The following is a 72089-nucleotide window of genomic DNA, read 5'->3' on the forward strand; positions in this document are numbered from 1 at the left end:
ACTTAGCCACATTATCAAAGCCTCGAATGGGACGAGAGTCAGGCTCAATAAGGGATGTATCCACATTCATCTTATGCAATAGTTTAATGCTACACACATTAAGGCCAGAACCATTATCTACCAATGTTCGTCTTATAGCAGTGTCATTTATGATAACCACAATCATCAAGGGATCATATTGATGTTGAATTTCACTAGTAGGCAACTCATCTTGAGTAAACACAATTTGAGCTTTAGGATTCATCACAGAGTTAACCAAAGACACTATATTACTAGATGTATTAGGTGGAGGAACATTCAAATCTTTCAAGGCATCTTGTAACATTCCATGATGAGTAGAAGAAGTTTGGATCAAATCCCAAAGGGATATCTTAGCAGGGGTAGCTTTAAGTTGTTCTATGAGATCATAGTCCTTACTAAGCATTTGTGAAATACGAGGAGCTTGAGGAAGAAGAGGTTGGGAAGGAGGAAGTGAAGTTGGGATAACTGGAGGAGGATTAGGTTGCCTATTGTTTCTTGTGTTATAGGTATGAGCAACCGCGTTATAACTCTCTCTAGTCAGTTGCTTAGCATACTCATAAGGGCTCTTAGTAGAATAACCTCCTTGCACAGTAATAATAGGTTTCTTAGGAGTGAAAAAAGAATCATTAGCATAACCACCTTGAACCACTAAGATAGGCTTATTTAAAGGTTGAGAATTTTGAGAAGGACAAGCACCTTGGACAGTGAAGAGAGGTTTGTTAGGTGTTTCATTCACATGTATCAAATTGATTAAGGATGGTTTAGGGGAATGAACAAAAGTGTTGGAAGAATTATTGATAGTCTTCTCTTGCACTAAAATCTCATCACGGATTAAATCAATTTTAGGAGAGAGACAAGGGGTAGGCATTGATGTTCCAGTAGGAAGAGGAAAGGTCATATCATCCTCTATCATCAAAGGATCTACATGGGGAATAAACTCTCTAGGAGAAGGATCAACATTACTCTCTAAAGTCTCACTTTTGAGAGGAAGATCTTTGAAAGAGATGTTAACCATCTTACTTTGAACTAGGGTATCCTTATGAGTAGAACCAAGTTGAGGAGAGGGAGAATAATTGAGATTCAAGGAAGGTGAGAAACTATCAAGGGAGTTTTAAATCTTGATTTCATCCCCTTTGGCTAGGGTTCTCTCATGGGGTAGAGAATAATCTACACCTTCTTCTAATGGTTCATCCCAAATAGTGAAGTTGTTGAAAGGAATGTTTGAAGTATTGTCAATTTCAGGAGAGGAGATAACATTGTTTATTAATTCCTCATCCTTAGGAGGGAGAGCATCAATAGATATGTTAAACTCATCCTCTTTCCTCAAAATATGTTCAATATGATCTTTAGGGGAGAGAGAATTAAGGAAATTGCTTATTATTTCATCTTCTTTCTCTAAGGGATGCTTATGGGTAAGACAAACTTTAGGAGAAGGGTAAGCATTTATCATTAATTCATCATCTCTAGTTGGAATTTTGTTGGGAAAGGAAATGCCATCACTAGGAAATGTAGGGACAATGTCATCTTCTTGCACAAAAGGATCCTCATGAAAGGAGTGTTTTTTAGGAGGAACATGAACATATTTCTCCAAAGATTCATGCTTAGGAAGGAGATCTTTGAAAGAAGTGTTCATAACCTCTTGTTGCACTAACATGCCCCCATTGGAAGGACCAACTTTAGGAGAAAATAAGTCAATGTCCATCAATATGTTTTCACTTAGAGAGGCATCATGTAGGGAAGGTGAAGTAACATTAAGAAAGGTGTTTATGATATCATTCTCTTCCTCTAGGATAGCTAAATAGGAAGGGCACATTTTAGGAGAATTGTCAAGATCACTCTTAAAGTCTTCATCCTTAGAGCATGGGAGAGTCTCAAAGGGATTGGTAACAACTCTTTTAGGCACTAAAATGTTGTTATAGATGGGGGGAGGTTCTTTAGGAGAAGGAAAAATTGAAACAAGGGAAGCTAACCCATTATCACATGAATGCATCATGACAACAATTTTCCTCTTTCAAATGATAACACATGCAAAATAGAAGGAAATATTCAATTTTAACCAATGCAAGCACTTAGAATGTAGATTTAGAAAATGAAATTTATGATTCAAATGAGTTCCTAAATTAGATTTGAAATTAATTAAGCTATCCACAAGTTCAACTTTGAATTTTAGCAAAAATTTCCTCTAAATTTTTGAATTTTGCAAGAAATTAAAACTTGTAAATGCAAACTTGAATTTGAAATAGCATAAACACTCAAATTTGAAAACATAGATCAGAATTAGAGAAGATTGGAATTCACGTCGGGTTCACCAAAATGTGTGGGGGAAAAAGTGACACTAAGCAAACATGCCCTAATCTCACTTTCATTCACACACTTGTGGAATACGAAAGAGCCTAGAGGTATCACACAATTGGCTACTTCTTTTTGTGGAAGAGAGAGCCACGGGCTACCTATTAGGATTTCTATTCCTTTGTTGCAAATGATAGATAGAATGATGCAAGTTCAATCCCTAACCCCAAAGTGCAAGTATGAACTAATAACAAGATTGCAGAATTGAACTTAAACAATGGAAAGCTGTAAACACAAGGACAAGACAAGAATATAAATGCGTACCTGGTGTTAAAATCTGAGTGAAAATGTTCGGGACAGGGGCGCGGGCACCACTGTCCTGATTCTGCCCCTGAAAATGCTCCTGAAACTGTTGTTTTGCAACCTGAAAAGCTGTCAAAAATGCTGAAAATTGTTGTCTGACAGAAGGACCAGGGCGCCCAGGGACCAGGGCACCCAGCGCCCCTGTCCTGGCAGGACCAGGGCGCCCCATGCCCCTATCCTGGTCTTTTTCTCTGAAACTTGGTGTGTTGTTCCGTCTCGGTCTGCTTCTTTCGGATCTGCAACTTGCGGCATCGTCCGAATTCCGAAATGCACTTATATCTGAAAAGGTGTGGTGGGCGGCTATATAGGGTTTTGCCTTAGTCAAACCCCCGCTTTGGTGATTTCCACCTCCACGAATAGCCAAGTTGTATAGTAAAAGTTGTGTGTGCAGACCTTGTGTGTGTGCAAGATCCTAAAATGCAAGTAAGCAAACTAGAGCAACCTAGAAAGTAAACCCTAATTGCTTGTAAATGATAACGTAAATGCTCCAAATCAAGATGTAAAGAGATCTAAAGCTTGAATACAAATGATATAATGAGGCTTATGCAAAGACATGAAATCATACCCAACCCCAAGGGAGGGGTACAAGCCAATCTTCAGTCGGTGATCCCTTATTGTTCTTCAATGTCTTCCAAGCCCTAAATGGATGAATGAAATTGATAGATGCTTGATGGATGGATGTTGAATGTTGTTGAAGTCTTCAAAGATCTGCTCTTTCGCTGCATAGAAGGTCCTTGAAACCAAAAATCTCATCCTTTCAAATGAAGAAAGAGAGCTCTTATATATGAAACCCTAGGTCTTAATTTCAACTTTTGGCTGACCTAGAGATTGAATCTCCCACCAATATCTTGGGGTTAAGCTTTATTTTATGATTGGATCACACTCCTAAAATTTCGGGAAAAATGTCCGAGACCATGTGCACTTCGGGCGCCATGGTCCCGACAACTTTTCACCAAATTTTCAGGGCCGTCAGATATGATGATTTTAGAGAGAATCCCAAAGTTACAGGTGATTTTGAGATGTTTTGACCCCCGAAATCAAGCCCCCAAGTTCAAAATAGGACCTAATTAGGGTTTTTGATTAAATGATGTATTGGAAGAATAAAATGAAAGGGGCACACTTTAATGAAAAGGGCCCAACTTTATGATATGGGAGATGATAAAATAGAACCTTAGACCTAATTAATTCAATTAATTAAGTGCTAAAGGGGAAATGCAATGCAAAATGCAAAATGCGCCAAGGAGGGTGCTAAACTAGGTGTGAAATTGTACCACCCTAGCAAGTGCGTACAATTTACGACGCTACAAATACAAACTGTGCCTAAATCCCATTAAGTGTGTGTTTGGGGTCACATCAGAAAAGTTAATGAGATTCATTGTTTCCCGCAGAGGCATCGAGGTCGATCCTGCAAAGGTAAAATCTATCATGGAAATGTCTCCATCGAAAACTCTCAGACAACTACGCAGTCTCCAGGGGAAACTCCAATCTGTCAGACGTTTCATTTCATAGCTTGCAGATAAGTGTCATCTATTTGCACATCTGTTGCATAAAGACACAAAATTCAAATGGGACTACTTATGCCAAAATGCCTTTGAGAAACTAAAATAATATCTAGCGTCACCTTCAGTATTGATGCCTCCTACTCTTGGAAAACCCCTTATTTTTTATATATGTGCCACTATAGTGGCATTGGGGGCATTACTGGCGCAAACAGATGATCAAGGGAAGGAACACGCCATTTACTACATCAGTCAGACACTGGTAGAGTATGAACTCAATTATACCCCCATTGAAAGAGCATGTTTGGCATTAGTGTTTAGCACGCAAAAACTCTGACACTATATGTTGAACAACAAAACAAAATTGATTGCTAAGATTGATCAGCTTAAATATCTCTTATCAAAAGTTGCTCTCACTGGCAGAACTGCTAAATGGGTCATGCTCTTAAGCGAATTTGACATTGAATATGTAGACAGAAAAGTAATCAAGGGACAAGTCATTGCAGATCAGTTGGCCGAAGCTCCACTTCCAGGTGACCATCCCCTTCTCACAGAATTACCAGATGAGTTCATTATGACTGTTACCACATCCTCTACATGGCAATTATACTTTGATGGCTCTTGCACTCAAAACAGATTGGGGGCAGGAATATTATTGATCACACCTCAAGGAGATGGCATCCCAAAGTCATAAAAGATAGATTTTGCATGTACCAACAACATCACAGAATACGAGGCGCTCATCACAGGACTACGCTTGGCTATCCAATGGAAAATAAAAGAATTACAAGTCTATGGTGATTCCCAACTTGTCATCAAACAAGTCAATGATGAATACCAAACAAAAGATGACAAACTCCTTCCCTACCATTCCATGGTTGAAGATCTTCAGCAACATTTCACGACAATCAAGTTTGACCAAGTCCCACAAACAAACAACAAGGTTGCAGATGCAATGGCCACCATTGGCTCCCTCCTTCAGATGCCAGCACACAGTCAGAAGTGCGAGTTCTTGGTCGAGCAATTGTTTATACCAGCATATGACCTACCAGAGTCTGAAATGGTGTGTGTTCTCATTGGTCCCGAGTCCCCTTGGTACCAAGAAACCTTCGTTTTCTCAAAGACAACACCATTCCCCCACATCTCACCAAAACCCAACAACAAACATTCATTCATTGATGTGCTTGTTACACCATCCTTGGAGACACCCTATTCATAAGGCATTTTGACGGTTCCCTCCTAAGGTGTTTAGATAAACAAGAAGCAGAATGGGTATTACACGAAGTACACGAGGGCATCTATGGGGCACACTCAAGTGGGCTCACATTGGCTAAAAAATTTTTGAGAACAAGATACTATTGGCCTAAAATGGAAGTAGATGCATATAACTATGTGAAGAAATGCATCCCTTGACAGCAACATGGCGACAAGATTCATGCACCGTCACAAGAATTGCAACCATTCATTACGCCATGGCCCTTCTCACAATGGGGGCTCGATCTCATTGGGAAAATTCACCCTTCATCCTCCAATGGACATAAATTCATTATCACCGCCACCGAGTATTTCACCGAGTGGGTAGAGGCTATCCCTCTTACTTTTACCACTGGCAAGAAAATATCCAAATTCATCTTGAACTACCTAATCTGTCGATATGGCATCCCAAAAGTTATCATTACAGATAATGGCAAACAATTTAAAAACCAAGATGTCAAAGAACTCTACCAAAAATTCAACATCCAACATCGCTTTTCCACCCCATATTACCCCCAAGGCAATGGCCAAGTTGAGGCTTCTAATAAAACCCTAAACAAATCCTCAAAAAGACAGTTAATGAAGTTGGTCGTGATTGGCACCTCCAACTCCATCCCGATTTGTGGGCCTACCGCACTTTCATTCGCACCCCCACAGGTGCCACCCCTTATTCCTTGGTCTTTGGCTCCGAAGCCATCCTTCCCCTTGAGATCGAGATCCCCTCTCTAAGGGTATCACTGCAAAATATCTTACCAAACAAATAATACAGAATTGCCCGCTTACAAGAGCCAGAATTGTTAGATGAAAGGCATCTCAAGGCCTTGAATCATCTCCAGGTATATCAAAACCGTTTGCACATGAGTTATCACAAAAAAGTTAGAACCCAAGAATTCCAAATTGAGGATCTTCTCCTCATGGAGAATCAGAAAAATCTACAAGAAAGAGAAAAGAAAGGCAAGTTCGAGCCTAATTGGCTTGGACCATATGTAATCACAGCAAAATATGGATCAGGAGCTTATCAGTTGGCTACTCCTGAAGGCAACCCTTTGGATGATCCAATGAATATCATGCACCTCAAAAGATTTTATGCCTAGTCCTCAGAAAGTCTTAAATTGTGAAAAAAATCAAATAATCAAATAAAAATACAAAAAAATAAGAAAAAGAACCTGAAAAAAGTGTCACTTTGGTGAAAACATGGCAAACAGGCGCCAAGTGACACAAAAAATAAAAAAGAAAAAGAAAAAGAAAAAAGAAAAAAAGAAATAAAAAACAAATTCGTCCATCAGTGAAAACCACTTTGTGGCGCTATGGACAAGTACCTTGGTGAAAACCTCCATGCAGGTGCCAAGGTATATAACTAGATCCATTGTCTATCAGGTCGACACTGCAAATCACCTACCATCCAGTCCTCCCATTCACAGCATTCCTTCCCTTCCGCTTCCCAATAAAACACGCGTATGATGATGAGTCTTCGCCTGAGTTATGAACAAGGAATGTCCCATTAAACTGAGCTTCTGTGCCTTTGTGTGAGCTTCAAGAAGTCTTGGGAAACAATCCCGTCCATAAGTCACTCTTCAAAAACCATAAAATTACTTGCCTAAATCCACAAGTCCACTTTGCCTTAGGGATGATCCCTTCCCTCATCTAGCAACCTAATCCTCAATCCTTGTTCTACTCTTGGCAAGAGGTATCATTTGGTCACAAGGAGGTGACTTGTTAGATTTTGTTTGAGCTTTTCATTTAGACTTGCATCTTTTGCCCTACGACTGCAACTATCTACGACTATCTGGATTTGCTATATCCAGGTATGTTACAATAGGTGCATACTGGGGCATATTTTTCATAGCATGGCATGTTTTGGATCTCTCTTGTATAAACCGACGACCTGGTATTAGTGTTTGTCAACACTTACCTTATCATGTACAAGAGTTATCGGTGTATTTGAGGGTCTCCTTGCACGTACCCAAAACTTCATATTAGTGTTTCTTAAAACTTGCATAGTTGCGTGTAAGAAATTCCCCTTTTTTTTGAGAGTCAGTCCACGCCTTGGGTTTCTCAAGGCATCCTGATTTCTATAATTAGTGGTGCAAGTCACTCAGGGCAATATCAAACTAGGTTGGCTCTCCACATTTGTTGTGCACAAAATCTCACCATCATTCCATAAAATCCTAAACTCAATAATCCCATGGAGTTCTCAATTTCCCCCATTTCCCATTTATTCCATATTCTTCTATCTAAGATCATTGTGTTATTATTGGCATATTCCCTCTTTGTATTATTCATTCAAATCATATAGATTGCATTACTTATTTCAGTTAGATAGTCATTTTTTCACAAAACATTTAGATTGCATCATAAATCATTTCACATCTAGGAATCCATCACACAATTGCATATATACATAAAGCATAAAAATCACTCATCCTGCATCCAAAAACATGTCAGCAACACATCATAAATATACATGTATAAGCATCCACTCTGCATCACAAATAAGTGAGCATAACACATTCATAATTTCATCCATGTATGACATCATAAGAAAAACAAAAAATCTATCATAATAAAGACTACACATCATCTATCACCAATCAAATCATGTATATATATATAAAGAGGAAAATGTGTCTATCATGATACAATGATCGCCCCGAAGGGTCAAAATATATACACAAGCAAAACAATGAGCTAGCTCTCCCCTCCTATCTCTCCACCCCCCCTCTGTTGTACCTCCTCCACCTGATCCTCCTACTCCCCCTGTTGGTGGCCAAAAACCCACTGATCCCCCTATCTGCTAACCCTGAGTCGGCCACTGACTATGGGTCCTATGAGACCGCACACTCTCAGTGTATGAGGCTACTTGATGTGTTGTAGGCACTGCTCCATGATATAGACCCCTATAATACTGTGCCTCTCAAGCTGACCTCTCCGCCCTCTCCCGCTGTTGCATACTATCATAAAATATTTGCGCCAATCCTACAGGAAACAATGCCTGGCAGGTTGCATCCCTCTCCCCCCGCAGCCATGTCACATTCACCTCTGCCCTCTATACTCTGGCCTATAACCCCTCTAACTTGACATCCTGTCAACGAAGGGAATCATGTAGTCCTGCTATGGTTGTCCATGTCTAGGCCTCCTCTAGCATCCTCTCTGCTTCCCCCTCCACCCTCAAGGCATCCACCTATGTCCTGGCAGTATGGAGACTCTCTATCAGATCGTCTATCTCCCGTGTCAACCACTCCACCTCCGCCCCCATGCTCTCCCTTTGAGCCCTCTCTACCTGTAGCTCGTCCTCCACTGAATGAAGCCTTGCTCTATAGGTATCCCACTTTTGTTGAACACGGTCAAAATCAGCCTGTGTCAAGCCTCCCCTCTCCTCTACCTACATCTCAAGGATATCCATAGGAACAACCTCCCCTCCCTCACCAACTATAGCCTCCTCTCTCTCACCAACTGCGGCCTTTGTAGCCTCTCCCACTGAGGCATCCTCTCCATCTCCCTCCCCCTCCTCTGGATCCCTCTACCACACAACCTGGACTCTCCTCTGTTGTCTGCCCACACCACGTCCTGCATGAACCACAACTCTCTCTCCTGGGCTATCATCCTCCCCACCCACCACTTGATCAACCCCTAGCTACAGCTCCTCATCATCCAAAACTTCAGGAATAGTAAGCCACACTAGCAAGTGCCTCTCCCACTAGCTCTTGTAACCACCTGTCATGCGTGGATCCTCCCCTGCCCCCATCCGCTCATCCCAGACTATGTGAAATGTTGTCTGGAAGTTCATCCGGCCCTTCAAGGGACTCGTTGTAGGCCCCCAATACCTCACCTCCCATGTAATCTAGGGATACACTGGAATATCCCCCACTATATCCTGTATCTGTCCAAGTTGTCGAGCCACCCTAAATGGAGTATAGTACTCCATGATGTAGACTAATCTCCCATATATCCACATCTCCACTCCCACCCAATGAAGCTTTCAGTCATCCCTCCACCACTCACATCCCAAAAATGGTCTCCAGGTGAACTGTGCCAGCTCATTCAAAATCCTCCTCCAGAACCATATGGACGTTATTTGTGTATAGTGCAGCAGTCCCTTGTATCTGTCCACAAACGGCTATCGTGGCCGCCTGTCCTGTACCCCCACTGCCCAAGTCACTGCAATATGCTCCCATGCCTAGATGTGTAAGAGTGTGACCCCAGCAGATAAACTGGCTTACTCCCTATAAACCACTAGATGCATATCATAATACAATTGGGCTAGCATCGCTGACCCCCATGCATACTGAATGCCATCATGAACCATGAAGTAAACACATCTGCTCCACCCCAGAGGGAATCCATGTCCGCCCAAATCCGGAATGATCTGCCCACTCAGGAATCCGCAAATCACCAACTCCAATCGAGGAATCTGACGAACACCCATTTCCCAGCCCAAGTGCATCCGGCTCCTATCTAACATCGGTGGCGTCTCATACTCGCACACCTCCCACAGATAAAAATTAGCTGCATCCAACTGATACTCAAGGATCACGCCATGAACGGGGATCTTCAAGATCCTCCAAACATCTAATAAGGTGATTGTGGCCTCTCCAGTCAGAAAACAAAAGGTGTTATACCGACTATCCCACCTCTCCACTGGCACAGTCATCATAGCAGTATGTGCCCGTATCCTCAGCCACCTACCTACATAATGCAATCCTAGTGCATCTAGAACCTCTAGCTCATCGCGACCTAGCTCAATACAGGCTCATCATCGCAGGCCAATGCTCTCTCGAGGCCAATGGTCCCCTCTCCACCTGCATCCATTACACCAAATCATTACTTTCACATCTCAAAACCCCTTCCTGACCTCTGGAACCAACCATACCCTTCCCCCTATTCCAAAATTCTAAGCTAAAATTGCATTCCCCCCATCCCAGGCGCACGCGCTGATTTACCAGGCGCTCGCACCAAAACCATGACACTCACGCCATTTTGCATGCGCTTGCGCCAATAGAAAAACCCTACCCTCTTTTGACCTCCCTCTCGGGCCTGTCAACATGAGTGTCTGCGTACACCCTTGGCCACCCGCACTGAAGCACGAGTGGTCGCGTTGATTCCCCCATTCCCCTCCTAAAACTTCTATTCTACCCAACCCCGCAGTGAGCACCCACGCTAGTCGCTAGCACTCATGCTGACCTAGGGACGTGTGTGCTGAAACAACGATCAGCATGTGCGCCTCGCCTAACCTAGACCCCTATTTCTAGCCCTAAAACTTACTCAAAATCAAAAATTCCAAAAGAGGGATAGTCCTACTCACCGATGGTCCATAGCTCGTCAATCAGTCGAATCGTCGGATCCTCTCGGTGCGATGATCACGAATTGGAATGTGGTCCATCTCTCCTTCTCCTCTTCTTCGCTCTGAGTGGCTCCAAGGCTTATGTGTAACAATGACCCCTCATTGGGCCCGTTGTGACTTATATGGGTTCCCGTGAGGGCCCATTTTCCTCCGCGGTCTCGCATCTCCTATTCTTCTTTCCAAATTCTTCACGATTGCTTCATATTCCTTCCTCGCTTATCTCTTCCACCCAAAATTCTTCTTGCTTTATTTTTTGAGAATTTTTCATCCCTTTTTTCGAAAAAATTCTCGAGGGGGCATACACCTCCCATGCTTTACGCTGGGGCATCCTTTTCTTCTTCTATATTCTACACATCACCAAAATTACCGCTGCATAAAAGAGGGGCAAAATGTAGACACATAAAATAATTATTTTAATTATTTTTAATTCCTCACATAATTAATTAATTAATTATGTTAATTCAAATTCTCCTCAATATTAATTAGTTATAATTAATATTGTCACTATAGTATGTGATTGATTTATTTAATAAATCAATCCCTCTCTTTATTCTTCTAAAAATTAAATCCTCACAAATCTTCCTCTTAGCTAATTAATTTCAATTAATTAGTTAACCTACATGATTCCTACAAATCATCTTCCTAATTCATCATTAACCTAATAAAGTCTTCTAGAAACTCCCTAAACTCACTTAACCTTATTCTTCTAATTTTTAATTCTCTCCACTCATTCTCTCTCCTAGTCAAATCCTCCTACAAATCATATCCCACCTAATGTTTCCTCTAATCCCCCTCCCAATGAGTTTCTAGTGGTTAATCATCATGATTAGCCACAAAATCAACTCCTTGTCCATTCCATCCAACCACTAGGTTTAAATGCTCTTTTCCTAGGTGAATCTCACATTCCTCTAGGCATCTCCACCCCCAAGGAATTTTTAATTCCTTCTTATTCCTCCAATCCCCATGATCATCCCTTTTTGGAGAATTTTAAATTTCTCATCCCCATTCTTCAAGGAATGTCCCATCCCTTGCTCTTCTCAAGGCACATTGGGAAGTCTTCTCAATGCACCTTGCTCTTCTCAAGGCACATTGGGAAGTCTTACCAATGCACCTTGAGGAGTGTGGAGACAAGAAATGCCTTTAAGGTACATCTCTTGGTCTCCACACCCTCTCTTGGGCCTTGTGTGAGCTCACAAGAAATCCTGGCCCTTCATCTTGGATCCATCCTAGCCATCCATTCTTCCTCTCCTCCTCCTATAAATTGAGGACTTCATCCCTTCATTCTTCATCTCCAAGTGCTCGTCAATAGGTCGAATCATCAGATCCTCTCAGCGTGATGATCACGAACTGGAATGTGGTCCATCTCTCCTTCTCCTCTTCTTTGCTCTGAGTGGCTCCAAGGCTTGTGTGTAACAATGACCCCTCATTGGGCCCGTTGTGGCTAATATGGGTCCCCGTGAGGGCCCATTTTCCTCTGCAGTCTCGCAACTCCTATTCTTCTTTCCATATTCTTCACGATTGCTTCATATTTCTTCCTCGCTTATCTCTTCCACCCAAAATTCTTCTTCCTTTATTTTTTGAGAATTTTTCGTCCCTTTTTTGAAAAAATTCTCGAGGGGGCATACACCTCCCATGCTTTACGTTGGGGCATCCTTTCCTTCTTCTATCTTCTACGCATCGCCAAAATTGTCGCTGCATAAAAGAGGGGCAAAATGTAGACACTTAAAAATAATTAATTTAATTATTTTTTATTCCTCACATAATTAATTAATTAATTATGTTAATTCAAATTCTCCTCAATATTAATTAATTATAATTAATATTGTCACTTTAGTATGTGATTGATTTATTTAATAAATCAATCCCTCTCTTTATTCTTCTAAAAATTAAATCCTCATTCCTCTTAGCTAATTAATTTCAATTAATTAGTTAACCTACATGATTCCTACAAATCATCTTCCTAATTCATCATTAACCTAATAAAGTCTTCTAGAAACTCCCTAAACTCACTTAGCCTTATTCTTTTAATTTTGAATTCCCTCCACTTATTCTCTCACCTAGTCAAATCCTCCTACAAATCCTATCCTACCTAATTTTTCCTCTAATCCCCCTCCTAATGAGTTGCTAGTGGCTAATCATTATGATTAGCCACAAAGTCAACTCCTTGTCCCTTCCATCCAACCACTAGCTTTAAATGCTCTTTTCCTAGGTGAATGTGAGATTTTCAAAATCTCACATTCCTCTAGGCATCTCCTCCCCCAAGTAATTTTTAATTTCTTCTTATTCCTCCAATCCCCATGATCATCCCTTTTTGGAGAATTTTAAATTTCTCCTCCCCATTCTTCAAGGAATGTCCCATCCCTTGCTCTTCTCAAGGCACATTGGGAAGTCTTCCCAATGTGCCTTTCTCTTCTCAAGGCACATTGGTAAATCTTCCCAATGCACCTTGCTCTTCTCAAAGCACATTGGGAATTCTTCCCAATGCACCTTGCTCTTCTCAAGGCACATTGGTAAGTCTTCCCAATGCATCTTGAGGAGTGTGGAGACAAGAAATACCTTTAAGGCATATCTCTTGGTCTCCACACCCTCTCTTGGGCCTTGTGTGAGCTCACAAGAAATCTTAGCCCTTCATCTTGGATCCATCCTAACCATCCATTCTTCCTCTCCTCCTCCTATAAATTGAGGACTCCATCCCTTCATTCTTCATCTCCAAGTTTAGTAATCTCATGCTCCTAGTTTGTGCCTAGAAAAGTTATCTTAGCATCCTTACCATGTCAAAATCATCTCCCATCCATACTTGATCATCTCTTCCCTATCATCCCTCAAGATCCATCTCATTTGTGCACAACATTGGAGAGCCATCCACATCAAGCAAGCAAAAGGAGCACATCAAGTGGAGCATCATCAAGGGGCGTCTTCACTTCATCAAGCTCAATCTAAAGGAGAAGGTATAAGGTTTGTGAGGTATATGCATCTCATTCTTGTTTTTGTGTGATTCAAATTATGTCTTTTGATTTCATATGTCTCTATGATTTATTTGCATGATTTGCTAACTATTCTACCTCATCAATCTTTTCCCCTCTTCATTTTGTCATGCCGGATTGAAGGGCTTAAGATCCATGTGAGGACTTTCAACCCAATCCTAGGATGACAAGTCTCAACAAAAGATGGGTTGAGAGGAGAGGGAATAAGCATTAAATGCTTTACATGACTTGAGGGTTAATTTGGGAGGTAGGGTTAATTTGGGTTGAAAAAATAAAGCCATTATCCAATAAATAATGGTTTTATTCAATGGATAAACTCTTGTGCAAGAGTTAGTGAGGATAACCATGGTCAAAGCAATAAATGTTTGAGAAGACACATAGGTCAAATGAGGGTTGAGTTAGAATTAAAGTCTCTAACCATGGGAGCAAGTGGATTTAACCATAAATGGTCATGTAAGAGCCATTAGTGGTTTAGAAGACTTTAGGGGTTAGCTTGTTGAATACATAAAGCATTAAACGCTTTTCAAATACTTTGAGGGCTTTGAGAAGTGACTTAAAGTTGCTCAGGAATGTGATAATAATTAGGAGCTTGTTCCATTTTGTATATCTTGCATCTATTGTTGCAGAGTTTGCATTTGTTGAGTAAGGTTTAACAACAGATTATCCATATAACTTCTCTTTATTTCTTTGTAAGCTCTTTTATCACTACGCTCTTTTCTTGTATCATCACGTTTTTTTCTCATCTCTTCATGACCTTCTTTGTTTAGATCTTCATTATTTGGATCATATGTGTTTTGGGTGTTACTTGTCTCCACATCTTGTTTCAAGATTTCTATGTTAAAGTCTTGTGGTAATTTAGCTCCAGATTTTGCCAATATCAAGAGATATTTCTCTTTTTGTTTTGCCAACAATTTTTCCATTAGCCTATCAAATTTGAAATCTTTCTCAAGGTCTCTAATGGTATTGTTGATTGTTTCTTCATCAACAGCGGTATACCCAAAATTTTGGAATACAGGATTATCTTCTTCCTCCATTTGTTTTTGTTGTTTTCTAAGTTGTTCGTATTGAGCTCTAGTCCAAACTGGCATGTGATTATTTCAAAAAAATTGAAATTTCCAAAGGACAAATTCAATAGGTGATTATTGGTTTAGGAAGATATGCTTTGTTGATTTTTCCATTATTGTTTATTTGTTTTGATAAATCGTCTCTTTGTTGAAAAGAACGTCTTTGCAAAATTTCCCCATCAAACTCTATACTGCAGCCACGTAAGTAGTGACAAAAATGGTGTAGGAATGTCCTATGTTTTAATAAGATCTTGCGATTGATATACAAGAATCTTATTCTTTTCTGGGTAGCTTTATAACTAGGTTTTCTATTCTTAAGGCGATACTTAAAAGTCATATAAGCATCGGACAGTTTACAAGTTTGTTTCATTCCAATGTTGGTGCAATTCTGATTTTGATATGACCTAGGTTCAAAATAGGAAAGATATATCCAAGATAATGAACATAAGATAAATTGATCAAGCTTCGTGATAGAGGATTTGATATATCCTGGTGAGAGACTTGACAATGATGTTGATATTTTGCACTTAAGATGTTTGAATCAATAGCTTGTTGAATGTTTATGCTTATAGAAACCTTTCGGTAATAGCATGTTGGATTAGTGACCCAGTTGTTGAACTAGTTTGAAAATGCGTGATAGTTTAGAGATAAAACTACTCAAGAAGTGTTTTGATACTGATGTCTTAAACTTTAGTTTGATTTGGTGTTTAAATGTTGGTAAGCCTTTGTACTATCCTTTTGATCAATTTTTCTGACAATTGGTTGGATTTTTGCTCACTCTTAGATATTGATTTTCTTTAATTTTTGACCATTTTGGAACATGTTATAGACATAGAAGACACAATGTTTAAGAAACAAAATGCACAAGCAAGTACAAATCTTATGGCAGGCTGAGGTAATAATTGTTGAAGCTCACATGGGGTTTTCCTTGAGGCTACTCTATTCAAAACGGATATTTAGATGCTTGACCCCACTGGCTCCACCCTCGATACTCACTTCTCTGGGGCAGCCAAGCACTAGTTTCCATGAAAACTCCCCATGACAAACTTTATATCTCTACTAAGAATCGTATGTGTGTGAGCCGCTTTAGAGGTCCGACCTCCTGCGCCAACAACTAGAAGGATTTTGGCAACTAGTACAAGTGGTTTTTAGTAAGGGCTTCCGGTCATGTGGCCATACATGCGGCACTTTCAGCTCTGTAAATACAGAAAGTTCCCAGCCTATAGAGGTTATGCTCCATAGGGTTTATGGGGAAACATAGTGTCGGTATGAACTTATCAGCACATGTTGTTTGGGACTTTCGTCACAAACACAATTTATTTAGAATGGATTGGAAGGACTCGGTATTAGCCTATTTCCACTTTAGGTCATTCCCCTCTCACTAGCCCCCTCAAGCCAGCTTAGGAAGGCAAGCCCTCTAAAGGTTATACATAAAAGAAAGTAGGTTTGGTTTTATAATCACCGTATGATGGTGAGAGCATACTTACCTACTACTTCATCAAGCACGGAAAACACAAGTTTATTTTAACCTTTAATCAACTATTTTAAAGAAGTCACTCAAAATGCAAGTTGCATGTTGTCAATTTATCCCCTTAGTTAAACTAAATGAGCAAGACATGATGTATTACTTTCCAAAATAGAGCTCTTAATTAAATAGGTGAGGAAATGCATAAAATTTGCTTTAAACACAATCTTGCACATGCATGTTAGTAGCTTGAAAATTTTAAGCTCTTGGACATTCGGACCTGCAAGGAAATTTTGTCAATTGCAAATTAAAGCATTGTTCTAACAAATGCGCTATCTTTCACCTCAAAAGCGCTAACCTGCACTACAAAAGCATTGCTCTCTAGACTAAGAAGTGAGAATTCTCTAACAAAAGCGTTAACCGAACTGACAAATGCGCTAACCTATAGGACAAAAATGCTAACCTAAAGGACAAAAGCACTAACCTGAAGATTAAATGTGTGGATTTGCGGACAAAAAAGCTAACCTACATGATAGATGCACTAACTTGAAGGACATATGCGCTAACCTATCAAACAAAACCGTTGTCAGAACATGTGTGAATCTGCATTACAAATACATTAAATTTACTTTTTCAGGAATATTAAAAGTATATGCGAGGTCCTGTAGCCCCACGGTAGGCGCCAAAATGTGTCGACTTGAATTTCATCCTCAAAATGCTACCTACAACATGTTAGTTTCACAAAATACAAAGGAAGTGCTACAGGAAATCCAAAATCAACCAATGAAACTACATGAAATACATATTAAATAAAAATACTATTATTACCTTCATGATTTATGTCTCATTGTGTCCTAACTCCACTGTTCCTGGTTGGAGATGGTGTGCTCTCAGAAAAGCATGGATAGCTTCCAGGATGGCATATGAAGAATGGACTGATAACTGATAGTTCACTAATACTATGATATGCAATGCTAAATGACTATGATAAGATGATGTGGCCTAGATCAACGGTCATGATCAGATCTGCAGATTTCAATGGTTGTGAGCAAAGATGAAGGTTGAGAGAAAGGGGGAAGGAAAAGACAAGTGTCACTCATCTCACCTTGACTGAGTTGTTGACTGAGGGAATCTAGGGATGGTTGGAGAAGATTTAGGCATGAGAGGACAAGTGGATTCAAGTCCTTCATATGATGTAGGGATGTTGGAGAGAATATAGAAGAAGGTTACGAAATATGTGTACGTACACAATATTTCATTAATTTTGGAAGTTGAAGATAAGTGATGAATTAATATTTAAGAAATATTAAGTTCCTTAGCCACATGATGGATGAGTTGGCAAAGGGAAGATGAAGTGGAGATGGAAGGTGAGTTGGAAAATAGATTAAATAATTTGAGAAATCATTTAATATTTGAGACTATAGGATAGGAGAATAATCATTAAATATTAGATATTTAAATGATTGGAGGAAATAATTAAATATTAGATATTTAATTAATTGATTAGAAGAATAATTAAATATTAGATATTTAATTAATTAGAGGAATAGGATAGATCAATTAATTAATAAAATATTTCAATTAAATTAATTAATAAAAAAGACACGAAATGAATTAAATAAATTAATCTTTTCAAATTAACTATTTAATAGAAGAATAATTATTAAATAAATATAAAATATTTATTTAATCACTCATAGCCATTTTTATTTGTATACAAATCCAATTCAAATTTATGTACTTAATAAATATCTATAAAATATATCACTACAAAAGTAGATGTAGGCAAAGAAAGAACAAGAGGGTCTAAATGTGTCATCATCGCAGCTAAAGAAGATATGCACAACTTCATAGGATCTATCATCAAAGAGGAGATGTGTGTTCTTGATGGTGTCCTATGTTTCTACAATATGATAGTCACAAAATAAACCTAATATATATGTCAAGTACTCGTTACAAGGATCTATCTCTAGAAGATGATGTATGTCCTACAAATTAAACCTAATATATCTATCAAGTACTAATCTCAAAGAGCCATCTCTAGAGGATGGTATTTGTCTTATTTTACCACTCTAACTAATCATCTACAATGAATTTGTTTATGTACCCTCATTTACAGCCAATGGCCTTTGTTTCCTTCAAAAAACTAACAAGACCCCAATGTCAAAATTGTATAAGGCCATTATCTCCTCCTACATGGTTTTCATTCAAAACTCACTATCTTTTGAAGAAAGAGCCTCCTTGAAAGATCTAGGTTCATCATCGATACTCTAAAACACAAATATATAATAGAAATTTGGTGGACTAAACTAGTCAAGCAGATTTCATTGTCTTATAGGTCTCCTCAAGGTAGGAGTAATGATTTTTTCATATTCTTGTATATATTCATCTTGCACATCATCATTTGAACCTCCTTATTTTTTTCTATCCTCCAATCTGTCTAATTGTTTTTCCATGTGTGCATCTTCTTTCTTGTATATTTTTATTTTGAAGTGCATTATTTTTATCTTTATTTTTATTTTAGTTGTTCTTCACCTAAATAAGATCTCAAAATTCTCACTATTACCAACAAACATGTATTTTTGAGATTTTAGATCTAAGTTAGATCACATTTAAAAGGCATGTGAACATAAGCCTCGTAGAAAAATATCCTTTTAAATGTGAAATTGGGGGCTTCTTACCTATTCATACTTCATAAGGAGTTTTATCAACAAGAACTACATAAGGAGATATATCAATAAAATAGCATACAGTGCTTAAGGCCTATACCCAAAACCATTGATCTACCTACATACCACTCAACATACTTCTAGTTCTTTCTATTAAGTGTTTGTTGATTTTTTACAGTACTTCATTTTGTTGGTGAATGTAATTTACATAGTCTTATCTTGAACAATACATACATGCTTGTAGAACTAATCAAATTCCTTCACCAATACATTTGGCCTAAAATTCCGACGAAGGTTTCCGACAGAGAAGGCATATTGTGACCAAATTTGATTTTTTTTGAAAAAATGCCCGCATTCGTTGGAATTCCGATGATAATTCAACATTTTGTTTTGACAGAGAAGGAATTGGCAATGAAATTTGTGTTTTTTTGAAAAAGTGCCCGCGTTCGTCGAAATTTCGATGAATGCAAGCATTACTTTAAAATAAAATAAAAACCAAGTCATTTGATAAACAGTAATCCCCCCTCTTCATCCCGTCAACCTCTGCCATATTCACAAAAAAATTGGGCATTACAAGGAGGGAAACAGTTCTGGATTGTGGTGCTGCCAAGATCTGGTTGAAGAAAAAAGGTAGGATAATCAACCAATTCATTCATAGGATGTTTTCTTGAAGAAAAAATCATTATGTTTGTGACAATGTGTCAAATTTTCTTTATGTAGTGATAAAATTGTTTGAAATATACATAGGAGGTTGCATTTGTGTTGGTTGATGATCAAGTTTTATCTTTATTATAATGAATTTTCCTGCTCATAATTTTTTTTTCCCTAGCTCATATTCAGTCTGGTAGAAAAAGAGAAAAATAAGATTGATTTGGATGGTTGATCAAATTAAATGATCAATTATCCTCTTTATAGGCATAACCTCTTAGGGCAGACCCTAATTAAGGACCGAGATGACCTAAACCTGCGTGATCAAATAGGGAAGAACACAGATTGTGCCACTCTTGTATCCGACATCTGTTGGAAGTGGCCTGAACATAGGCTCTAGCTGAGGAGCTTACCTTGGGTATGGATGCTGGTATATATGGCTGTGATAGAAACTCCCTACTGCAGGACCGTCAGACCACTATGTAGTGATCAAGTGCCATTTTTTGTCAGTGTTTTGGAAGGGAGGATAAATGTACCGTGATAGGAAGGTGGTATAAAATGGAAGCTAAGAGGTATAAGGTTTTGAGGTGTGGGTTAGGATAAGATAGGGAGGTAAGTGATGAAGGATGTAATGGTGAAAGAGTAAGTTAGGATATGTTAGGGGTTTGGAAGGTAGGAAAGTGAATGGGAGGAGATAAAAGGATGTGGATGAGGGAATGGGGTTAGGTAGGTGAAGTAAAAGTAAATGTGTATGAGGTTAAGGTTTAGGATAGGGTGTAGGAAAGTGAAGGAGGTTAAGAGAGGGGATATGAAAGGTAGATGGAAGGTAATAATAATAGGAAGTGAGGTAAAGGTTATGAGGTGTGGGTTAGAAAATAGGGTGTAGGAAATGGAAGGAAGGGTCATCCATGTCGTAGTGCTTCAAGAGGAGCACATTCACATGAGGGACAAGAAGAGTCATTTCATGTCATAGTGTACCTCCTTAAACCTTCCACCAACACCAAAGTCAATACCAAACTCTTTCCCAATCTCGCTAATGGACTAACTTAACTCGCTGTCAAATTGTGACAGTCAATGCAAAGTTTAGGACATTAGTAATTAGGATCTTCTAATTATGGTGGGGCCTAGCCAGCATAGGGTTATATGGGGCAAGGGTAAGTTCAACAATGATGTGTAGTAGATTGTCATCAAAGTTTCCTGTTAGTGTTACTTTGTATCAACATTAACCACTTATTGTCATTTCATTATAATCAGTTTGGTATTCCTTATAAGCATTTGCAATATTACCATAATCTGCATAACCTGAATCTGATTGTATTATGTATTCTTGAGATTATGTGCAAATAGATATATTTATATGTTATGTCTGGTAGTAATGTTATGATATTTTAATGTTGTTTGAATAAATAGATAAAATTTACCTTCTTAACTTAATATGATCCTTCCTTCCAATTGACTTCCAGGTTGCTTGATGTTCTCCCAAGGATTATCTCTGTCCAATAGAATGGCTTTGTCCCCAGAAGATAGATTTTGGACTCTATTATCTCTGTTCATGAAAATATCCACTCCCTGAAAGTGGTGAATAAACAGGGATTCTTCCTTAAGTTAGACATGGCTAAAGCTTTTGATAGACTGAACTAGCAGTTTCTCCTCAGGATAATGGAATCATTTGGTTTTGGTGAAAAAGTTATCCAGCTCTGTTCTCAACTCATGGGAACTTCCTCCTCTGTTATTATTGTCAATGGCTCCTGGTCTAGTTTCTTCAAAAGCTCTAGAGGTCTCAAACAGGGAGACCCCATCTCCCCCATCCTGTTTACCATTCTTGTTGAATGCCTGGGTAGATTCATCCTTACAAATGTGGAAGAAGGCAATCTTAAGGGTCTGAAACCCTCTTCATCCAATGTTGTTTGCTCTCATGAACAATTTGTTGATGATTCTATCACCATGGGGGAAGCCACCATCTTGGAAACCAAAAATATGAAAATCATTTTGAATACTTATGAATCGGCCTCTAGTCAAAAAATCAACTGGGATAAAAGCTCTCTGTTTTTCATCAACACCCCAGCCCAAAGGCAAATTAGGTTTGGCAGGATTCTTGGTTGTAACATATCTGAGTTTCCTTCTACCTATTTGGGGCTTCCTCTCTGTCTCAAGCCTAAGGATTCCTTCTGGAATAAGTAAATTGACAGACTCAACTTGAAACTCACTGGCTGGAAAGGGGTTGTTCTTAGTCAAGTTGGAAAAGTCACTCTGCTCAAAGCAACTCTCCAAAATCTTCCTATGTATGCTCTTAGCTTGTTCAAAATCCCCTCAAAATTTGCAGAAGCTATTGAAAGAATCCAAAAAAAGTTCCTTTGGTTGGGAGTGAAAGTTAAAAACAGAATCCCCCTTATAGCTTGGAATAACATTTGTACCCCTAAGGCCTCAGGTGGGCTGGGCTTAAGGAACATTAGTTCCATGAATAAAGCTTTATTAGCCAAACAAATTTGGAGATTCAAAGGGGAGGAAAGAGAATGGAACTGTATTTGGAAAAGCAAATATCTCTATATGCAACCTTTTGAGGAAGAATTCTTTGACAATTCTTTTTCTGTTGATGGATCTACCATTTGGAATGTAATGCAATCTGCTAAAGGCTAGGTTGTTGCTGGCAGAACCTAGAACCTTGGGGATGGGAGGAAAATTAGATTTTGGGAAGATAGATGGATCCCAGATAAACCTCTAGAGGATATCCCTATCATCAAAGATTGGAAAGACAGCTTCAAATGTAGGTATGGTGAAATGGTAAGAGATTACTGGATAAATGGGGACTGGATTGACTTTAGCCAGTAGTGCCTGGATCTCAAGTTCCTTCTGATTGCTCTTTCTGCTAAAATCCCCAGAGACAACAAAGATGACATTCTGATATGGGGGAAAACTCTGGATGGGAAATACTCTATTTCCTCTGTTGTGGCTATTCATAATGTCCCGGTGGAAGCCACTCCCATCTGGGCTAAAGTCTGGAATAAGAAATTAGTTCCCAAAATCAACATCTTCTTTTGGATTTTCATCCAAAATAAGATATTAACCCTGGATAATCTTCATAAAAGAGGCATCATTTTTCCTAACATGTGTTCTCTTTGTTGCAGGGAAGAAGAGACATCTTGCCATATTCTCAATCAATGCTCTTTTAGCCAGGACATCTAGAAAATCATCCTAACCAAGTGGAACCTGAGCTGGGTCTTCCCGAATTCTCTTGGTGACACTTGGCTTCAATGGCATTGTCCTAACTCTAATCCTAAAATTGTGGAGATCTGGAGACTTACTCTGCCAATTGTTAACTGGAATATATGGAAAGAGCGCAACAACAGGATTTCCAGAGATAAAAGGGCTATTCCTGAAGTGGTTGTAGACAAAATCTTTAGGAGTATTTTTGAATGCCTCTGTGGCACTGATCAGGGACTTGTTGCTAAAGAGGATTTCAAACAAAGATGGAACCTTTCTACCACCACTACTAGCAAGGAGAAAGGCAGAGAAGGTCTTGTCTGGTGTTTCCCCCCGCAGGGATGGATTAAGGCTAACTTTGATGGGGCTTCTAAAAGAAATATAGGTAAAGCTGGATATGGGGGCATTATCAGGAATTTTGCTGGAAGTTGCCTTAAGGCGGTGACTGGTCTTCTGGGGAATCAAACTAGCCATTTTGTTGAAGCCTCCGCTGCCTTGCATACTATAATTATAGCCAAAAATCTCAATTATGATAAAATATGGCTTGAGGGAGATTCACTTAATATTATTAATTGCTTAAAGGGGGAATCGGAGCCTTCTTGGTCCATTGAGAATATCATCATGAAAGCTAGAGAGATTATTGCCAGTTTTAAAGAAATTATTATACAACATGCCTTCAGAGAGCAAAACAGTGTTGCTGACTATTTAGTGAATACTGGAGTTAATTCTGACGTTCAAATGATTTCGCATGAGGATGATCTCAATTTAAACATTAAAGAGATACTCAGAAAGGACCATTATACGGGGAGAGAAGGACAATTAAATCATGACAAGTAAAAAGAACCACTTGCGCCTTGCTGGAAAGGCCATCATTACCTGGCACTATAGCAGATCTCCTACTATCTCCGAAAAATTGCCGTATGCTTTGTGGGTTACTCAGGGCGATAATTTGAGTTGCATAGGGAAAGAAGTTCTAAATTTGCAGAGAAACAGAGTCGATATCCTACACTCGAAAATGGGAGGAGATCTAAGATGTGAAGAACCTAACAACACGTCGACCTGGAAAGCAATGCCTAAAGTCTGGGAAAAGCTGGAGAAGGGCTCTCTTACCAGCTTCATGGAAAAGCTTGAGGACTATGAAAAAGGTAGGGTCAACTTAGTCCTTTCCAAGATTTCTGAAAACTGGCCTAATGGCTCTTTTAAACTTTACGGAGTTAAATTTAAGTTGGATGATGGGCTTATTTCTACTATAACTGGTATGCCCCACTCCGGGCTCAACTTCTTTCGAGACCTCAAGGTCTCCAACAATGCAGTTACCCTGTTCCCGCGAAATGAGAAACAGCGGGCCAAAATTAGCAAGGCTACCAGGGGCTACTACGATGCTGCAAACATCAAGAAGTTGTGGCGCTGGGTCCTGAACGCAATCATGGAGTATATTACGGTTGAAGGTCATTTCTCTAGGGCCCACACTTACCACTTCATGCTCTTGAACCATTTTAGACACGACAAAAAAGTGTCTTTTCCCTACTACCTTTTTCGATCCCTCTCCAGGTCCCTGAACAAGCACAGGACGAACCCTTCCAGCCCGATTCTCCACTGTGGGCTCCTGCTGCTCATCTATGAGCATTGCAAAACCCTCGCTCTGCAGGAAAATAAGCGGATTTTTGCTTCCCCTGGTAAAAGGAGGATGGAAGAGGGAAATACTAGCAAGGAGAATGCGTCATCCAGCAAGAAAAGGAAAAGCGCCCCCGGGTTGGAAACTGATGACATTGTCAAGGAAAGCAGTGGTATGGAGACAGACGACTCTAACAGTGAAGACAGCTAGAAGGAAGAGGAGTTGGGCAATGAGGAAGAAAGTGGAGATTTTGAGCCTGGTCAAGATAGCCCTATTCCAAGTGATCACCCTAGTAAGTACAATAGCCATCTAATGGAGGAGACGGCTCCCAAGGATAATGAGGAAACCGAAGTTAATTCTGAGAAGGAAACAAACAAAGGCTCCGAGAAGAACCTGACTGAGGAAGGGGATAGCAAGGCCAAGGATAGTGCTGGCGAGGGGCTTATCTTGGATAATCTCAAGAAGCTCTCGGAGGCCAGAATGAATTTCAATAGACGGACTTATGAAACCCTGAAAAACCTGGAGAAGCAAGGGATAAATTTGGATAAAAAGAGGGAGGGTGAAAACAGAGAGCATATTAATTGGATGTAGGAAATGGAGAATAAGGTAAAATCGCTGGAAGAGGGAAAAGAAATGATGAAAAATCTGATGGGAATTATCCCAAGTATCCTCTCTGTTGTCACCAAAAACCTGGAAGACATTGCCAAGGTCTTTGACCATACTCCTAAACCGGTTGTGGATCTTGACCTGGAGGAGGAGACCATCCAGACTAGAAGTGGTGGTGACGCTACCCTGGTGGGCGGAACTGCGAAGAGAACCAGGGCCAGTATCAAGAAAGTTGTGGCTACTGTGGCCAAGGACCCTCCCAACCTCAAAGATAATATCAAAGAGCTGCAAGAAATTAGTAGCACCCTAGCTAAAGCCCTAGATAAAATCTGATTCTTGGATGGCCTGCTGGCTTTTAGGGGCTTTTGTGGGTTTTCCTCGGTTTTCCTCTGGTTTTTTCCTTTTGTTCTTTTTCTCTCTGTTTCTCGTGGCTTTGTTGTTTTAGTCTTGCTTGTAAAGGGTTTCGAGGCCCCTTCAAAACCTGCTTTTTCATTAATCAAAAACTTAATATGATATTAACTGTCATTGACTTGATTAAGAACATCTTAATTTATATTCAATGATGCACAAATCTAAATTTAAATATGTATATCATACTGGCTAATATATACTCTAATGTTAACTCAGGAAATTCATGCTTATATGTACTTGACACTGAACTTACCCCTGTCTTTATCCGTGTTGGTAGACTATCATTATTCATCTTGTATATGCTCTCTAAACTTGAGCATTAAGGTTGTCCTATGCATTATCACATGACTATTTTTTCTTGTTCTTAGGGTTGCCTATTGCTCTAAACATGATTAGGCTTTTTCACTATGTTGAATACCACCTTTAATGGACTTCCATCATGAAGACTTATTACTATTGCCCTCTTTGATTGTCACAAGATGACTAAAATGTTTGCATAGATCTAGGACTAGTAAGATCCTTATATAGTTACTAGGAGTCATGTCAGAGACACATAAAAGCATGATACCCAAGTTAGTAAGATCCTCTAATACTTAGTCATAGATCGCATTCTAACAACAAATAGAAGGTCATATCTTGGTAACCTAGCTAGTCCATGAGTAGTAGCTCAAAATGTTATCAAAGCTAGGTTAGGTTAGGAGCCCCAAGAACCTATAATGTGTCTTATAATGGGTGTTGAAAATAATCTACACTCAAGCCAACAATGGAATGGTAAGAAAGGGGGCAGTAGCTCAATGGTAGAGAAATTTATTAACAAATAGAATGCCTTAAGTTGGATTCCTAGCTATTTTATGAGTATTAGCTTAACATTTTCATGTGTAAATAACATATAATCCCACTACCATAGATCCAACTCCCACCATTTCTCCTTCCACAACCTCTAGTCACCTTCATGTACCAAAGCCACTAGTGCCACACCTTTAGTATGAAAAATCCTTCACTTATCATCCACCATATGGCCTATTTATCAAATTTATTTCTTCTACATGTAAAATCCATATGCACAAGATGGAATGAAAATTGGTAGATTTTAAAGCCATATTCCACAACCTTTAATAAAATCCTTTCTACCAGTGCCAAAATGTGAGGTTTGTAACAGGATGCGACATCCATCAAAGCATAATAGAGATGAGATTTCTAACAAGATGGAAGATCAAACAATGTAGGAAAGCATCGATTAAAAATAAATACAAGATTGCAGTTTATAGAGTTAACTTCATTTTGTCTTTTTGTGGCATTGAATTTCATAGTGTTTTAAAGAAGATATCATAGTTTTTCCAAAAAATGTCAAAACCCTGCCTAGTGTTTACCGAGAGGAGTAAATAATGTATAGTTTGGTCTCCCATGCATATAAATTCACCCAAATGTATGGCAAGGCCTTTGTTCATTCTATGTATCATATTATGTTGTGTGCAGGGCTCCAAATTAGATTTGGTAGGTGTTTGGGCATGAGGATAGTCTAATATCTCTATGTATCAGACACTAAAAGGCAGTAAGAGTGAACAATTTGGTGGGAAGACCAAGCGATTGGTATTTTGAAGTGGTTGATGATAGAGAGAGGGATGAGGCGACCCTATGCAACCTTTGGAAGGGTTTGTGGATCAAAACCAAATGAAATAGATTAAATTTTTATGACAATCCTAAGGGTATTGATTATCACAGTCATAGTTTTACCAGTGATATTGTTTTTGTTTTGACAGAGTTGTGTTTGTAAACCCAAGTGTGGAAATGTAATGGAGACATGAGATGTCTTAAGACTACATCAATACTTAACAACAACATAGTGTGTAGGCACCTAAAATATGAAAGGACTACATATTGGAAGGTGCGTGTGATGATGCCATGAAAGTTCTGATATCCCTATGTATCAGACTGAGAAAACCAATGAAAGACAAAAAACTATGCATTGAGAAGGCAAAAGGTTGAATTGCCTAATTTTTGTTGTTGAAGTGATGTGTGGGGACCCTACCAAGTCAAATACCTTGTTGTAGTTTCAAAGGGTGGAAAAATAATAAGCATTTTATTTATCGTCCTAATAGACCATCCATCATAACAATTATAACCAATGATGTGTGTGTTGCAAACAAAGTTCTAGAGGAAGGCTCTTTCTATTGTAATACCAAGTGAGTGTTCATAGACCTTGTGCAGGGTCCTCCAAGCCTAGAGTAAGGAGTTTGAAGCCTAGATACATTGATTTGACCTTGTGGCCATCAATGAGTGTTGACCCAATAGGAGAAGTCTTGAGACTGACAATTCTGGAAGTGTGGCATTGTTGAGAGCCAACACTTATGTGTGAACCCTGTCTTCACGTATTATGATTAGTTGCCATGATACTTGACCCTATCCTCATGGTGTTGGCTCAATTCATATTAGTGTGTTTTGTTGAAGAAACATGATGTGAGAAGTTTGATGTAGAGGTAAGGGTAGAACTCAGTATTTCATATTAGGACAGCAACCACATTGATTAGGCAAGTCAGATAAGGTCTCTCTAATGTTTAGGATACACAAGGGCAGCATTAGTCATGTAAGTATGCATGAGCATGGGAATGGATAGTTGCTTTCCTTTTAGACTGATTTGGACAGTATTGAGAGGATCCTATAAGGAATGACTATCACCATACTCTCGATGACTTCACAACATTGATAATGAATTAACATTAGACACTCATGGATTACCCCAATTAGACATTAGTCAACTTAAGATATGATACAAGGATTGCATACCATAAAGCCATTAGATATGTTTTGAGATGAAAAAGAAGAGTTAAATGGTTTTGTTTCAATGATGATAATTTCTATGTTCAAGTAATTTAATTTGGTATATTATACTGAAACGTGATTTCAAAACTAACATTTCAACTTCTATATAACTAGTTCTATAGCCCAATTTTCTTGCCTGTGAAGAAAGACCATGTCAAACAATATCAGCGAACAACAAAATAAGGAGACAATTGCTAGATTGCGGTCTAACTTGAAAAGAAAAGGTGATGGAAAATGTTATTGTCCCTGCAAAATTTGTAAGGGGTTAAAGACTAGAAGACTTCTAATCAAAACAGCTAAAAAACATTATAGGCTGCATGGTCACATTGAAGGTGGACATGATTATCATCCATTGGTAAGTTTTTCATTATATCGTTTAAACAATTTATATACATAATAAATCACTTAATGATGGGATCATGATCATGTTTATTTATGTTAATCAATATTATATAGGTCGAGCACCCCGGAGCACATGATATGGATCAACACAACTCGGAGAATATGGTTTTTGAAGTGGACGAACATGGAGGTGTGAATATCGAAGTTGAAGATAATGATCCCATGGAAGATGAGGATCATGAGCCACAAAACACAATTGAAGATGATGGTACAAATACATTGATCCATGACACATTTAGTACTCGCGCAGCTGATCATGATGATGAAAATTTATCTCTTCATGGATAATCATAACTTTCTTACTAGTGCTATCAACAGGGGCCATACCCTTATCTTTACTATGGATCCTCATAGTAGGACCCGACTAGGGCATCTCGTTCACATCCAAGTCCTCATCCACGTCCTCCAATGGAGCCCTGTGATTTTTATGTGTACCTACATCCACCACCTTAGCCTTCTTGACTAACTTCATGATGCCAAATGGGGAATTGATCTGAGAGATAACATGAAGAACTTTGGCATGCTCATTAAGTCTACAGAGACGTCCCTCATTAGTATTATCCATGGCCGCCTTACTCACCACCACCACCATACTCAAACTCTTCTTAATCTTGTGATAATCATCTTCCAGGGCCTTAATGTGCTCTTTGTGATCCTTCTTGAGGTCTTTGATATAGTTAGCCAAGGACCTTGTATTAGCAAGAATATTGTCCAAGTCCTTTCTAGATGAATTAGCCTTCTCTTTAATAACATTGATCTCCTAAAAGATCCAAGAGAATAAATAATTTTCATTATTCTATAAATTCCTCAGATTGATATTAGAAATCGAGTTCTCAAGGACCGAGGATCCCATCTCTTTAGGGGTATCCCCACAAACATCAGTAGGTGTAAAAGCATTAACACCCTAAACCTTTGCAGGCCCATCCAATTCAATCTAAGAGATCTTCATTTTCTTAGTGATGTTGACCACTAAGGGCCTAGAGATTTTGTATTTACCCTTAGCACTCGACCTTTCACATCAATATTAGGATCCACTGAATCAGGAACATATTCAGGGTCATCATTCTTATCAGATAAAATAATACCTTTTGGCCAGTGGAGTTAGGTTTTTTATAAATTGACAACAAGGGGCCCTTTTTATGGAAGACCTCATCCCCATCAGAATCCACCTCCTCATAAGAAGAGGTGTCCCCATAATGAACACAAACATTCATCTAAAATTCAATACAATTTTTAGCCCTAGGGTTCTTCTCAACATGCAGGAATTTTGCATTCTCCATAATCAACAAGATTAAGACCTCATGGAGAACAGGGGAGGAATCCCTTTTCTCATGAGTTCTAATGCTATGATTTAAAGATAAGGCAAAATAAAAGGGCAAATAACTGCACTTATTATGATGGAAATGATTCAGAGTGACAAAATGATAGCTGAATAAGCTGCAAAATTTATTGTCTAGGGCGAGGTATCACATGATGACCTCTACAATAACCCACCATGGCTTTGGCAATGAAGTTATATCCCACCCACCATCAGTATTCTTTCTCACTTTTTCACTCTCTTTCGGTAGGAAAAAAGTATCCATAGCCTCAGTACCGCATTTCATATCTTTGTAGAATTTAGTTTCCTCAATCAAGGTGTTGGAAACCTTAGCCACAAGCTCTTCATTAACCTTTAGCTAAATTTCATAGACACTTACACAGGGGCTTCACTTAGTGAGATTGGGTTATAGCATGTGTGTTCATGGAGCACTAAAGAATAACCCTATTTTCAAAAAATATTGTCCTAAAATCCTTTTTTGTCACCCCCTCCCAATACATAGCCCGAATTGAAAGCCCCCCTATTTTAACCAAATATTGTATTTTTTCATAGTTGGAATTTTAAAACTCCCCTATTTTCATTGATAGGCAATATATTGCACCCTAATTTTTAGGATGTTAAACTCCCCAATATGAAAGCACGCGATATAACATTTCCTAGCTAGTGAAGCCTCTGTGGACACTAATCACACAATCCTTCCACCCTTGAACAAAGGCCTCGGTGACAAGGGCATCTACGCCATGCAAAGTCTCGATATAGCTAGTCAAGCCTCCCACCGAGAGCTCATCCCACACATTAGCCTTACTTCACCATTTTTTCATAAACCCTCAGTTCTAGATGGTTCCTATCTCCCCCCTATCCTACAAAAAACCCCAATCGCAACAAGTTGCAACACAACCAAGTTCAAGATAAATCAGATGAAAATGATTAAAAAAGCTCCCAGAAAGTTCATTTTTTCCCTCATAAATGATTCCCTACCCAAGACACCGAGAAGCCCGTTATTCTCCATCAATTCCAAGAACCCCTTGCATATTGCATGCATTAGAATAATTGTTGATAAGGATGTGGAGATCCAGTGGGATCCGGTCATAAATGTACCAGACTTTTCTACTTGGTAAACTGACTCCAATGTTGGCTAAATTATCCGCCACCTTATTACCTTCACAGTACACATGTAAAATTTTAAATTCATCAAAGTCTCTAAGGAGCATTAGGCAGTCTTCAATAATATGTTTAATCGACCAACTAGGCAGTCTTCAATAATAAGATTGATTAATGATGTTTAGGGAGTCACATCCAACCGAACCCTTCTCAATCCTTTCTGTTTAGCCAATTTGATCCTGACACAGGCTACAAAAGCCTCAACAAAGTGGTTTGTCTAGGATCATGCATCTTCTTGTTACAATTCCTCAAAATTTCTATATTTATATGAGAAGAAAAGATGCACAATAAAGAATACATCTAGTATTTAGGTGGGCAATACCTCTTAAAGCATTCACCTACCAATTAGACTAAGAATCAGATTCAAGATTTATTTTTGCATACAACATGGAGCAATAAAAGATTATAATAAAGGGAAATCTTCTCTTCAGGTCCATAATGGATGAGCACATTTATAACTAGGTGTAGGGTCTTTGATTTCTTCTGTTGAAACCTCAGCAAAGAGTAATAATCTCAACACATGATCTCCTAAAAATAAGAATTAGTATCTATAGTATCCATGAGAATCTACCAATCAATCCATGCAAACTTTAAATTCAACCCTACCAAATCATGAAGCTCCAAGAAAATGATTAATACTCAAAACTAAAGAGAACCAATAAGAACACTATCAAATTTCCAATTATAGAATTAGGAACATATAATGAAACCATGATCTATCATCTCCTCTTAAAATATCACATGCACCAATGCACACATCCTTTTTCAATAGCTCCAACGATGTTATTAAAATCTTACTACAATATGGGTGTAGAATATGAGAGATCCTTATGACAATGACAACCATTACCAATGCCCATCCAACTTCTAGTCAAATATTATCTATGGCTCACTACACATTGCAACAATAACAACTTAGAACCAAAATATTGAAACCAAAGTTAAAAAATATTATTTAACTCATAAATCACCCATTTATAATGACATCAAGCTATTAATGGTATTATAATCAACATCATTACCAAAACTACATTAAAACTGAACAGATCTTCTCATGTACCATAGACTACTGCTATACATTCAAATGGACAAATATATTAGGGACTCCCAACAAATTATTTTCTCATTGTAATAAACATATAAATGTAATAAAGATGACTAATAATAAGGTCTACCAAACAAAATCCATATCATATAATTTTACAAGATTTTCACATATTCAAAATTTCCAAAATGAGAGATGCATAATAAATACTCCAATCTCAAAGAAATAAATATAAATTTAACTTTGGTCATTAGTAACATGCATAATAGAGATAATCAAGTATAACATGTAGATTTATAAGGCTCAATAAAAATACCAATCTTATATCCAATTTGACAAACAAAGCCTCACATGAGTAACCATAGATCAATAAGAAATCTACAATAAACTCTACAAATATAAATTTATTTATATCAAGCAAACTCAAAGAGTTTGAACACAATCTTTTCACAAATCTACAAAACATAGATTTTGGATAACATGTAAAACCTACAAAACCATCTTTGTAAATATAAATACACTTAAACTTATAAACATCACATAATTAAATATGTCATTAGAATAAATGAAAATACTCTAGATATACAAACCCACAACTTTTAGAAATAAAAAAATTGTAAAACCTACCAAGTTGTTGAAGAATACTAAGGCCATATAATGATCAAATGAGCTACAACTCATAATAGAAAAGAGAAAATAGGTTATCCAGAAGCTTGTAAAATTTAATTCATACCAAGTTCATGACCCATATGAAAACAATGGCTAATCATCTAGCGATTTCATGTAACCATGGACTAAAAACACAAACCCAATATAATAACTCTGTACTATAGTCCAAATGGTAGGTGTTTTCACAATTGTTTAGGGGGCTAAAATCACAGAGCTAATATGCACATCCTTTCACTACACATGATCAAAAGGAAGAGGATCATAACCACCATGCAAGAGGAGAGTGACATATTGCCAAACTAGAGCTCTGAATCACCACTATGCAAGAAGCAAAGACATGAATAACTCCAAGAGATATACCCATTAGCTTCAAATTCCCACCACATATCCCATTGAAAATACCCATATATGAAAGTTAGTCTTCATTAATTCCATTTTCATATATAAATGATTTTAAGACAAAAAATATCCATTATAATCTACAAGCCTCCAACAATACTCAATTTACCATGAATTTTTACATGCTAGCACATGTAGGAAATACGAAAGTTCATGCAAGTACATGCAACTCACACACATGCACATATAAGGATGTGAAAACCATGGAAAAAACTTAACCTCTAATACCAAATGCCAGGAAATTGTTCTCAAATCCAATAGTAAAATTTATGATATTTGAAGCTTAGAATATTACAATATAGAAATCTATAATTATATTCAAATATAATAATTAAGTTGTCTTAATACAAAAAAAATCATCGAGATACTCTTCTTTTCTGTCATGGTCAAATTAGCCACTCTAACATGCTTAAAAGAACTATCTTATATAAACATAAAACATTAATTAAATGAATATTATATCACCATATATATCAATAACAAAGAATGACATAAATCAACAACATAAGAATAACATCTAAATTATAGGATTTACATGGAGAAACCAGGATTTGAAAAAAAATCCACCAAGAAGAAAGTTTAAGAAAGTATTATTTTCAATAGAAAGGTTATAATACATTCACTTACATCACTTGTTTTGTGTCTTCAATCTAATACCACCTCATTACCCATACAAAATTAAACGACTCTACTACCCAAAGGTGCCAATTAAAAGAAGAGCTAGTGAAATAAAAACACTGTGGAATTTCAAAATAAGAGGAAAACACCACCTCCATAACCATATGCCTCCTTAGTAGACCACCTATAAAAAAAGTGAAAAATTTAATAAATATTTACAATGGACTCACATGGGCACCTAACCCATAACAAATTAGAATTGATGAAAAAAAATCATTGATGACTAACATTCATATCATGAAAACCTTAGAACCCTACTCAAGGATACACGAAAATAATAACAATAAACATGAATTCATATACATGATGTTGGACATTGTTGCTGCTAGGATATGTTGTTGTCATTGATGTCAACATATTTGTGTGATTTATTGTTCTGGTGATTGCAGATTGGTTTATTGGAGTTATGGTTTGGTCTATGGAGTATTTATAGGGTCATTATATCCTTCTGTATTGGTTTTAGTGATTCAGAAAGCTTAATTGATCATATCATATGATCTAGTTTGCAATGTGTTTTTCTAATTAGTGTTTTGCATAGTTGAGTATTTCCTCTGATATATTCAGGTGGGATCAAATCTTGAGATGAGATTTTGGGAGATTGTTTGGGATGGTCTTGTGTATCTTCATTGTATATGGTTCATGATTCAATGCTCCACAAGTTATCTTTCTTTGTGATAGTTGTTGCTATTTGAGTATTCTTGAGGTTCAGATGTTGATCGATGAAGATTTGATAAATGGTGTTGGTGTAGATGTTACTTATGATTCTAACATGCTTATTGGTGTTTCCTAATTGTGTCCTATTTGTCTTGATGATCTACATATATCGTCGTGCAAGTTTTGGTGATTGTGTTGATACGGTGATGTTATTCATGTTATGCGGTTTTCCTGGTGATGTAGCATGTTGTGGTTGATCTTGGCATGATTACCGATGGAGATGAGCATTTTGAAATTTGATTTAGGTCCATGTTATATCATTTCTATCATTATATTGGCCTAATGGTTAGTCCTAGTATCGTGTGATGTAATTTTATAATTGTGAGTTGAGGGTGTAGCCAACCTTATTGTCAAGGTTGATGAATTATATAAATAGGCAATATTGTCATGTAATTTGGGTATCAAGGTTGTGTCTACATTATCAAAGAGTGGTATATGTGTGAACAAGGATTCATCCTTCGGTGTGGTGTATTGAGCAAAGATTGGTAGCAAGGTAGACAATTGTGCTTAAGCGGAAATTTCATCAGGAATTTGGAGATGCTATTCTTTCAATTTATTTCTTCTGGATTGTAGTATGAATATTGTTGTAAGTTAGTGAGACATCCTTGAGGGTTGTAGCCTTCTGGGTTATTATCTTTTGAGCAGTGAGCTCTAGGCAGTGTGCCTAAATGCATGTGCATTCCCCATTGTAATTATTTTCACATACTACTGTAGAGTATCATCTTATTGTGGGTAGGTTCCCACCATGGTTTTTCCCTTAACCAATTTTTCCATGTCAAAATTTTGGTGGTGTGTTGTGCTATCTATTTTCTTATATTTGTTGTTGCAGATTATCAGATCTGTTTTTGTGGTTAAGTTTGTAGATTTGGTGAAAAATGATTCACCCCCCCCCCTCTAAGTTTTCCTTCATTGTTGTTGCCAACACATGCATGTCCACTAGTATCCCACTCCCAAAGTGGATAACCAAATGAAATATTCCCCCATTATGCCTTATCCCCATCACTATTGACTATGTACTTCCCATATGAGTGTAATTATAACAAGTCATAAATAACTACAATAAATATTTCTCCATGATTTCCCCAAGAATCCAAGTAGACCTTCTAAAGAACACATAGATACAAGAAAATTACTTAGGATTCCAAGGTAAATATCACCTTATCCTAACATCAAGGCTATGGGTAAGTTTAGTTCATGGTATTTGTTTGCTCCACCAATATGAATAATAACAATAGTTAAAGTCTCAACCCAAAGTTTGGGCATTCACTCTGTGAAGTTATTATCTCCATAATTGAGGTTCATTTGATTGTCAACCCAGGGACGTATTACTTGAAATGGGTCTACACTATATATGCACTAAGTTCCCACGATAGCTATCCTGCAACAACTAAAATCTATTTAGGATAAGCAAGCAAGAATTAAAACAACTGAATGGCTACAAGAAAACTCTGGATTAACATAAAAGTCACTTAAAGAAATGTTAACTAAGCCCAGAGCTGTCAAACATGAATTACTCTGTTTGCTTTGGCTGTAGGAACAGTCAATGGATCTATTTCCACTGGCTGCAGGAATAGTCAATGCCAAGATGTCTACTAGGGCAGAAAATGAAAACTAAAGTTAACAAAGGAACAGGATCACTCACCAAGTGGGCCCCCTTGGATGAGTGCATCCAGGCTTCCAAAATAACTATAAGTGCTCAGAATAACATAACTTTATTCATTTCTTTTTAAAAGTTGATACATCATTCAAAATGAAAGAAGACTAAAACACTCTACAACTTTATTTCTAAATATTCTGCTCTTTGTCCCTCTCTTTCTTTCTAAACCTCAAAAAAGAGGCGGAGACACTTATTTACAAGAAAATTACAACTTCTTACAATTAAGATCACGTCGATGAGAAGAGGCAGATAACATTCATGAAGGAGAACAATCGGAGTTAAGCCACTAAAAACGTGGATCTACACCAAACCACAACCAAGAATATAGTGTGGCGGTATTACAAGATTGATGCTCACTAAATTCAGACATAAATGAATCTTGCACGCCCTGCTACTCCTTTGCCATTCCTCACGCCCATTATCCTCTTCGCTGATTTGAACTTTTAGTCGCCCCTTGAATATCTCAAACTGCCTTCTCGACGTGACAGGACAACCTTCTCCGCAACATCTCATTTATACCTGCAATTGAAAAGAGAGAACATACAAGCATATGTACATATCTATTTTAATTAATCATAACACTTATTCATTTCACACATGATATCACCTATGACAATCTGTATGGCAATAGGAACAAATCAGATGGCCACGTGAATAACTGGCATGGCAACAAGAATAATCGGCAAAGACAAAACATGATTTAATGGGTTCAGTTAACATCTAAAATGCATATAGTCAAAATTTAATACATCATTACCATCTCATTATACAAATTAAAACATGACAAAAACTTATGAGTTCTAGGAATAAAAGGAGCTGATATCTCAACTCATCAGTATGTGGAATTCCTCAAGTCTTCCCAACAAAATGCATCTATATAGGATGTGCTATAATAAAGAAACATGTGGAAAGTTGAACTCTCAAAGAATGTTATGGAGTGTCAAAGGTCCTTTACACTTGGTTCATTATGATGTAATGAGTTCTTTTACCAATTGTAGGATCAAGGCAATTGCTCACTTTTAGAACTGACAATAAAATAGAATTATTATGTTATGTTTTATTGTTTTATAAATTCAAATTTTTTTTAATTATGGATGAAAATATGAGTGAAATATCTCTAAGGATAATAATGGTAGATGGGTATTAAATATATGTTTTAAAAATATGTATATAAACATCACATAAATAAGGAATCTACATTATTTGACACATATCCCAAAAAATTGTAATTGTATAAAAAAATAATAGAACTATCATTATTAAAAACCTCACAAATTAATAATAGAAGTTCTCAAATATGTTTAAAAATTGAATACAACTTCATGGTAGGGAAACAATATACAATGCTTCTTATTGGAAGAAGTTAGTTGACACTATATCTCAATAAAAGATCCCAACAAATACAAAAATATCCAAAAATATCATTTGAATCTCTTGCCTACATTATATAATATTAAAATACATATAACTACCACTCCCATTCCTTTTTTTTAAATACAACATAATAACATATCCCTACATATATTACAATCATAAAAATAACTAGGTGTATCTTTTCACTTGTAGAAGCCAAAATTGGGTCTTGAAGTAATTCCTATACAATTGTGTATCATGTGAATAGAAACCTCAAGTGCTAAGGTGGTTCAAAACATAAATCTAGGAGAGGATTGGGTCACATCATTTTTTTTTGGTGCAATGCATATTCTCATATCATAAATATAACAATAGGTAAAAGCTAGATTAAAATTGACTTCAAAGTAAATAATGACTATATATTGTGAATATTTAAAATTATATAGATTGTACAACCCCAAAAAATTATATTGAAAGTAATGTACCATTTGATGAAAATGTTATCAATGCCACTTATGATTTTACTAAAACATCTTCTCAAGTAAATATTCTTGATTAAAGGATAAGCTCATGAGTGCCAATGATTCAAGTGGAGGTGTGTCATTCTCTATAGGAAGAAAAGGAACTCAAGTCAAGGCATCAAGTGAAAGTTATGATAAAAGTGCAAGAAAGAAAATAAGTATTTATAAAATATTATAACAAGTTCTTAAAAAAAAAATTCTAACTATGTTCTTATGAAAAAAGTGATGTGATACTATAGAGACATAAGAGAAAGAAAAAAGAAAAGTTGAAACAACTGTGCAAGGTGAGTACAACTTTGTAATGAAAAATAAAAAAGTTTGTAAATTGTCAACTTTTCTAAAAGATAAATATATGGTGGTTACAAATGGAACTACAAAATATAATTCACATTAGATGAATCTTTTGACAAGCATAAGATAAGGTTGGTGGCTAAAGGCTTCTCACAATTAGAAGGTACTCTTTTCTCTAATTGTTAAAAAATTTCAAACTTCAAAACATACTAAAATGTCAAAGAAAGAAATACATATGAAACGAAAATGGTGTGATACATTTTACAACATATCACCCATTTGAAAATTATTTGAAAATAACTTTTACTTACTAATTATTTGAAAATTATTTTAAACATTCCAACATATAAGTTTTTCTCCCTCGTCCAAATTCTTCCTCTCTGAAATTCTCTACTAGTTATTCTAGGCTCTGTGGATACCAATATGAGATCTATAAACATAACACCCACTCCACCATTGTGGAATTAAGCACCAAACAGATATCAGAACTTGGTCACCAGTCTGCCATAGGGGAAGAGCACTAGTAGTTTAGCACCCTAACTTCGCACTTCTCAAAATCCTACGTGAAAATTTTACATCACTCCCAATTTTTTATAGTAGCTTACTTGGAAAGTCCCCTACTTATAACTAAGCTTTCAGCACCACATCATCAAGTATGGTGCCACATCAGCATGCTTTTTGCCAAGGTGTCCAAAATAGCCCCCCCCCCCCCAAAAAAAAAAAGTGAGACCAATAGACGTGCAAAAGAGGCCCCAATAGTTGTGCAGCGGATATGGCATCACCTGATTGGTTACTTTTTATAATTTATTAGTACATTTCCTAACAACTATTGGTACATTTCCTAACAAAAATTAATATTTTATGTTTCAAACAGTAGGTTTTATTTGTTCAATTTTTGGAACACAAGGTATCAACAACCCTCACAACAATTGATACATGCTCAAAAGTTGGTGCTCTTCCCCTACATTAGCCACAACATTAATCACCAATTTTCCATCGCATTAAAAATTAGTTATTCTAGCCATATTCAAACAAGGTTTGAACAACTGGTATTGTTGGCCTCGAAAGACTAGATGAAGAAGAAGAAGAATATTTTAGAGCTTATCTCTCAAGGGCTCATGTTTTAACCAGCCGGCAAAATGACATGCCGACATTTTGTGCCTGTCGTTATCAAAGATGGTCGTGATAACATATACGAACCTGCGATTGCTATCAAGATGTGACGTTTGTTTATGGTAAGAAGAATAAACTCAGCTCGGTAACTTTGTTGGTTGAAATATTTCCAAAATTCTCGAAACAAAATTTGTTTTGTACACTTGGAAATCATGTGGCATTCACAACTTGTTGGTGTGCAATACTTAATGGTTTTAAGTGATTTTAATGCCTTTAGTTCATTATATTATTATATTAGTATATTTATATTTAGAAAAAATATATAAAAAAATGTTGATAGATATTATTATTAAGGTAACTAAAAACAAATAAACTTTAATTTTTCTTTTTATAGTCAAATCAAATTCAATTTCTACTTTTTAAAATCAATTCAAATCTAGTTTTTACTTATTAAAAAACAAATCAAATCAATTTTTTTCTTTATATGATGGGCCTATTTTTTGTTTTTCTTATACGGATTATGCCACCTCCTATACAACATGTCACCATTGTACAACGTCTATCAACATAACAAGTTTCAAAAGTCTGCATGTGATAATCATATGAGAGATTTAGGTTTTTATATTCATTTGTAATTGTTATATTGATAGTGTTCATAGTAAAAATTGTTCACATTTGATCGTAGTTGATTTTATTTTTCTTAACCATTAATTGAATAAGATCAATTATTTGATTTTAGCATTGATTGGTATCTACATTAGTTGAATTCCCAAAATTTTCTTCAAAAAATTTGTATTGTACACTTGGAAATCATGTGGCATTAGGTAAACTTGTGGGCATGCAACATTTATTCTAGAGGTTTTTTGTTCCATTTTAAATAATTTAAGACATTATAATCTAATGTTTCGTAGTTCATAACACATTCTTTGTTTCTGAATAAGTTTCAAAATCTTTCATATGACAATTATGTGAGAGATTTAGAGTTTTTATATTTTTAACTATTATATTGTAAGATTAGAGAGTAAAAAATGTTCATATTTGATAATATTGATGATATTTGATTTTATTCTTTTTATTTTTTTAAAATCTATGTAAAATACATGGATAGATATCAAATTTTAAAAATAAAATAAAAGTAGAGAAATTAATCTTTACCTATTGCAGCCATTTTCTCTTTTTCTTAAAAAATCAATATAAAGATGACTTGCAACAAATCCCATAAGAATAAATTAAAAATATACCTTTGAAACAATTACAAAATAATAAAAATAAAAAAATAATTAAATTTTTTTTTTAAACAATGCTTTTGCACTATATTTTTTGCTTTAAACACTTTCAAATATTTGAAAAAGAAAAATGCTTTTGCATACTACTTGTTTTCTTCTTACATGAATAGAAAAGCTTGTAGAGTTATGCCTAGCAGCGCAAAAGTAAGTAAGAAGAATTACTTTGTTAATCTCTCCAATCATCTTCTCAACATTAATTGAATAAATTTCAACCCTTTATTTACTTAACCTAGTTTTGATCTCATTTCTCTATAATGAATCCTTAAAATAAATTCATATTTATATAACTAAATTCACTCTTCACATAATTATCCTTCAAAAATTAAATGAATATAACTATTTATTTAATTCTTCTAGAATCCCTTTTGATTAATTACTTGACTAAATTCAATAATTATTCTAGTTAATCCACTTGCACAAATTAAAATGTGATTAATTTAATTGATCACTTGTTACACACCCTATATAATCATAGATATCCATTTATCCTAGTAAATTATCACTCTCTATTTTACCCCCTTGTGATTAACAATTGTATGAGAATACACATATCATATCACTTTTCCCCACAATTCTTCTCAAACATGTGTAAAGACCTTTAATCTTCATCACTTGATCAAAGTAAGGTAATTTTAGCACCCCAAATCCTCTTGACCCTTGTCCTCTACACTAATCATAAGGTGCCAAAATGAGGCTTCTCTTTGGTTTAGCTATTTATCTTAAGATTAAATCTCCACTCTTGATTACCAATTTTCAAAATCTATAAATAAACCCTCTTGGAGGTCATTTTGTTAAGAATATATTGAATGCTAATGTTTTGATGTTGTTATTTGAGAGCAACCACATATTTTCAATTGCTTAATCACACATCTTGAGCATTCAACATAAGAAAAATAAGAGGTTCTTAAGATATTTCGTGGAAGAATTCTCAAACTTGGGCGCTCAACATCTTCAAGTTCATATGGAGGTGCAAGGAAAATAAATGTACAATTCTTTCCATTGTATTTTCTATGTCAACATGTCACATTCACTGCTTAGTGTGCTACATCCACTTTTATATTAAGAAAATTTATCTCCAATGACCCTATTTTTTTATTTTTATTTTATGATTGTTATAAATGGGACTACAAAATGAAATTCACATCAGATGAATCTTTTGAGAAGCATAAGACAAGGTTAGTAGCTAAAGGTTTCTCAAAAATAGAAAGTACTAACCATACAAAAAAAAATTTTTCTCTAATTACTAAAATTTGTCTATCTTCAAAACATACTAAACATCAAAAAAAAGAAATACATATAAAACTAAAATGATGTAATACATTTTATGATCTTTATAGACCATCTCACCTAATTGAAAAATTAGAAAATAATTTAAAAATAACATTTACTTACTAAATTGTCCCCACATTTTATTGGAAACATTCCAACATATAACTTTTTCTCCCTCTTCCAAATTCTTCCTCTCTCATAGTCTCTACTAATTATTCTAGGCTAGTGCAGATACTAATATGAGATTCATAAACATAACATCCACTCCATTATTATTCTGTAAGATATTTGTGCATTATTTTTTTGTAAGTTTTCTTTATATTTATAATGAATCATGTAGTATGATCTCAAACATTGATGATAAAAATATCACAAGGTTTAATGGAGAAGTGAAAAAACCTGATAGGACTCTAGAACAAAGACTTAAAAAAAAAATTACAATTGACCTTAGTGCTTACACGTTGTGTTCGCTCACTAGGTTTCCCTCCCTCATATTTCCTGCAACCAAAAGTGGCGGAAGTGGAATTTGAAGAGCAACATCTTTTCCAGCATGGGATCCCAATTCCTGAAACGGAGATGCATTGCAGATGGGACATCTTAGCTGGCACTTAAACCACCTCCGAATGCACTCCACGTGGAAACAGTGCTGACAAAGTGGCAGCGCCATCAAGGAGTCCTCCTCCTGGTATTCACACAGGCAGATGACGCACTCCCCCTGCTGCTCTTCTCCATGACATCTGTAACTAAAAACACCCATTTCAAGGGGTTGCTCTAATGGGCCCCGCAATTCATCATCAACAGAGTAAGAAGAGGACGATGGAGGCGGTTGCTCTACTGGGCCGGTCCATGCCGATGCACCATCAACATAGGAAGAGGAAGATCGTGGTCTCACCATTTTGACAATGATTTTAGCTAGTTGGGCAACGATTTTCACAACGATAGCCACAATTAGAGTAGTGAGTTCCAAAATGATCGATTCCCTGAAAGATCTCACGTATATGAAGAGCACCGAATGTATGACAAATAGCACCAGCAGTGGTATTGCGAAATCTGATTCTGCACTCATAATATATAACACCACGGCCACCACAACCATGTAAGCTATTTGCACATGTGGAGACTGAAAAAATTTCACGTAAGCGAGGAGTAGGGGATATAACCCTAATCCCAGGAGCAACCACAAAAACTTTAGCCACCCAAATAGAGCTCCATAGATGAAGAGTAGTAGTGAATACAAGACATATATTAGCCACAACATTAGCCACCAGTCCATCATCGCATCAAAACTAGTTATTCCGGCCATATTCAAAGGAGGTTTGAACAACTGGTATGGTGGAAGAAGAAGAAGAAGAAGAATGATGTTGTTTTAGGGCTTATCTCTCAGGGTTCATATTTTATGCAGCCGGCACAACGACGTGCGAGATTTCTGTGTCAATCGTTATCGAAGATGGCCGTGCAGGTTAATATACGAACCTGTGATTGCTATCAAGATGTGACGTTTGTTTATGGTAAGAATAATAAACTCTGCTCGGTAACTTTCTTGGTTGAATTCCCAAAAAATCTCTTCACAAAAGTTGTTGTCGGTGTGCAATACTTATCTAGCCATTTTCTTTCCAAATTAATAACCTGTGGAAAGACTAGTGGATGATAAATTATGAATGCCGAAATGAAGACCAGAAGAAGAATGATGACTCTAGTAGTAGTTAGAATCAAAGGGGAAATAATTCCTACTGCCCTTACGATCAAAATAATGGAGAACAAAGAGGAAGAGGAAGAGGATGTGGACTGGGAAGAGGAGGCTTTCGTGGAACATGTTTTCAATGTGGGGAAGGACATAGAGCCTATGAGTGTCTCCAATATCAAGGGAGGACAAATAAAAGACTTGAGAGTAATGCACGAATTACACATGTAGATGAAGATGCTTAGTCTTCACATTCTAAAGATGCAGAGAGAGGAGAGGTTCTTGTTATTAGAAGAGTCTTCCTAAATAATGAGAAGGAGCCAACCCAAAGAAAGAATCTGTTTCACATAAGATGTAAGTGTAATGGTAAATTTTGCAATGTCATTATAGATGGTGGTAGTATTGATAAACTTGTTTATGAGGAAATGGTTAGTAAATTGAAGTTAGAAAGACGAAGACACCTGAGTCCCTATCAGATTGCTTGGTTCAAGAAGGACCATAAGGCTATGGTCAATGAATAATTTTCGGTAAAATTCAAAATTGGAAACTATCATGATGAGATATTATGTGATATTATACATATGGATGTTTGTCAAATGTTATTAGGGACACCATGATAATTTGACCATCATGCAGTACATGATGGGTATGCAAATACCTATTCTTTGAGAAAGGATGGTATCTGACACAAGTTGAAGCCATTGAAGGAGATTGAGGAAAATACATGTAATAATGCAAGAATATGTTTAGTTGATGGAAGAAAGTTTCTAGAAGGCATGAAGCATGACCATATGTATTTTTATTTAATTCCAAAAGTTGATAAAGAGGAAGTAGAAGATGTAGCTGTGGAAGTTGCAGATTTGTGGGATGAGTTTCAGGATATTGTATCTGATAATACCTTATGGATTACCACTAGTAAGAAAGATTAGTCATCAGATGCACCTAAATCCAAGAGCTAGTTTTCCAAATACAGTAGCCCATAGAATGACTCCAGCAGAGAGTGAAGAGTTGAATAGACAAGTGCAAGAGTTGTTACATAAAGGGTTGATTCGAGAGAGTTTGAGTCCATGTGCAGTACTTTCCGTACTAACACTAAAGAAAAATGAAGAATGGAGGATGTGTATAGATTCTCAAGACATTAATTGAGATTATTATCAAGTATAGATTTCCCTTGCCAAGCATGGATGACATTATGGATTATTTGAGTGGAGTTGAGTACTTCACAAAGACAGATCTCAAGAATGGATATCACCAAATCCACATTAGAGAAGGAGATGAATGGAAGACATCATTTAAAACAAAGGAGGGCTTGTATGAGTGGTTAGTCATGCCTTTTGGGCTAACCAATGCACCAAGCACATTCATGGGACTCATGATTGAGGTATTGAAAGAACTTTTGAGTAAGTTTGTGATTGTTTACCTGAATGATATTTTGATTTTTGGTAAGACATTGGAAGAGAATATAATGCATATTCTAGTGCAAGAGCACCTAGGCCTCATTTTCATCACAGGTTTGAGAGCAAGTTTGATTTTTATTAGTTTTGAGTTGTTCTAAGTTGTTTGGATGATTTTTGAACTCATTGTGTGGTCATGTTTCCTGTTTTCTTCTTTTTGCTCAAAGTTGCCAGTTTGGAGTTGTCTAGCAAAATGTTGTCAAAAGTGAGTTTTCAGTGTGTTTTTGTTGTGAAAAGTTCTTAGAAATGTTTGGTGTTTGGTTTTTAGGTGTGAATAGTGTTTTTTAGGTGATTTGTAGTCTTTGAGATCAACCTTGCATCATCTAGGCATTAAAAGTTGTCATTTTAGACATGAAAAAGTCAAATTTGAGTGCTCTTGGACATGTACTTGTCCGTACAGAAGGATAACTGACTTGTGGAGGTATTTTCTTGTTTGAACCATTGTAAGGGTTGATCATTCGGAGATATCAAGCATTTTGCAAGTTTGCACTAATTTTACCTTGTTTTTCCCTATGTTTTGACTCCATGTGAGCAGCAGTCCGTACACCTGTTGTACGTGGCCGTACTGTTTTTGCATTTTCCAGTTCTCTTATGATTCCTGAAGCTTTTCCCTTTGGTGGCATTGAATTTCATTAAGTTTTGAGTTTTGTGCAAAATTATTTAGTTTTGACAGTTTCACTGCGTTGTCTAGGAAATTGGCAAGGATGCTTGACCAACTTGGCTTCTTGAAGCCCTAAATGTTCATGGCTTCCCAAGAACCAGTTGGTCAACTTGTAAGATATGTAAATACATGTTTTGATTTCAAGAATGCAGGTGCAAGAAGTTTTGTGGCCATGGAGCCCTAGGCAAGTGTGTCATTTGGCTAGGGTCTTTGAAGAAGTTTGATGCTTTGCTCTTCTATAGCAAATGCATTCTTCAAATAATCAAACTTGTTTTGATCCTTAAGGTTGAATGTAAAGGTAAAGAGGCTTTCTAAGCCATAATGAGGATGATTGCATTTTCAGTTTGTGAAAATGATGTAAAAAACAGTGAGTCACTGTTTTGGAGTTGATTTCCATTCACTTGCTTACTCTCCACCATACATTGGGGTTTGTAAAGCCTTGTACCTCATTCTATTTGCTTTCAAACAAGAACAAGGAGTGGTTTTTGACCTTGTCCATGGGTTTTAAGATTGCCAAGATCAATTAATGATCTTTGAGGCAAAGTTGTAATGCCCAGCTGGCTGTCACAGTCAACTATGACTGATTTTTGCATTTTGTTGAAATTGTATATGTAATCTTCCTCTTCAAAATGGCAGGTATGAAGGCCAACAAGAAACTAAAGATAGATCATTGTTAAAGAGCACAAATCAGACCTTTGGAAAAGAGTTTTGACAGTGAAAAGTGCAGGTCTAAAGTGAAAAAAAAACAGTGAAAAGGGAAAGTGCAGTGACAATTAGTTTGACAGTGAATGGCTCATTGTTTTGTAATTGCCTAATGCCTCTTTGTGCAGGGCTAATGTGGTTCTTTCTTGTCACTAATGATAGTCATGTTTACATGCTTTAAATTGTAATTGGTTCTCATGCAAAAGATGTGTTTGTAGAAAGCAAGAATGAAAAGTTGTCAATGTTGCACACTCCTTATGAGCAAATTTTTGTAAAACCATTGTTCTCAAACCTTTGAAGGTGTAAAACTACTTTATTGTGGCTTAATTAGCATGTGACATGGTAGAACCAAGTTTGTATGGTTCACATTGAAGGTCTCTAACTTGTAAGTCAATTTTTGCCATCAAAACCCTTGCAAACCCTTCCTTTTGCACCCATTTTTGGGGCAGTCATGGAGAAGGCCTAATGAGCCCTAAAACTTAAAAAATCATCAAGAACTCTCACAAGGGTATCCAAATATGAATTCTTTTTTTTCTGGAAGTCCATCATTGGAGCAGGGTGAGCATAAAACTCCAAAAAGAGGGCTAATTCCTTGTAGCCCGTTTTAGGCCTAAAACTTGGATTTTTGTCAAATCAGGTACACAAAGGGAGGTTGTAAAGCCTAAAACCCATCAAATCTAGTTGAAACAAGTTAATCTTACATGCCTTTAACACTTTGGGTGAGATAGACTCCAAAACTTAGTTTGTAGCACTTGTGAAGGACTTCTACACCCCAAAACATAGAAGACCAAAGACACCCATTGGGGGTAAAACTTGACACAAACTTGTAAATCAACAAATGGAGACCTTGTGTAGTTAGAGAATAGATCAAGATAGAGGAAATGAACTCCAATTGAGAGAGTAAGGAGTTAGACCACAAAGCCAAAAACTATGGAGTTGAAGCCCTTGAGAAACCAAGAAGTGTTTGACTTAGGGAGGTGGATCAAGGAGAGTTACTAGGTTGTCTCTAAACCTTTTGCACTCTAATTTTGGTGACTACACCTTGAAACTAGCAAGGACCTATCACTCAGTGATCATACAAGCCTATTGGGCAACCCCCTTTCCCTACCTCCCTATCACATTCGTAGGGTCTTTGAGAAGTTAAGAGAAGAAAAGTTGTTGATTAACCTGAAGAAGTGCAATTTTGTGAAGGAGGAGTTAGTATACTTGGGATTTTTTGTCTTAGCATATGGTCTTAAAATGGACCTAGAGAAAGTGCAAGCTATCCTTGAATGGCCTATTACAAGGAGTGCAACTAAGATGAGATGTTTTCATGGTTTGGCTAGTTTTTACAAAAAGTTCATCAAAAACTTTAGTAATATTTGTGGACCCCTAACTAAAACAATGGGAGGGGATAGAAAAGAGTTTAAGTGGACTATAGGAGCAGAAAAGAGTTTTGATCTATTGAAAAGAAAATTTATAGAGCAACCGATTTTAACACTTTTGTTTTGAATCATAGGAGTGAAAAGTCTAATAGGGTTGCGGATGCCTTAAGTAGAAGGCTGAATTTGTTGACAAAGATGCAAATCAAAGTTGTTGGGTTCCATGAATTGAATATTTTATATCCAGAAGATCCTAATTTTGGTGAGTCTTGGAGATCTTGCATGGAGTTTGTTACTTTAGCTAAGACCAAGTGGTTGGATTTTATAATCCAAGATGGGATTTTATTCAAAGGAATCCAATTATGCATTCCAAAGAGATCCATGAGGGAGAACCTGATCAAAGAGAAGCATTGCGGAGGATTGGTTGGACACTTTGGTCAAGATAAGACCATTGCTCTTATCAATGAGCATTATTATTGGGCACAATGGCAACAAGATTTTAAGAAGTTTGTGCAAAGTTGTAGAGTATGTCAGATGGCGAAAGGCACCAGGCGGAATACAAGGTCGTATCAACCACTACCTATACTAGAAAGGCCATGGGAGGATATTAGTATGAATTTTGTTCTTGGTTTACCACGAACTCAGAGAGGACATTATTCTATTTTTGTGGTCGTGGATAGTTTTTCAAAGATGGGATATTTTATTCTATGTAAGAAGACTAATGATGTTGTTCATGTAGAAGAACTTTTTTTCAGAGAGGTGGTGAGATTACATGTGTTGGGAAAATAGGTGTTGTACACCTTGCATAATAATGTTTATAATCATAATATTTATTTATTATGTGATTTTCCCATGGACATGTAATGTAATATTTATTTATTTAATGTTGCACATGGATGTGTAACATGTAGAGATTCCTTTGGAATATTTTTAGGGCCACTTGATAAGTTGTATTGTAACAATGGGACATATTATATTGTATTTATTTAATATTGAGGAAATTAATTTAATAAAGTACCCAATATAAGATGTGGGGTCAATGGGACCTAGTTAGCCCATGGTATTTGCACATGGTTTTGATGTAGTACCACTTGGTGTTTTTGTGGGAGCTTATGTTTATAAAAGAAACCACAAGGGTAGTTGTTTGGGTTAGCTAATGAGCTAGTTAGCCAAGTTTAGCATTTGTGGAGGTTGGAAGCATGGCATGAGATGTGTGGCTACATGCTTGTTCATATGGAGTTCTTGTTGATGGTTGGGGTTTTAGAAGCTTTCACAATTGTATTATAATGTTGCATTGTTGAAAAATACATGGTGATTGATGCTTTTGGAGGCTAGGTTTCTCCCTCAAGAGGGTTTTCCCAAGGTATATCTTGTGTCAACTTTGATGGGTATGTTGTCTATTCTTTTCATATAGATTCTGTGATTATTTTGTTGAAATCTCAAGTGGGTTACATGGTGTTATAACCCTAGGTTGAATCCGTGAATGCATGTAAGAATGAAAGGCAAGACAACATATGAGGATTTGTTGCAGGTTGTGGGGTTGTAGATTTCTGGGCATTTGTTGCAGATCTAGTTTTATAAAGATTCATTTCAAAATGGGTTTCCATGGACTTGCATTTTGGGGGATTTTGGGGGTGGAGTTTTTTATTTGACCCTGTGGGACAAAACGGTCCCCTTGGTTGTGATCAGGGAGGTTGGAAGACAAATTTTGATATAAAATATGTTTAATGATGTTCAACTAAGAAGTAAAACTTTTAGATGATACGATCGTACCCTTACAAAGTGGCGTCATCATAAAAATTAATAAAAACTATTGCCTACAAATTAAAAACCAGATTGGCCTTTTAAAAAAATTATTGAAAATATATCAAAAAAACAAAAAAGGTGAAAGAAAAAAAGTTTGAATTTTTTGTTTTTATTGGTTTAGGGGGATCTGCAGACCCTTCATCACCTCATGTAGGCAATATAGAGACAATACTACCTACAAGTTGTACCCTACTATGCATACTCGTCGGTGGTACCACAGGGCATCATTGGTAAGGTTACTACCGGGTGGCCCCCTCCACCGTCGGTGGTGTGGGTACCACCGTCATGGCCCCACTGCAGTGATGGGGTGAAGTTTTTAAAAAAAATAAACAAAAAATATATTTATAAACAGTTTTTCTGCCATTTTTTATAAAGTGTTTTTTTCTTTTTTAAATAAAAACTTTGATATTATAAAATCTGCCAAGTGATTTTTATATGCCAATGTGAATTATATGGTGATGTAGGTGCATTTTTTGCCCACTGGAATTTTTATTAAAAATTAAAAATATCATTTATTGGCATATTGGGGAGAAATTTTTGGAAAATTAATGTTGGCAAATTTTTTTGGAGTCTATTTGCTTGGATATAGCTAAATAGGTTGTTTTCCTTTCACGGAGCATATCTTGATTAAATGGTGACAGATTTTCAGCTTTTTGTAGTCATTGGAAAGGTGGTTCAATGTACTTCATGATTATATGATTAATTTTTCTATATTTTATTATTTAGGTAGTGAAATGTTAGTTGTAAGTTACAATTACCTTTATGGATTTGAGAGGTCATAACTTGAGCATACAGAGTTAGATTTTGGACTTCAAATAGTTGATAGAAATCTCTTGGAGAGTAATACACTTTGAATTAGATTTGGAGCATGTTTGACATGATTTAATTATTGATATTTTGATCTAAGTTGTTTATGGGTTCTCTTGACTATGGTGACATTATGAGTTTATGACATGTTGCATATTAGAGACTTGAAGTTTATGTCATTGTACACTCACTATTGTATCTAATATTTATCTTATGTTGGTATGGTTATCAGTTTTGGTTTGAGTATGTATGTTGCATTGTGGATTCTACAAGTTGTGCAGTATTGTAGGCAGTCTATACTTAAAAGATTGCATTTGTGGCTTGGATATGAGTTGTCTATGCCCATAGAACTTTCATTATTGATGCATGTTCATATTGGTGGCTTGGTTTTGTTGGCATTACTGATATTGACAAAACCAGTTAATCCAGTGAACCGGTATATTAGCTAAGATTTGTCATTGATTACTAACATTGGTCGGTGGAGTGGTGTATCTCAGTAGAAAAGGTGATGGCTTGCAAAAAACATGGAAGAAACATCAGAGACAGATGATCAAGGTTAAATCAGTTCAAGGGAAGACAAAATAAGCCAACAGATCTGTCATTCAAGAAGATCGATGTTAAGGTCAAATCTTCAAGTTGGCTATTCTAATGATGATGTAGTCACATAAGGTGACTTAGGCAAGAAGGCTTGAGGTCCTATGAAAAACAGAACCTCATTGGCAAACAGGAAAAGAGGCTTGAGGCAAGTCCTGCAAACTGGTAGCAAACGTTGAACTGGTAGTGAAGAGAATAGTGGTATACCGGTAGGCCGGTGAAGTAGAAGGAAGATAGGCGGTCACCTTAAATCTCGTAGCAGTGATCAATTACAGTTGTGATGGAAAAAGGTGAGTTGGTTACTTTGTGATAACGCCAAACTAAAGATTAGTGAGTTCAACCTCAGTCATCATGCAGCTATGCCATGAATGTTTGCGGATTTTCTAGTTCGCATTTAAAAGACTAAACTCAACCCCAGAAGTTGCTATTTCTGGGGCATGCAGTGGTAGATTTGGATGAATAGTTGGTGGAATTGTTGCAGGGTGCAAAAGGAAAGAGCGGGAAGATTTGAATTTGAAATCTACCAAGATTCATGATTTCATTGATTAAGGAAACACCTGAAGGTGACGACAGAGGGAGTATAAAGTGTTTTGAGCTCATGCAAAACATTTTTGATCAAACTTTTTTTGCAAAGTGCAAATCCTATGAGAAGCGATCAAACGTGCAGAGTAAAGAGTGAGGAAATGCTAAGTAATTTATCATAGCAAAGTGTGTGTGAAGTAGACTGGTAGAGTGCAGAGCTGAGGGTATGAGCAGAGAACCAGTGTAGTGCAGAGCAAACACAACCAGTGCAGAAAGGGTATGAGATCTGAAAATGTTAGTCCAAAATAAACCAGATCTGAAACCCTAAATGCAAAATCCGAAAACCAAATCAATAAAATTTCCAAAATTTTGAAACAGGCAATACACAGACGCGATTACCGCCTACGCAAACGCGACTTTGCAATAGAAACGCGGTTCTGTGAGACACGGACGCGATTAAAAACCACAGACACGCTTTCTGTACGCAGACGCGGGTGAAAATGACACATACGCATTTCAGTAACACAGACGCGCCTCCCTAGAACTTGCAAAATGAAATATGACCAAAACGCAGACGCGGATCCAGTTGTCTCAGACGCGCCAGAAAATCAAAAACGCGATTCGAAAGTGCGCAGACGCGAAAATACCAAAAATGCTGCCGAAAATGTCCGATCTGCAACTTCAAAAACATAAGACCTGCAACAAAATGTTAAATGCAAAGGGACAAGCATCCCACCGGGTGTGCCAAAATGTATATGGTGAAAATGGATAACAATAATAACAATATTGAAAGGCTAAATGAATTCAACCACAAAACCCTAGCCTAACAATCAACAAAGATCCACCATAATATATGAAGATTACCTAAGACAATGCAAATCAAATGAAATCACAAAGATTATACCATCACATGTCCAATAGGGTTTTGATCTCCATTCTTCCTATCTCCATTGATCTTGCTTGATATATTTGCTCTCAGATTTTACATGCACAAGAGCTCAACAAAGAACGGAATGTGGTTGCAAGTAGGATCGTAAGTGTAGCCAAGTCTTCAAGATTGTCGATTAGGGTTTGATAATGAAGGAAGCATCTCCTTAAATAGAAGACACAATATGAAATGGAGGAATAAGATTGAGAGGTGTAAAAAGGAGGTCGGCTAGGATTAGAGGGTAGGTAGAGGAAATAATAAAATAATGAAATGGGTAGGTAGTGTATGAATTAAGAGATGAATGACATGTGTCATGTGTAGAAAAAGCTAATGAATTAATTAAATAAATAAAGATTTATTTAATAAATAGAAGAAATGAGATCAATTAAATAAATAAATATTTATTTAATTTAGGAAAAGGATAATTTAAATAAATAAATGTATTTATTTAAATGAGAAATAAGGCTAGAAGAGGATAAATGAATTAATTAAATAAATAAAGATTTATTTAATTAATAGAAGAATTAAGCTTAGATAATTAAATAAATAAAATATTTATTTAATTAGACATGACAATTTTGGGTGTCTACATTTTGCCCCTCTTTGAGACAATGCGGCTTGTCGCGTTGTTTCAAAGAAGATAAGATGAACTGATACAGAGTTGCCTCAGAATGGGAATGATATGCCCCCTCGAGAGATTGGATGAAAATGCCTGAAAAGATCGCAAACAATCTCTCGACAAGAAAGATGGGATAGAATGGACTGACCGGATAAAGTGACAAAGTCACGGGATAAAAGACTGACTCGGGAAATGAAGGCGAGGGCTTGGGTAGGCTATAAGATAGACCACGGGGGAAAATACATCCTCATTGTCATCCACGCATCCACGAGATCAAAGTGCAGAGCGAGAAAAGAGCAGGAGCAGTCAGCAACGATGGCTTTCGTGCACAGATTCAACCGTGTTCGCCGATTTCAGAGGCCAGCAGAGGCAGAAGAGCCGGTAAGTACCACCAAACCTCCTTGTACTTTGACGCATTCAATTTTGTCATTAATGCATGCTAGTTAGAGCAATAAATGCGCTTAGAAGTAGGGCTAAAAAATGTCAAAAACCGTCTAACCGCGTCTGCGTCGGTGCCAGGCGCGTTTGCATCTAGAACCGCGTCTGCGTCGAATGCGGGCGCGTCTGCGATGTGTAGGGGCATCTACGATGCAGGGGCGTCTGCGTAGTATAGTCGCGTTTATGTCAGGCATAGGCACGTTTGTGTTATACAAGCGCGTCTATGTTGTGAAGGTGCGTCTATGCAATCTATAGGCACGTTTGCGTTGAAAAAATGCAAGTTTTGGTCTTCTAGGTCAAATCGGCAGTTATGTGATGAACATACGCTATCGATTGGATAAGCTGCTGAGAGGATACACTCAAGCAGGTCCTCTAAGAAGACTGGGATAGATCAAGGCACTTTGTGATGAATAGTGAGTACCAAGATAGAGTACTTTGTGATGAACAGGGAGTACCCAAAGTATGAGCAGCACTTTGTGATGAACAGGGAGTGCAAATGTGAGTAAGACTTTGTGATGAACAGGGAGTGTCACACACGTAGTACTTTGTGATGAACAGGGAGTACCACTAAGATAGATAGCAACACTTTGTGATGAACAGTGAGTGTCACTAGGGTAGATAGCCATATGCATTTATATAGCGAGTAGCATTTTGTGATAAATAGTGAATGCCACTATGACTAACATGATTTAACTTGCTTGACTGCAGGAGTATTTGCCAATGCTGGAGTCACGGGAGAGATTCCCGTCGACACAGAGATTGCGACCTGAGTTGTCGTTTCAGGATAGAGCTGCCATCAAGGAGATGGGTTTGAGACATATATTGTATGTGCCTAAGTTTCGGGCAAACATGGGTTTGCTGACTGCGCTGGCGGAGAGATGGCACTCCGAGACCTGCACTTTTCATTTGCCAATGGGTGAGATGACCGTCACCCTTGAGGATGTCTACAGGATTCTGCGGATACCGATTGATGGAGATTTGATTCCATATGATCGTGATGGAGATCGGGAGGCATTGAGACGGGTGTTCCAGGATCCCGGACTGGAGATGAGGGCAGGACACGTGGCTTGGGATACGATAACAGCTACAGGGCTAGCGCTGTCAGCAGTGATCGGAGGAGCGATCAGTGGATTCCTATGTCCAGACAAGGCGACACGGGGATTGGCTGTGGGCTGGAGGGAGCACCAGAGACACTGGTGACACAGCACACTAGATATGCCTGGGGACCAAGTGTATTGGCCCACTTGTACTATGAGCTTCACCAGTTTGTCTATCACGGGTCAGTGGGATTGGGCTGCGGGGTGACACTATTGCAAGTTTGGGCTTATGAGCATCTGCCAGTGACGAGGTCGATACACTTCCGAGGCAGGGGACATGGACGCAGTTTTGTGCATATATATGATATGATCACCTCGCAGCCGCGGATTGGCAGGTTGGAGCATTGGCGGCGGGTGCTAGATGATATCGATGTGGTCATATGGAGACCATATCTAGGCTGCGAGGAGTGGGAGGAGGACGCAGTGGAGTTGCCATACACCTTCCAAAGCAGGTACCTGATTGGGTGGACGCCCTACGTGCTAGAGAGGCAGCTTGTGGACAGGGTATGTAGGCAGTATGGCAGGATTCAGAGGATGCCACGGGGCTCGAGCATGTATGCCCGCACAGTCGGATCAGGTGCATCTTGGGCCATTATTGTCATATGATCAGGCACTTACACAGCTGGCCGAGATGGTGCCCCTACCCTGGGATATGTGGCCTGAGATTGAGGACGCCGGGATGGATGCTGAGTATTCAGCATATTGGGCGGAGCATCCATTCCCACGATTGATAGATCCAGGGGAGCTATTGGATGGAGATGGAGGTGGGGACGATGATGATGATGGTGGAGGTGATGGGGGTAGAGGCCGATGGAGGCAGAGGGGAGTAGTTGGGGAGAGGAGGGTTGCACCTCGGAGGGAGGGTGGGGAGGAGAGACAGGCTCGGGTGGTGAGGGGTCGCGGTGGATTGCCCTTAAAGGTACCAGCAGCACAGGGTCCCAAGCAGGTACAGAGATAGGGACAGGGACAGGCGCAGGGACAGAGGCATGCACAGAGACAGGTACCCGTACAGGCACCAGTACAGGTACCGATACAGGGGCAGGCACCTGCAGAGGGAGAGCCACAGGCAGAGGCAGAGGGAGTTGACCCAGAGGAGGATGAGCTGATTGAGCTCAGGGAGATCTGCCAGGGCCAGGCAGATGAGATACAGGAGTTGGAGAGGGAGAGAGATCGACTCCGGATGAGGCTCAGAGATACTGAGCGGGAGAGAGATCAGGCGATTCAGTGCTATACAGAGGCTGAGATAGCGCTGAGGGCAGGGAGACAGGCAGTGGAGGACACAGGGGCAGGATACGCATATGTCCTGCTGGCTGGAGAGGAGATAGGGTACTGGAGGGACCTCTACTATGGTGCAGTGCCAGCAGATCAGCGGGCGAGGAGCTTCCATAGACCGTCGCGTACAGCGACAGCTACGGGAGGGAGTCGGAGGAGCCAAGCATCTAGTGGTGGGGTCATGGGTCCTCCACCACCACCAGATAGAGGGGACAGACAGGATGATCCTGGGGCGGGTCCCTCAGGGGCTCAGATTCCACCGAGGCCAGGCGGCTCCGAGGGAGGGAGTTCATCATAGCCATAGAGGGCTCCCATTGTATCAGTTTTGTACCATTTTTTGTATGATGATGTAGACACCTACGGGTGCTTTTGTAGCCATATGATTTTGACATCATTGTATCATGACACTTTTGATTATATATATGAGATGATTCATCTTTGCGGCAGCTATATGCATGTGTACCTATGTGATGAGATGTTTAATGATGTTTATGTTTCTATGTGATGCTTATAATATGGATGCAAATATGTATATGATGCAATGCAATATATTTTGTTCTTTTATGTTTTATATGTGTATGCATGATGCAAATGTGAATGTAAGTAATGCAGATGAATATGATAATGCAAATGTAAATTGTGCTAACAGGTGTTGTGTGCAGGATGTGATGCAGTTGTGATATCTATATGTATGTATTAAATGCTTATATGTGGTAATGCAGGTGCAACCACATGAAATGCAAATGTTTTTGGTGTGTCATTATACTCAGTCATGTGATAGCAAGCTATGCGGACTCGAGAAGGACGATGGAAGTCAATCAAGAAAGGGGGATGGAAGACAGAAGATATGAAAGTGAAAGAGCTTCTTGTGCATTATCATCATTGAGCTTTATTATGGCAAAATAGGTTATGACAATCGAGGCATATGTTTGACCCAGAAAGTCATTGTACCTGTTTGCATGGAGATAAGACAGTCATAAACAAGGAATGCCCCGGTTCACACTAGACTCACAGTGTCCTCATATCCTTGGACAAGTCATAGCATTACTAAGAGACAATCCACAGACAGCAAAGAAAAATAGGTGACGATACCCCATCCTCGCCTTTCTAGTCAAAGACATCCTGGAGATAGAATCTCTAGCCAGAGACATCCCGGAAAAGCTAAAAGACATGTCACCAAAAAGATGAAATCAAAAGAAAACCAAGACTCGACACCAACATCCACTGTAGTCCTCAAGTTTAGTGTCTCTTGTCACTTGTATAAGTCTTATTTGATTGTGGTCCCAATGTTTACTTTCACAGAAAGGATAGATAGCACTGAACCATATGTTGTTTGAGTCTGTTGAAAGATTTGATTTGTTGAAGCCCATTGTTTCTGCTGTGTCTCATCTGAAACTGACTGAATCCATGAAACTGATACTTTATTGCGGAGAAGACGAAACTTTATTTGCGGATCTGTGATGCAAATGTTGCTTTATTGCGGATTGTGCGTGAATAGACTGTAGGAAGCTGGAAGAAACTGTACTCCTCGAAATATGTGATGTTCTTAGTTCCACACCCATTACTAGACGTAGGATTTGCCTTAGCCACAGATAGGATCTGATTTATTATGGATGGAAAGGGAGGTGAAAAGGGAGGTTTATTATGAATGGCTAACCAATCTTGGGTAGATCAATAACAAGCCATGATGAGAATGGGTAAGTTTATTATGAACGAATAGGTTGTGAGTGTGTGCAAAGTGAAGGATGAAAGCGAATCCTGAAGGAGGGAGGAGTAATGTCTCTACGCATGGCGCTGGTGACCCAGTTTTCACCATGGTACTTGCCCAGGGCACCACCGAAGTGGTTTTCACCATTGGAAGAAATTATTTCTCTTTACTTTTTTTTATTTTTTCAATGTTTTTTGTGTCACAAGGCGCCTATTTGCCAGGTTTTCACCAAGTAACGATTTTTTTGTTTTATAATTTTTTTTGTATTTTTGAATTAGGATATTCCGAAGAGCTATGTATAGAACCTGCGAAGGTGCATGCTGTTGATAGGATCCTCCAAAGGTTCACCTTCTGTAGTTGAGAGCTGATATGCACCAGATCCATATGCTGCTGTAATGATGTAAGGACCAAACCAATTTGGTTCGAACTTGCCCTTCTTCTCTCTGTCTTGCTGATTCTTGGGGTTTTCTCTGAGAACCAAGTCACCTACCTCAAATGTGAGAGGCTTGACCTTGTGATTGTAGCTGCGACTCATTCATTGTTGGTAAGCCTTGAGATGATTAAAAGCAGTTTGTCTCCGTTCATCCAGCAGTTCTAGTTCTTGTAAGCGAGAGACCCTATAGTCTTCATCGTTGATAATGTTTTGCAAAGAGACCTGTAAAGAAGGTAACTCAACCTCAATAGGCAAGATGGCTTCAGCGCCATAGACAAGTGAATATGGTGTAGCTCCTGTAGGTGTGCGAATACTTGTGCAATAGGCCCAAAGTGCATGATTTAGTTGGATATGCCAATTACGGCCAGCATCGTCGACTGTCTTCTTGAGGATTTTCAGGATTGTTTTATTAGACGCCTCAGCTTGGCCATTACCTTGGGGGTAATACGGTGTGGAGAAACGATGGGAAATATGGAAGCGGTCACAGAGTTCACGAACATCCTGATTTTTGAAGGGACGCCCGTTATCAGTAATAATGGAAACAGGAATACCATATCGGCATATGATATAGTTAAGGATGAATGTAGCAATCTGTTTTCCAGTGACTTGTGTGAGAGGCATGGCTTCAATCCATTTTGTAAAATACTCTGTGGCAGTGATAATGAATTTATGACCATTGGAAGAAGGAGGGTGAATCTTGCCTATGAGATCGAGTCCCCACTGACAAAAGGGCCAAGGAGACGCAAGTGGTTGTAGTTCTTGTGCTCGCGCATGTATGAGGTCTCCATGAATTTGACATTGCTTACATTTCTTGACAAACTGATATGAGTCTTTTTCCATATTGGGCTAGTAATATCCAGTCCTAATGAGTTTCTTGGCCAAGGTAGGACCACTATCATGTGGACCACATATCCCTTCATGCACTTCACGTAGCGCAATCAGAGCTTCGTCACTTTCTAAACATCTAAGAAGAGTTCCATCTAGACCTCGTCGGTATAGGATATCAGCTAAAATGACATATCGAGAGGATTGGCGAATGAAGGTGCGACGTTGGTTATTTGATAGATCAGGAGGTAAAGTATTGTCACGTAGGTATGTGAAAATGGAACCATATAACTGGGATTCGGGACCAACAACGCATATCATTTCAGTAGGAGTGATCTCATATGAAGGAACCAATAAGTTGTCCACCAAGAACTCGTAGCAGGTCTCATTTTGAGGTAGATCAATCAGTGAAGCAATTGTAGCCATGGCATCTGCAGCACGATTCTGCTCTCTTGGTATCTGCTCAAAATCTATCTTTGTGAAGTGTTGTTTCAAATCATCTACCATTTGCTTGTAAGGCAGTAATTTTTCATCTTTTGTTTGGTAATCATCAGTTGCTTGACAGATGACAAGTTGGGAATCCCCAAAAACATGAAGTTCCTGGATCTTCCACTGAACTGCAATTCGTAATCCAGTTGTTAATGCCTCATATTCCACGATATTGTTAGTGCAAGGAAATGATAAGCGGTATGATTTTGGTATAGAATCTCCTTGAGGAGTTATAAAGAGAATACCAGCTCCTGCCCCATGTTGTGTGTATGAGCCGTCAAAGTATAGTAGCCATGGCTTTGCATGTGATATTGTTAAAATGGATTCATCTGGAAATTCTGAATTTAGAGGAACATCATCAATCATGGGGGCATCTACTAATTGATCCACGATGGCTTGTCCTTTTATTGCTTTTCTGTCCACATACTCGATGTCGAATTCACTAAGGATCATTACCCATTTGGCCAGCCGCCCAGTAAGTGTTTCTTTATTGAGAAGATATTTCAATGGATCTATCCTTGCAACTAACTTAGTCTTATGAGTAAGCATGTAATGTCGTAATTTTTGTGAAGCAAAGACCATGGTGAGACATGCACGCTCGATTGGTGTGTAGTTTAGCTCATATCCCACCAATGTGCAACTGATATAGTATACGGCTTTTTCCTTGCCCCCAGCAATTTGTTGCGCTAAAAGTGCCCCCAGTGCTGTTGGAGTAGCTGATATGTATAGTAGCAAAGGCTGATCTGGAACTGGTGGCATCAAAACTGGTGGATTCAAAAGATAATCTTTGAGTGTCTGAAAAGCTTGTTGACAGTTATCATCCCATTTGAATTTGATATTTTTATGTAGCAGGTGTTGAAAAGGATTACACTTGTCTGCAAGTTGTGCTATGAATCTTCGTATAGACTGGAGTCTCCCTTGTAAGGATCGAAGTTGACTGATATTTCTGGGTGGCGACATGTCCAAGATAGCCTTGACTTTTACTGGATCAGCTTTGATTCCTCTTTTGGACACAATGAATCCTAGGAGTTTCCCGGAGGTTACTCCAAAGACACATTTCTTGGGGTTTAATCTTACTTTGTATTTTTCCAACCGATCAAAGACGACTGAAAGTATGTCCAAATGTGTATTTCTGTCTACTGATTTACCCAAGAGATCAACATAATCTTCCACAGTTATGTGCATGAGATCATGAAAGATAGTGGTCATTGCTCTTTGATATGTAGCACCTGCATTTTTTAGCCCAAAGGGCATGACATTCCAACAGAAAGTTCCCCAAGGACAAGTGAATGATGTTTTGTGTTGATCTTCGGGTGCGATCCTTATTTGATTATAACCAGAAAATCCATCCATTAATGATAACATTTCGTGACCTGCCGTGAGATCAACAATCAAGTCAATATTTGGTAATGGGAAGTCATCTTTTGGACAATCTTTGTTGATATCTCTGAAATCTGTACATATTCTGATGCTGCGATCCGGTTTACTGATAGGTACTAAATTGGAGATCCATTCAGGATAATCAATTGGGCGTATGAATCCGACATCCAATAATTTCTCCAGCTCTGCTTTGACTAGTAATGCCACTTGTGGATGCATTTTTCTTAATTTCTGTTTCACTGGCTTTGCCCCCAGTTTGACTGTCAAATGATGCATTACCAAATCTGGATCTAGTCCAGGCATATCAACGTATGACCATGCAAAGTTGATTTGTCGTTCCTTGAAGAAACTTATGAACTGTGACCTTCAGACTCTGTCAATGATTTAGCCAGGAATATGTGGTGTGGAACCTCTTCTGTACCAATGTTTGTTTTGATAGTTTCCTCTACCAGCATGGATGAATTTTCCTCATACGAGGCTAGGAGAATGTTGAGCCTTCCATCTTCGAGTACCTCAGAGAGGTTTTTGCCCTCAGATACGTCCTTTCTTTTTACTTTTTTGGGATCAGATAGTGCCACAGTGTGGTTTTCGCCATAAGATCCTTGATTTGCTCTTATTTTCACATTTTTGTGACTGGAAGGTCCGACACCCTCACCAAAATATGCCATGTTGTTGAGTTCTATAGTGTATCCTGCTTTATGGTCCCCAAGGGGAAGATCATCTTGTATGCCAAGATAGTCAATAACAGCTTCATCATTTTGGAATGTGTCAAACTGTGCTGGTCCTTCATAATCCCAGTCAATGAGTTGGTGGTGAACAAGGGGAAGGCCTTTAATGTTTTCGGAGTTTGCGGGTTCAAGAGTGAAGATGTGGTTATATTCGGGTATGTCGAGGTAATTATCGAGGTCATCGATGGCACTCTCCTCATCAGTCTCGATCGCAAGCGAATCCAAATTGTCATCACTAGTAGCGCATTCTGGGATAGGTGTTCTCATCCTATGTGATTTCGACCTAGAACCTTGAGACAAAGACTATACGGAATCCTCATGGTTTGTTTCTTGACCAACTCTGAACTTTTTATAAAATTCCTCCTCTTCTGTGGGTTCATCTGGCTCTCTGAATATCTCGGTGAGCTCATAGTCACTGGAGGATTTGTCTGAACCCCATTCCCCTTCGTTGGAGTCTGTGGAATAGCGATCCTCTTGTTGAATTTTGGCAACTTTGATTTGTAATGCCTTTTCTGTCCTTTTAGTGTGGATCTTGGAAGTCAGGAAACCAAGTCCCTTTGAGCATTCCCTTTTTACAGTCAATTCAGGTTGTAAGGGTTCCATAACGCCTTCTTTTCGTAACCCAAGAGGGCTTTTTCCATCATACCCGAATTTTTGTAGAATCTTGAAGCCTTTGCCATATTTCTCATAGGGTATATTGATCTGATCTTGTGTGTCTTCTTCAATGTCTTTGTAGAGCATTTTGTACAAACCTTCTTCTTCCAGTTCGTCCCATCTTTGAAAGGTAGTAGGATCCCATTTAAATACTATGATGGATATTTGCTTGTTAGGATGTGGCCTTCCATATTATTTTGGAGAGCTCATGACTTGTCATAAATACATGGTCTGATTTAAAGTGTATTCTCCCATGCCTTTGTCCTGAAATCTGCCTTTAAGTTCACCTTGTTTTGATGTCGAAGGTTTCAATGACTCAGGGTCAATGTATGCCGAAGAAGGAACAGCTTCACGATTACTGGGAATGATGGTCTCAATATGTGATCTCAGGTTATTGCAATATATGAACGGATTAGGATCACCGTTAACTGTTACCTCGACTCCATTGTGAGGAAACTTAATGCATTGGTGATATGTCGACGGGACTGCCCTCATTTCATGAATCCAAGGACGTCCTAGCAATATATTATAAGTGAGATCTAAATCCAGAACTTGACAAACCACATCCTTTGTAACTGGCCCAATTCTTAGAGGTAAGGTGACCGTGCCCTTGGATGAGCGTTCTTCATCATCGTATGCTTTGATGGTGATTTGATTTTTTGAATTCATAGCTTTATCAGAATATCCCAATTGTTTAATGGTGTTCAATGTACAAATGTTTAGACCAGCTCCTCCATCTATCAGGACTCGCTTTATTTGATGTTTGTGTATGAAGGCTTCAATATGTAATGGTGCATTATGTGGCTAACTTACGGAGGCATCATCGGCTTCTGTGAATGTAAGGGAATGTGGAATGGAAAGGTATCCCACCATGGCTTGAAACTAGTCCACATTCAGATCAGTAGGAACGGTGGTGTCTCTCAAGATTTTGTCAAGAATAGCTTTATGAGCGGGGGATATGCGTAAGAGCTCAAGGATGGAGATGAGCGCGGGTGTCTTCCCTAACTGTTCTACAAGGTCATACTCAGGTTTGGCAGATGAAGAAGCGGTGTTTTTAGTTGAGGCACCTGGTAAAGTAATTTTACCTCGACGGGTTGTAACATGACACTCAGAGGTATGCTCGGAAGAAGATCCAACACCTCTTAGGACAATCTTGGGTCGCTGAGCAGGATTCTCAAGGTTTTTGTTCTTGATGGTAATAGTAGAGATATGATTGTCCATCGAGATATGATTGATAGTTGAATCATAGTTGTAAGGTGCTCTAGTATAGTTGGCTTGATTATCTGTGACTTTAGCTTTTCCCTTGTCATGCTTTGGGAATGGTTCCTTAAACATCTCATGTTCTTGATTGGATGAGTGTCCCTCAATCTCAATGTCACCTCTATCAATGAGATCTTGCACAATATTCTTCAGTCGATGACAATTACCTATTTTATGACCCTTGCTCTTATGAAATTCACAATACTCATCATCATTCCACCAATTTGGTTTGACCTTTGGTTCATATGGAGGAAAATCTGGAACTGTGATCACTTTGTTTGCCACAAGCTTTTTGAAGACTGATTCAAGTGGTTCTCCCAATGGAGTATACTTCCTTCGTGATCTAGAAGTTGTTTGAGTATTCACTTGATTGTTTATAGAACTTGATCCTGAAAAGATGAATTTGGGTCGCACCGTGTTGGCATCAACAACACCATCATTGACTGTTTTCTTGTTTTTATTCCAAAATCTTGGCTTGTCTTTTCCTTTAAAGTCATCTTTGTTTTCCTTGAATATCTTAATAATTCCTTGTTCAATTAGGACCTTCTCTATTGCTAAGCCTTTTTCAATGACGTCCTTGAAGGTAGACAAACAAGCTTTCGTTAAGTCATAGCCAATGTCTTTGTTAACATTTTGTGTGAACATTTCTACCATTTGTTTTTGTGGAATTTCACAAGAGCATCTACTGGCTAGATTTCTCCATCTTTGTAAAAATGATGCAAAAGATTCTCCCTCTTTTTGCTTGGTGTTGCACAAAGTAGTGACTGATATGTCTGTCTCTATATTGTAGGAGAAATGTTGGATGAATGCCTCTGCTAGATCACCCCATGACTTAATACCAAGTGGAAGTTGGGAGAACCATTCCATAGCTTGATCACCTAAGCTTTGTGGGAATAATCTCATTAAATATGTCTCTTCTGCTGCTACCTCAATACAAGCTGTGAAAAACTATCTTATGTGTGCCTTAGGGTCCCCTTTTCCTCTATACTTATCAAATTTAGGCGTCACAAAGTGTGTAGGAAAAGGAGGCATTGGAATGCTCTTATCAAATGGATAAGGACATATGTCTCTCATTGTGTATGTTGGCTTTGGTGCATTTATGTCCTCCATTTTCTTTTGTAAGTCTCTGATTTGTTGCTCCAAATTGCTCTTAGGTGGAGATCGACTTCTTGACCCATACCCCATGTTTGAGACACCAATTTGAGGAGGATCTTGTTGCATATATGGATGATATTGATCATACACATGTTCATATGGAGGAGGTCTATATTGATGCGGCATATATGGAGCACTTGGTATAGATTCATGTTGAGGAACACCATATCTATTTTGTGCATGTATACCATATTCTACAGGTATGTTATGTTCCATTGTGTTGCCCCCAAATTTGACATGAGGTTTCCTTGTGTCCAAATTTTGAGCATGCTTTTGAATATCCAATTGTTTTGGTGGTTGTTCCTTAGCATTGGTATGTGATTGAACATATCTGTCTGCATAAGACTTCCATAATGGTCTACGAAAGTGAGTATCATATGTTTGACCATGTGTATGTGGGACCTCTGGTTTTTTAAGCAAAGCTGATGGTGATTCAGGTACCATGTGTGGTCCTCTATTTCCTCCACTATTAGGTCTCCTTTGATCCATATTGGAGTGCGGTTGTTGCAAAGGTCTATGTTCCATTATTTGAGACATGTCAAAATCATGAGGTATCTTGGCTCCACTTTGTGCCATCATTTGTAAGAAATATTGTCTATCCCTCCTCATGATTTCCTCAACCAATCGATTGAAATGGGGATTTATAATGGATTCTTCCACATCTGCTGAATGTATTGATAAGTTGTCCAAATTGTCATTTTGTGTAGCATTGTTGTTTATAGTGTCCATGTTCTCCACATTTGGAATGTTTCTATAGACATCCATGTCCGGCAATGTAGTGTGATCAGTATTGAAAAATAAATCATTGTCATACTCATAAGAACTCATGTTTGCGGACTCTTGAGCCTCTTTAGTTTCTCTCCTAGATTTTTGAAGACGGGTTTCAACCATGAACTAGGTATTGACCAAGATGTGTAAGACTAGATAAAAAATGGAAAGAGTATGGAAGACCAAGAGTTGAATGGAATGTAAATGAATCTGAAGTTTACTTGCAATGTCCAAAGTGTCAGACCAAGTATGTATGTGGTAGAGTAGGTGTGACTTCCAAAGAGAGGATAGTTTCTCTTGATGAGGTAAGCTGACCTTGACCCTATGTAAAACCAAATGAGACCCAAAGGTAAGAAACCTTGATGAGGGACCACTTAGCAAAATGTTGTTGTATGTAATGTGTTGACAAAGTATGATGAGGACAAGCAAGTGACCTTTTAACTCAAGTTTAGACAAGTGTGAATGTAAAATGAGATGTGAAGCAATGATGGACTGTGTGAGATCCAAAGACAGGTTGAATGCTAGATGAAACCTGTAGAAACAACCTAGGAAGCTCAAGTATTCCGAAACTGATTTCTTTTGTTTGCTGGACTGTGAAATTTTCTTGCAATTTTTGAACACAAACGCGCCTGTATACTGCACAGACACGGTTATCTAACGCAGACATGTTTCTATTCAACACAGACGTTGTTATAAACACAGACGCTATTCTGCCCTTCACAGACGCGTTTAGATGACCCAGACACGGTTAAAACAGACACAGACGTGTTTCTGTAAAATTTGTGCAATTTTTCCAATATGTGACATCGTTTTGTTGTGACCAAATCTAACTGTTTGACTGTTTTCCATGACAAGAGGACACAATGTTGATGAGGACTCAATGTTTGCAAGTGTTTAGACTCCAAAATGGCTCCAAGAAAAGTGTGTTGTTTGATGTAAAATTGTTTTGCATACACTTGAAGACACAAAAGACACAATGTTTTGTTGTTTGGTCTTGAATGTTTGAATGTTTAAAATAAGTCAAGCACAATTCTTATGGCTGGCCAAGACAATAGTTGTTGATCCCACATGGGGTTTTACCCCCGAGGCTATGCTATTCAGAGCGGATACTTAGATGCTTGACCTCACTAGCTCCACCCTCAGCACTCACTTCTCGGGTCAGCCAAGCATCAGTCCCCATGAAAACTCCCCATGGCGAACTTTGTATCTCTACTAAGAACCGTATGTGTGTGGGCCACTACCAAAGGTCCGACCTCCTGCCCCAACAACTAGAAGGATTTGGGCTTCTGAAACAAAATGGTGCTAGTAAGGGCATCCGCTCGTGTGGCCATACATGCGGCACTTTCAACTCTGTAAATACAGAAGGCTCCTAGCCGGTAGGGGTTACGCCCTACAAATGATCAAATAAATTTGATCAAACGGGTTTATGGGGAGACATAGTGTCGGTATGAACTAATCAGCACACGTTATTCATAGTTTTCACCATGAATCCATTTGATTATAGTGGTTCGGATGAGGTGGGTTTTCCTCACTACCACTTGGGTCGTTCTCTTCTCACTAGTAGTCCTAATGACCACACGGGAAGACAGGCCCTCTAAAGATTAAACAAAAAGAGCCTATTGCTCAAGACACAAAAGACAATGATTCAATTTTAGTGCACCAATTGAAGTGTTTGCTAGTCTATGAAAACAAGGCACACAATAAAAATCAAAACTCTTGCCAAGGACCTGCAACAAAGAATTGTTAGTAGTTTGGGTTGTTTGAAATAATCACCCCTTCCTGCAAGCACACAAGTTAGGTAAATTTTAAAACCCAAAAGACTTTGTGAAAATAGGGGCCTTCAACCAAACGATTTAGCTTCTAAGGCAAGCTGCACCAATTGTGTTAGCCAGATCTGAAAATGTTAGTCCAAAATAAACCAGATCTGAAACCCTAAATGCAAAATCCGAAAACCGAATCAATAAAATTTCCAAAATTTTGAAACAGGCAATACACAGATGCGATTACCGCCCACGCAAATGCGACTTTGCAACAGAAACGCGGTTCTGTGAGACACAGACGCGATTAAAAACCACAAACACGCTTTCTGTACGCAGACGCGGGTGAAAACGACACACGCGTGTTTCAGTAACACAGACGCGCCTCCCTGGAACCTGCAAAATGAAATATGACCAAAACACAGACGCGGATCCAGTTGTCTCAGACATGCCAGAAAATCAAAAACGCGATCCGAAAGTGCGCAGACGCAAAAATACCAAAAATGCTGCCGAAAATGTCCGATCTGCAACTTCAAAAACACAAGACCTGCAACAAAATGTTAAATGCAAAGGGACAAGCGTCCCACCGGGCGTGCCAAAATGTATATGGTGAAAATGGATAACAATAATAACAATATTGAAAGGCTAAATGAATTCAACCACAAAACCCTAGCCTAACAATCAACAAAGATCCACCATAACATATGAAGATTACCTAAGACAATGCAAATCAAATGAAATCACAAAGATTATACTATCACATGTCCAATAGGGTTTTGATCTCCATTCTTCCTATCTCCATTGATCTTGCTTGATATATTTGCTCTCAGATTTTATATGCACAAGAGCTCAACAAAGAACGAAATGTGGTTGCAAGTAGGATCGTAAGTGTAGCCAAGTCTTCAAGATTGTTGATTAGGGTTTGATAATGAAGGAAGCATCTCCTTAAATAGAAGACACAATATGAAATGGAGGGATAAGATTGAGAGGTGTAAAAAGGAGGTCGGCTAGGATTAGAGGGTAGGTAAAGGAAATAATAAAATAATGAAATGGGTAGGTAGTGTATGAATTAAGAGATGAATGACATGTGTCATGTGTAGAAAAAGCTAATGAATTAATTAAATAAATAAAGATTTATTTAATAAATAGAAGAAATGAGATCAATTAAATAAATAAATATTTATTTAATTTAGGAAAAGGATAATTTAAATAAATAAATGTATTTATTTAAATGAGAAATAAGGCTAGAAGAGGATAAATGAATTAATTAAATAAATAAAGATTTATTTAATTAATAGAAGAATTAAGCTTAGATAATTAAATAAATAAAATATTTATTTAATTAGACATGACAATTTTGGGTGTCTACGGTAAGAAACAAAGCAAGCTTAGTATACAAAGGGTATGCACAAGAAGAAGGTCTAGATTATGGAGAGACCTATGCACCAGTGGCTAGATTGGAAGGGGTCAAAATTCTGCTTTCTTATGTTGCTTACAAGAAGTTCAAAGTTTACCAAATGAATGTCAAATTGACAATTCTTGAATGGTGTTCTAGAAGAAGAAGTGTACAAAAAGAAATCGGAAGGGTTTGCTTCAGAAGATGGAAAAGATATGGTGTGTAAACTGAAGAAGGCTCTGTATGGACTAAAGCAAGCACCAAGAGCCTGGTATGAGAGGTTGCACTCATACCTACTAAGTATAGGATTCATAAGAACCAGTGACAATAGTAACTTGTACTTGAAAATTGGAAAAGATGGAAAACGTCTGATTACAGAAATTTTTGTAGATGGCATCATCTTTGGAGGAGATGATGAAATGAGCAAAGGTTTTGTAGAAGAGATGAAGAAGGAATTTGAAATGTCCATGATCAGTGAAATAAAATTCTTCATAGACCTGCAAGTATCTTAGCTAAAGAATGGTATTGTCATTATCCAAACCAAATACATAAGGGAAATATTGAAGACTTTTGGAATGGAATATTGCAAACCTGTTGGAACTCCAATGGTTACAGGTTGCAATCTCTCCAAAGATAATAAGGATAATGAAGTAAATGAGACACTATACCAATCCATGATCGATAAGCTACAGTATGTAGTACATAGTAGACCAGATATAGCTCAAGCAATTGGGTTGGTTGATAGATTTGCTGCAAATCCAAACGAGACACATATGGTGGCAATCAAGAGGATATTCAAATATCTTAAGGGGACTGATGAGTATGGTCTCTGGTATCCACATAAGGGAGACTTCAACTTAAGTGTTTTCACTGATGCATATTAGATAGGGAATATTGATAATAGAGAGAGCACTAGTGGAGGTGCATTCTTTCTTGGTGATAGGTTAGTGTCATGGAAAATCAATAAACATAATTGTATATCTCAGTCCACAGCAGAGGCAGAATATGTAGTTGCAGCTATCAATTGCACACAAGTGGTCTAGATTAAATAAATTATGGAAGGAATACAAGAAAGAGTATCTGAACCGGTGGTGATTCATTGTGACAACACTAGTGCTATCAACATATTCAAGAATTCGGTGATGCATTCCAAAACAAAGCATATAGCTATCAAATACCACTACCTCAGGGAATATGTTCAAGACAAGGAAGTAAGATTGGAGTATATACCAACAAAATAATAGGTTGCTGATATCTTTACCAAGATACTACCAAAGGATACCTTTGAATATCTCAAAGGTAAGCTAGGGGTGATACCCTGCCTGCATTAAAGTACGCAAAGAAGGGCTCTACATCAATCTAGTATGCTTTCTTTATGAAAAATTTCTAAGACTAGATTGATAAGTGTGGACTACTCCAGTTAGGGGTCCAACAATCTTGTCAGTGTACTGAAATACATCTTTGGCATTGTTGTCAAATGGGGAGATTATTATAGTGTTTGAGTATTGTTGAGTAGTTGGCAGAATGTGTGCAGTAGTGTTGAATAGCAAGTTGTTGAAGGTGCAGTAGTGTTGAGCACAGGGTTGCTAGAAGTGGTTAGAGTGGTCTGTTGGAAACAAAGTATTACCAGTGCTAGGGGGAGATACTCATTACTCAGAGCAGAAGTAATGACCGATACATAAATAAATAAAGAAATAAAGAAAATATATGCAAGAGCAACTGATAAGACAGATTCTAAAGGGTTTCCATCAATGCCAAAAGAGGAGATTTTTGGCATTACTGATATTGAAAAAATTGGTTAATCCAGTGAACTGATATATTAGCTGAGATTTATCATTGATGACTAATATTGATCAGTGGAGGGGTGTATCTCAATAGAAAAGTTGATGGCTTGCAAACAACATGCAAGCAGCATCAGAGATAAATGATCAAGGTTCAATCGGTTCAAGGGAAGACAAAATAAGCCAACCGGCATGTCATTCAAGACGATCGGTGTTAAGGTCAAATCTTCAAGTTTGATATTTTGATGATGATGTAGTCACATAAGATGACTTAGGCAAGAAGGCTTGAGGTCCAATGCAAACCGGAACCTTATTGGCAAACAGGAAAAGATGCTTGATGGAAGTACTGCAAACTAGTAGCAAAGGATGAACTGGTAGTGAAGAGTGCAGTGGTATATCGGTAGTCCGGTGAAGCAGAAGGAAGATAGGTGGTCACCTTAAATTTCGGACCGATGATCAGTTACAAAGTTGCGATGAAAAAAGGTGAGTTGGTTAGTTTGTGATACCACCAAACTAAAGGTTAGTGAAGTCAACCCCAGTCATCATGCAGTCAATCCATGAATTTTGCTGGTTTTCTGGTTTGCATTTAAAAGATTGAAATCGACCCAAAAGTTAATATATCGAAGAACCTTGCGATGAACCCTTTTTGTTATTTGATCTATTCATTATCTATTGATATGACATTCAGGGCATTCAGTTCGAAATTCATGTTGTTTGTGATATATAATATGATCATTGGGACAAGCATCTATTGCTTGATACTCCATTCCAATATCTTTTATAATGATAGATAATTCTCATTATGAGCGAGGTAGAATATTTGATGGTGGTAACAAAAAATCACCTATCAATCTACAGCAAAAAAATATAATTTGTTAATATAAAAAATATCAATGGTACAACATGATTCACCATTTATTATGACATATATGACATACCTTAACATACGTGAGATTGTTATGTTGGATAAACCATTCATAACCTTCAAGTTCACCAACAACAATACAACAGAGAGAAGAGTTGTCTGGGAGCCTTCATAAAGGGTCTCATATGCCTTCTCAAGTAGAGGGACATCATGAACAACATCAAGGTCATCTTCATCAAGGATAACTTTAAGAAACCACCCCCTAGGCAACTGTGTAAAATCCTGGCGAATCAGACATTATTTTCGGGGGGGAATTTTCATATCGATGGCGAATTTTTTTTTTTAAATGGGGAAAAAAATTATTTTGTATTGGCGATTTTTTTCTAGGGTACGAAAATTCCATAAATTTATGGCGAATAATTTTTGTTAAAAGGAACAAATATATAATTGTATGAGCGAAAAATTTTACCCCAAAGGAAAAATTATTTAAATGTATTGGCGATTTTTTATCCACCACTTGAAAATTATTTAAATGTATTGGCGATTTTTATCCACTGCTTGAAAATTATTTAATTTGTTTTGGCGAATATTTTGTTATTTATGGAAAAATATATAATTTATTGGCGATTTCATGGATTCATTGCAATTAATAGACAAGGCACATCACATCACATCACATAATACATTGAGTCTGGACTCTGCACGATGTATCAATAAGTGCAGCCTCTTTGACAAGTGAAGAGTGACACATACCTAAAACCTATCAATGATTTTAAACTGTTCGATGATCATAGATCAATGGCTAAAGTTTTATTTCAGCCC

At 37.8% G+C, this 72089-nt stretch overlaps 1 protein-coding gene across 1 annotated transcript; it reads right to left on the reverse strand.

Moving 5' to 3' along the window:
- Nucleotides 1–29016: 29016 nt before the first annotated feature.
- LOC131860309 (E3 ubiquitin-protein ligase ATL59-like) lies at nucleotides 29017–43222 on the reverse strand. The gene is made up of 2 exons (XM_059214706.1): nucleotides 42602–43222; nucleotides 29017–29412 (listed from the first exon to the last, which is right to left on the reverse strand). The coding sequence occupies exons 1-2, from the start codon at nucleotides 43220–43222 to the stop codon at nucleotides 29017–29019; spliced, it is 1017 nt and encodes a 338-aa protein (XP_059070689.1).
- Between the last annotated feature and the right edge of the window lie 28867 nt (nucleotides 43223–72089).

The sequence above is a fragment of the Cryptomeria japonica genome, chromosome 11, assembly GCF_030272615.1.
Source record: "Cryptomeria japonica chromosome 11, Sugi_1.0, whole genome shotgun sequence".
Classification (NCBI taxonomy): domain Eukaryota; kingdom Viridiplantae; phylum Streptophyta; class Pinopsida; order Cupressales; family Cupressaceae; genus Cryptomeria; species Cryptomeria japonica.

Excerpts from the sequence above, each read along its gene's own strand:
- LOC131860309 (XM_059214706.1), bottom strand. The coding sequence starts at position 43,222 with ATGGTTGTGGTGGCCGTGGTGTTATATATTATGAGTGCAGAATCAGAT. Across the intron at positions 29,413-42,601 it reads ATATGAGGGAGGGAAACCTA|GAGATCAATGTTATTAAAGA; the intron begins GTGAGCGAACAC and ends TGGATCTTTTAG.